Below are 72,089 nucleotides of genomic sequence, written 5' to 3'. Positions count from 1 at the left end.
TTGCGCCCTTAACTCCTACCCTCCGCGTGATCAACCCTCCCCCAACCGCTCAACCTCTCGCCCTTAAAATGCTCCCAACCCCCTGTGCAACCATCCCCGATACACATTCCCTCGATCTTTTTGCTCCAACCCCAGTTTGTTTGCGCTAGAGATACCGACACCTTCTTCTTCACCCAGTCCGAGCAGATAACATTTTCAATTTGTCTCGAAATATTTTCTAGCACTCAAATCACTCACTTTCGCATTTCGCATAACTACGTACAGAGAAAAAACTAGCACACACTTCTTTGGGAACCAAACGGTGAAGTTAGTATTTTTTCCTATTGAGAAAGAGAATGAAGTAATGGGACTAGGGTGGCGAAAATTCTATAGGAGCAAGGACAGGGGAGGAATGCGTGATGTGCCTACTATAATATCTCACTGGCTTGGATATTGAAAGTAAGAGTCATAAATGAGTGTCTAAATTCAAAACCTTTAGGCATTTCCTACAGAATATTTTTTTTTCAGTATTAATTCATCCGCTTTACCTAGTTAATTGAGAAAGATCTTGCAGAGAAGTTTAGAGGCGAGCTCCGAATCAGAACACTTACGAGATGATTTGCAAGTGGTAGAAAGGTAAGTTAAACAGTACCTAGGTACTAAAAAATACGAGGGAAAGTTTTATCGATAAATAAATAGATTGTAAAAATAAAATACGCAATACTCGTGTTATTCTCTACTCTGTAAATAGGGAGAGCCTCTGTAGAATCCAGTATAAAACTCAGGGTCATTGAAGCTAAAATTATCAGTTATTAAAATAATGGTCGTTGAATGGTTCGAATTAATATTTGGATTATTTAACCCTACGCTGCAAAATTGCCATATATGGCACGTCTTATTTAATTGATTACACACTGTTGGTGTTATTTTGGATACCGGCTTGAAATTATAACGTCCTGTTTCCTGTAGTCTCCTTAAACAAATGAAGTTCAATGGCTACCGCCACTTCGCAGCACCATGATATCATATACTCATATTTTTGTGAATGCGTCAAAAATTGGTTCTGCAATTTTTTACATTTTACCTTTATTATAATGTGTAGTTGAAATAAATAATTTAATAAATTGTGAGATAAGGATATACTGTTTCTGGTAGTTTGAATAGCACGAAAGTATTTATTTGATGCGTAAAAGTTGTCATAAGTACCTGAGGCTGATATTGCACATCATGCAGTGGTGATCCTTATTAGTTTTCGACTACTTTCTTCATCACCGGCCTTATCATCTGTATGCGACCTTGGTGTTCCACAGTGACGGTCTGATCCCAGCACCGTGGTTTAGTGTACTTCATTTAGGAGATGTGAAACATTTGTTCTGCATAGTCTTTGCATTGTCCTCCCATCGAAGAGGTCCTTCCCCTGGATACAAGTAGCCAACATACATATATAAGTAAGGTAAGCGTAGTTGTAAAATGTTAGTTTGAATGACTCGAAAGTAATTATTTTATGCATGAGCTATGATTATAGCAATGAGTGTACATATTTGATTGCCATTTAATTTTAAGTATTCACATATTTTCATGATTCCACTATGTTTATGAGGCACTGATTATGATATTATTGCAATGTAAATCTTACTCGATTATAGCCTTTAAGAATCCCCTCCCCGACCACAGATTGATATCTGGCTACTCCCAGTTACGGTTCCGAAGTGAGTTGGGATATGAGTTGCTGCCCCAGAGACTATAAAAATATCATACCCATCCCACTGGAGGTGTATTCCGTATACATACTCTCCGACCCTCCTAGATACACGACATATAGGTCATATAGTACCTATACGTCAGTCCCGATTCTCCGTCCCGACTCTTGATCTTAGATACGACGCTACATACCTTCGCTACTGATCAAAATAAACTACCTCCTAAAATTGCACGATTCCATTCCCATGGTATCGGACGGTTACTCAAGTGTATCATGACATGAAGGTTTCCAAATTCGCACAAGGGGACTGCGTAGAGGAAACCCAATTCCATCCCATAGAAACCTGATATAGAAATCACAATTATGGATTACTTCTTAATGCCTTGATAAAGCAATATTGCGAATTTAATCGCAGAACTGAGTCGAAATGAACAAAAGTGATACGAATTCGATTGAGATTTAGTAAATTTGAAATGCACTTAGTTTTTGCACTCGCGGCCTAATGATTCCTTTATCTATTTGTTTTCTTCCATAGTACTCAAGAGGATTGAATGGACGCCCAATGCCATCCCAGTGAAGGTTGATTTCTGTTGCCACTTCGGTCGCATTTCAATCGGTTTTCAAAAGCGTCCACGGGTCGGTGATGAGTGCAATGAGATCCACTTTTTTCCAATATTTTGCTGTATAATGTTTTTCATTGCGAGGGATAGCATTTAAAAGCAATGAATTTGATACATAGCATCACCATGAATGTAAATTTCGTTGAACACCTCTAATTTATACCTTATTTTCCCATGTTAACATTCAATATTTTGCAGTATAGTGTTTGCAATTGCGAGGAATAGCTTTGAAAAGTTATGAATTTGATCAGGCCCGTGCCGGACCCGTTTGTTGGGGCGGTAGACGGTCATAGCCAGAGGGCGCCAGCACTGCGCATGGGGAGGACTACCGGGGGGCGCCGAAGTTTTCCAGGCTGGAGGGCGCACAGGGATACGCCCCGGTGGCCTGAATTTGTTTGACCACATTATCATGAATATAAATTTTGGATAGCACCCTTAATCATTCCTTATTTTCCCGTGAAATTCGGACCAATTTGTCCGTCAGCGACGCGAGTGGCGACTTTTGTAAATTCATTTAAATGCGCGGGTGGAGGCGACACATTATTTTTACCAATTTGAGGATCGTGTATTGTAAATACGCGTGTATTCGCATTTCGCTATTTCAAATCAGACTGGTCTAGGATACTTGGTGGAGGGTGGATTGCAGGAGGAGAGGGAAATCGGATTGGAAGGGGCGGGAGGAAGAACACTCTGTGAGGCTGTTAACCTGTCAGAGTGGGCTCAATCGCGGTTCGTCAAAGATCGATGGTGCAACGGCATCGGGAGGAGGGCGGTGGAGGAGGAGTGATGGGATATATCACGGGCCAGCGTGCGTGCGGGAGAGCAGGTGAGAGGACCCGCGAAACGACCGGGGAGCACGCCAAATGCGATGAAAAGGATTGCGAAGGAGAAAGGGAGGAGAGAGAATAGCAATCAGAAAATGGGGTGAGAGGGTGGGGGGAAAATAAAAGGACCGTGATTGGTCGACCAGGATTTCGTGTGTGCGAAAGTGGACTGCGATAGAGAGAAAAAAAGAGAGTGGGTGGGAAGAGGGAGATGAGAGAAGAGTTTTTTGGGATTGAGAAGAGATTCACAATGGTTGTAAAATCGTCGAAAAGCGTTGGGATTTTTCAAATTTATTGCCGCACGGCCATATAACGCGCTTAACTCGCAGTGTCGGTAGGAGTCGTTTAAATTGTGTGTTGCGGTCTGCGATCCGATCGCGTCGGGTTTATGCATTTTTTTTAAATTCGTTGCATTCGGTGGGAGGGGGGAATAAAACTATTGCTCTGATTCCAGTAATCAATTAATTACTTTGGAAGCTAAAAATAATGGCACGGCGCGCGGCTCGGAAATATTAAGGGAAGCGATTAAAGTTTCCGGGAGTGTTATAGATGTGCATTCGTCCAACATTTAACTCCAAACGTAACGATTGCATGGATATATTTTCGCCGAAAGGGGTGGGTGTATTCTAATTGCGAACTCGCGGTACCTACTCTCGACAGGGCAATTAAAGGGAAACGCATTTTGCAGAATATCTCCGCGGGGGAAAATCCGGGAGTTGCAAAATATTTGGCGATATTGACCACTGAACGAAATATTATAGTACGCCTTCCCGGTTTCATCAGTTTGCACTTTCCTATATCCGTTCCAAAATTACAGAGGCTCCGTCGAAAATTAGAGCACTTTAAATAAAGTTTCTTTTATCTTTGAAATAAAAACAATAAACCTGAGCGTAAGTTCCAAAGATCAAGGAATCCAGCCTCTCTCTGTGATTCAAGGTGAAGGTTGGTTTGGATATGTGAGGTAGAGCTCACCCCAAACTAGGGCACAGCTCCAAACAGCTCATATTGAGAGTAGGGACTAGTTCCTGTACCGGAGCTTCCTCCCTCAACGAGGATTTTTGGAGTTTGCGTACCGACGGCTTCATCCGGGAAATGAACCTAGTACACTTCGGTCAGCAGGTCAGTGCTAAAACACACCAGTCTGCCATGTTCCCCTAATAGGTTTTAAAATAATAATATTAGACATTAGGTTTAACCTAACGACACTGGCGCTAATGACCTAAACCTTAGCCGCAATCTTTAAAAATCAATCAAATATCAACTGTTGATAAATTTTATTTAAATAACATGGGGAATCACAAATGTATACCACACACCATCAAGTCTTCGTGCATAAATAACTGCACGGAGACTTACTGATTGAAAGAACAAAATTTTGGCAGAAAGTTTGTATTGATAACATCATGTTGCCGTTTAGACGTTTTCAGAGTGGCCTTTTGAAAGAAGGTTCGATTCAAATGCATGACGAATTCCAAATATTTCAACAATCTAACCGATTCTTTCAATTATGAAAGGATAAAACTAAAATGCTGCAGATGGCGAAACTTTGATCTAGAAGAAACCCATTGTCACCGTAGATGATTAACACGATGGTTTGTCGAAAGAAAAGATGGCTGTTGAGAGTCGTGAAAATTTACGTCATGAATGTCGCCTTTCATGGCAAACGTATTTAATTGTAAGATGCTATGAAAATGGAATGGTAGTGGGAAGGATGAGGACTGTGCTTGAGTTTCCATGTGGAAATGGCTATATAGTACCTCTCTTCATTTGGATGGAATGGGCTGGAAAATTAAAAGAGAGGGAAACATGCGTATCACCCAAAAAAATAGCTCGTGCATTCTTCTCATTCCTGGCCTCAGCTTCATTTTGTAAATTTTTTAACAGTTTTCACTCCAAAGCAGCTAATTCGCGTGTCTTTACTACATGAAATGAAGCATTTGCGACGTAAAATGTGGCTATTGTTTGTTTTAGAAAACAAAGTATTTCTCTCAGTGAGAATTTATCAATCTTTTTCAAAAAGCAATATCTAACGTATTTCGCATTTGACTCATTATATTGAATACTATACCTGATTCAATATTATCAAATTTTGCTTATCAGAATAACACATTTTCGCCCATTTATAACGATCGTTTGAATAAAGAAAAACGCATTTTCGCACATTTTTTCATAAAAAAATTACAAAGGTTGTTTATCTTTATTCAGCCTGAATTTTCTCCCATTGAAAGATGAATCTATCATTTTCAAAAATAAATAAATTTAATCCGCATAATGAATAATACTTAAAAATCAATAAAAATTATTTTAATTGTTTGAAAATACGAAACTATATTTTCTCCCATCCTTTCACGATGCAGGTAATGTGCGTCAGAATATAAGTAATAATAATATGTTTCCCCTAATTGAGCGACATTGGGACTAGAAACTTCAATAAATATGTGAATATAATGGTGCTACATTTGTAATTTTAATATAATTAGTTTTATATAATGATTAAAAATATTATATTATATTATATTATATTATATTATATTATATTATATTATATTATATTATATTATATTATATTATATTATATTATATTATATTATATTATATTATATTATATTATATTATATTATATTATATTATATTATATTATATTATATTATATTATATTATATTATATTATATTATATTATATTATATTATATTATATTATATTATATTACAGATAGATAATTGAAATAAATTTTTATGGAGATGATGGAGTGTGTGTTGGGATGGGTAGCGCGTCCAGGCAGAAGGTGATCATGGGGAGGGAGGCAAGGGATAGGTGAGGGACACCAGGGTGGGAGGAGAACGGCTCCCTGCAGGGGGGAGGAGTTGAGAGGGTGGTTGGGGTGAGAGTGTGGAGAAAGGAAGAAGATAAATTGGATTCCGCGCGAATTCCAATGGCCATCCTGAGGCATTGATCGTGACGACGGACGCGTTTGTTCCCACGCACGATCGCAGGCCATCCTCTCGGAGGGAGGAGAGGGGAGGGTATCTGCAGCAATGGTGGTTGGGTGAGGGAGGTTGACAGGAAACATCAGGGAAAAGGGAATGCACGTTGTATGTGGAGGAAGGAAAAGTGAATCGGCGAGAGGAAAACTCTCCCTTCAAAATGTTGAGACCTCGTCCACTGAAGCGCTCTCTCTCTCTCTTTCTCTCCGAAATAAATGAATGATAGGCTTCGATGGAAGGTCGGTAGGTGAAAAGTTCATATGGCACTTGGTTAGCGCTAACAATTGCAACAATATTTCTATGAATAATGAAAAATAGAATTTAAATAATATTTGCGGGCGTAACTTTGTGGAAATACTTTATCGTATGAATAAAGGAAATAAAAGCTTGGCTATTTGCACATGGTGATTTATTGTGATCGACCATGGTTTCGTTACTGCGTATCGTTAAGTATCTTGATAACGTTACGCAGTAACGAAAGCATGGTCGGTCACAATAAACTACCATGTGGAAATAGGCAAGTTTTTGTCTTCTATTCCTACGAAAAATAGAAAATATAGAGTTACACTTATATATGTCCAAGCCTCTTGTGCCATTAACCCGAGATTTGAGAATGATTCAGTTCATTACCTTCTAAGAAAAGTTTCACACTAAAAAAAATATAAATGAAAATTTGAAGGCCTTATTCTTTTTACTGCTAAGTAAATACTGCTAAGTAAATATAAAGTAACTTGAAATGGAATATCAAGGGAATCATTGGCATGAAAAAATAAAGAAATCTACGAAATCTGAAAATGAAATATTGTTAATCGATATGAAAATATATACTCGGGTTAATGATTACTATGCAGGTTTTACGACACCCGTCTATTCAAAGTTAACTTCACAAAAACAAAGTTCTACAAAAAAAGGACAGGTAAGTAAAACATGGAGCAAGATTTGGCTCCTCAAAGAGATACGATTCATATTTAATGTAAGCATAAGCATATATAAAGGAGCAAAATGTGTAGAAAAAAGGCGCGAGAGGACTTATGGATAAGGTTAGACCGTAAGAGAGTCATGGCTGAAGGAATGGGGAATGGGGAAGCTTAGAGTTCGGGTCGAATAATCGCAATAGAAGAGTCAGCAAGACCCCGCTGATCCAATAACATACTGTTAAAGGTTGAATCCACGTCCTTCTCCACATGCGCTGCCACCCACTCCCCTTATAAAAAAACCCTTCCCACCCCTTCCATCCCTCCTAATGTCCTTCCACTCCTCCCCCTCTCTCCCTCACCTCTTTATATTTTTTTCTATCCCTCCGATATCGGCGGACGCCATATTGGAACACCGCGTGCACCGATCTGAGATAGAGAAACGGATGGAGGGGATAGCGGAAAGAGGAAGGGAGAGCGAGAGAGATGTGTTATATGGAATGAAGGGAATCGGAAGGGTGGGAGGGGAGGAGGGAGAATGGCGTGGGGGTGGAGGACGTCGCCGGTACGATTGGGTTCGGACCCAGCGATGGGCGGGGTGAGTGGGAGGGGCTGGGTGGGGATGTTCCCGAAAAGGGGTGGGTGGAGGGTGAACTTACAAGAGGAGGAAGGGGGAGGGTGGGTTGGGGAGGGGGAAAGGGTCAGGTTGGTCAGTTGTAGGGCGGGCAAAAGGGATTAGGGAGAAAGGGCGTCAGAGCGTCATAGGCGGATTCAAGGAAGGGGGCGGGGGTGGAAGGAAAAAAAAGCAGTTTGACCGTAACACACTCTCCCTTGCCATCGACTTTTCTCCCGAGAGTCGCCCTCTCCGCATCACTGCCATCTGCGCCTCTCCGCCCCCGCACCCTCCCGCTCCTCCTCCTCCTCCTCCCCCCGCGACCACTTCTACAGGGAAGACCTCTCCGGCGACATCCCGCCATCTGATCACTGCTTTTGTTCGGATTAGGTTTGGACGTAGGGAGTTCAAAAGGGCGTGGGGGACACAAGGAGGAGGAGGAGGAGGGGCGAGGCGTGGCGGGAATGGACAAAAGGAACGGTCAGAGGGAATCGAAGTGGGAGGGATTGCGAAATTAGAAAAGGGGAACGGAGTCAACGTCGAAAGGGTCGAAGGAGGTTGACGAGGGACGAAGAAGAGAAAGAGAGGGATCCGAAAGGGATGTTAAGGTACTACTAACTTATGGGCCGACGCAATGCTTAAGAATATTTGTTTATGTGAGAAGTAGCCTTTCAGCAATGCTGATCCCCACAGGGAATTATCCCAGATAACTCACAAACTGGTGACATGTCACCATCTTCGCTCACTGAGAAAGCATTCAATTTCATTCCGATTATAAGATAAATAAAACTGTCTATCAAAATTCATAACATATTTCGGCTAAAAAAATCCGAAGATGAAAGCGAGATGGAATGGAATTTTTCCGCATGGAAAAAAATTCTTGCAATTTTCCACGATTTTATATTCATTGTAATCGTGGCAATTGCAAGAATTTTTTTCAATATAAATCAACTAAAATTCAAATTTTACTTAAGCACGATTAATATGGGAATAATATTAAAATGAACTTTTTCATTCTATAATTTTAATAAAAATTTGATTGATAACATGTCTCTCCACCAATTTCTCACGATAAATGAGAACGGCAATGAAAATCTCAACGCAGCACCTCCCATATGGATAAAACCTTTGTTGATGTAATGAAAGATATCCAAATAATCAATGAAACCGAAAAAAGAGGTACCTAGGGGCTGTGAAATAATTATTCAAATCATCATCATATCCCCAGATATTTTAGTAGTCATTACTTAAGAATATCACAAAAAAGTCTTTGATTAGCTGAATAGATTTTAACGAAAAGAAATATTTTACCTTAGGTCATACTCTCTTCCCCGCACGGTTGTCAACAGTATGTTTGAAAGTGTTTTGAAATTAAATATTATTGTTTCATTACCTCTATTATATCACTCAAATTAGGAAAACGTGAGCATGTGTATCTAAGGTGACTTATACTGTAAAGATAGTGGACTTCCGCACATTGTCCATGTAGTCCAAAATTCCGTTTTACAGTTCTTTGGAAATTAAATAATTTCGAACCTGTTTCTACACTAATTGAATAAAATATATGAATCTCATTTAAAAATGGGATATGAAGATTAATTACATGAAGTCTATACTCAGACAAGGTCGCCATTAACGCCACAACTGTACGTGGCCTTAGTGGTGCTTCGGGCGGACATAACTACTCCTACCCAAATCCTTCCCCGTGATGTCAAAAGAACGCCGAGTGCTATTAAGTTAATGCATTGAGGATAAATAAACTTCCCATGACGAAAAAAATACATTACCATAGTTATCCTTCAAAGGCGAAACATACATTTCGACCATGGAATGACGTGCGTTCTCCTAGCCACACAATCACCCGACCATTTTCCACTCGAACCACCCCAACCAGTTCCGCTCCCCTTCGGCTTCGAGGTATAAAATTCGCCAAATGACGAGAATATTTCATTAAACTCGTCCAATCCCATTCGTCAGGTTTTCGTTCCCAACTTCACCTCCTCCTGCTCCCCTTCCATCGCATATATCCCCCCAACGCCCAAACGAACGAATGCGGTGAATATCCATCCTATAGGTACGGAGAGATTGATAGCACGATGCCACTCTTTGCGTTTATTACTGCTCTCATGCGCTTGTTTCGTATGCATTACTTCCCTCCTTTGTGTCTCCCGAATCGGGGATGACTTTGCAAACACCGCTTGAGGACTCGAGCGTTTAATCCCCCAAGCAGGGTTGATGGGAGGGTGGGGGTGTGGGGTGTGATGATGGTTAGGAGTTTATTTATAGCTTTCTTTTATCCTCGCATCTGACAACCGTGGGGTGGGAATCCGTGAGGCCCCCCCGCGAGATATGTACGCTCGAGGTGAATGTTTGTACGACTCCCTTTTCATCTTTTCTAGCCCACTTCCCCCTCCCCCCCTAAATCCAAAAGCTTCACCACCTACCGCCGCACAGGCCCCTTCCACTTCTTTTTCAGTGTGAGGCCTACTTCGCCCCTATGACGAAACTCCCCGCTAAAATTAAACCAACACGGCTGACAATACGGGGCTTATGTTTTACTTTTCTCGAGCTGTAAATCTAAATTTCTTCCTTTTTCTAGAGTTTTGAACAAGGAATTAATATCCCTTTATTATTAAGATAATGTTATGGTACTATCTCAAAAATGGAAGGAATGTAATCTTGACCAAGACATGCTCTCGAATTAAGTATTTTGTTGCAGGGTCTCAATGGCATTTAATGCTGAATTTGGTATCATTGGAAACATTATCAATATTTAAATATTTTGATTTTCATGCAACGAGAAAACCACAACTAAAAGAAATGTATTTTTTAAATTAACTGGCATAAGTGAATTTCAGATGTGAAAATTGAATAGGAACAACGAATACTAAATTCCTTTGAGATCTTTGTAAAAGAATATAGCCTTTTTTTAAATATCAATAATTAAGTCTCAATTCATAAGGGAGAAAGAAATGGGAAATTATACTCATTGTGACATTAAATAATCCTCAAAGATATTTCTAATATAGCATTCTCTTTTTCGTTGATGCAGTTCAAAGTGCAGGAGGAATAAATACAAGGCCAGTGACGTGGCGAGGGGGAAGTCCGGGGGGTCCAGACCCCCCCCCCTGAAATATAAAGTAAAAATTATTTTCCTTCATAAAAGAAAACAAAATATTGAAAAACCGTGGATTTACAAAAGATTGCTCTAACAAATGAAATTCCTGGCTAAGCCACTACTACAGGCATGTCGCAGATCTCTTCGAGTCATCGCGATGTCCCTCAGCCTCATCATACTTTCCGTCATCACTTTTCCCCAAATTTTTATAACCTCTCCACCAACTCGAAAGTACTTTTGCCCCTCCCAATCACAAGTAGTACATGGGACACGCCTATCTCTCCCATTTCCCGCTCCCAAGCAATATCCGCTCTTCTCCGCCCCCGCATTGCCTAGTCCACCCTCCCCATGTAGAGAAGACACCTACCGAGCCTCCTTCACTTCCTCTACGCCGTCCCACTTAGGGGAGCAGGAGGAGAGTTTTGGTTCATTATCAATCGCATGGGTAAACTGTGATTAAGGCGCAGCCTGGGAGGGGCGATATACGTTTGGGGGCCATCTCCCGAATACGAATGAAGAGGTGGCGCAGATGAAGGCATTAAGAGGGGACGGGGCAGTATAGCGAGGGAGGGAGGAAGTGGCGGAATATTGAAATGGCCCAATAAGGTTGATTAAAAGGCAATGCTCGGCACACGCACGGAGGGAGAGATAGGGGACATAGACACCCTCACGGGGAGGACAGAAAGATAGGTGGCGGGTCAGCAGAGGGGAGCTTGCAAGTCTAAGAGGGGTTATCTGGTATGGGATTCGGGTATCCACAGGGATTGGGGAGTGTTTGGGGCGGATACCATAGGGGCAAGAAAGCATAATACAGTCAGTCTACGTCAAGGGGTTGTGTGCATTGCTAGGGTGGGGTGGCGAGTGCTAGTCTGGGAGAGGGTGATACGTGGTGAATATTTAGGCACCAGACCCTCCCTCTCTCCCCCACAACTTCCCGCCGAATATTTCCGGCGTTCACAATTCACTGTCGGGCTTATCGGGGACATCTCCCTCGGAAAACATATAAATCCATCTCCAGTGATTCTTCCGATGGGTCACTCAATTCACACCCATAGCGCCGAAATTGAATGAGCGCATTTCAGGGTAGTGATTCAATTTCGCTCCCGAACGACTGAATTAAAATGCAATGCGGGAACAACCAACAGTTGGTTCCGATGTGTGAAGGGGAAAATGATAATTAAAACTGAATTCTCACCACCATATGAGCCTTTCCAATTTCATAAATACGTGATACATAAAGCAATTCATAGGATGTTACACAACCTTCGAAATAAAAGAGATTATTATTCTTTTCTCCACGCTTAAAATGAAATTAAGCTTATGAAATAATGCTAAATATTTAAAATAGCTTCTATCTCAAAAATCACCCTTTCGCAGATAAGAATGAAATTTATGAAAAAAATGTTATAGGTCATTGCAAAATCTGATCGCTATAGAGTGACAACTCAGTCGTCTATCAAAAGAAACACACATGCGTTTTTTCTACTAACCTAAAAAGAATGATAAAAGATAATAAGCAAGATAGAGGATATCGACAGCACTCTGTAAGAACCAAGAGCTATACCAGATAAACTGCACTATGTCATCACAAATTGACATTATTTCAAGATAAATACCGTAACTCGACTATCTCTTGAATTATCCTTCACAAAATTATACACAGCGTCGTACTGGGAATATGAAAACATTTATATCGTAGATTATCATGATAGTGATTTACGTTGACACATGAACCATGACTCCTTAAAAGTAACATTACCTTTCCAAAAATGAAACACCGAAAAAGCCATCCGAGATCCGGGCAATAATAACCAAGAAATAATCCTAGAAACACGCATCCACATGATTCGCCGAGAGGGCAAGAGCTATACCACGAAAAAAATCCTTCCTGGTTAGCTAATAAAAGAAATATAATCTACTTGTAAGAAATAGCCGAAGGTAATACCCTGCATAGCTTGCTTCGCCAACAGTTTAAATTTTTAACAATTTCTAAGAAAATACCAAGACGAGAGCTAGCACCCATTCTTATCGATTTACATTCTAGCTTAGGACGAGGAACAGAAAAACGACATAACGGACCTACACCGAAGCACGATGAAAATTATTTTCTTTGCCGAGTCGTATTATTAAGCACAATGCCATCCAAATGTATTCACCATGTCCTCCTAAAAGCAAACATTCGGCGGGACAAGTTGACACATGCACACTCATTGGCAATAACTTAGCTCGATGGTAAATGATACCAGCAGCGTCCCAATTTTCCGCGTCATCCCGTAATCCCCAACACGGGCATCGTCGGAAGTTCTACGCCTACGAGAGAGAGGGAGCGAAGACAATCTTATCGCGAAACCCCAAACAACTCGTTCATGCCCCAGTAGAAAATACAACCCCCATTCTGAAGCGGGGAGCGCGTCAACTGAGCCGGGGCCGCCCCTTTTACATGTCTACTCGACCATTCTTCAATCAATCGAGACCATCGCTCTAGTCCTCCTCTCACGGAGATGGAGCTCTCCTGATCCACCTCCCTCCCCCCGTATATTCTACATCCCCGCAAACAACGCAGCCCCCTCGACATTCACCTCCATTTCACCCCCTTGTGCAGCGCCGCGCAAACAAAGCAATGTCCTTAATCGCACACTAGACCGCACGCAGCGCTGCTAGAACAACCGCGCGCTCTCTCCTCGGTCCCGTTATTCCGAACCCTATTGGCGATGTGCTGCACACTGTTTCCCCTTTGAGGCCCAACGTACACTGGACGGTCGATCCGCCGAAAACCTCGTCGACCATGTCTTCACTCCTCCACATTCCCCCCCGCAGTACTTCCAGGCATTGAAACTCACGCAAGACCATTACTTTCTCAATCAAGAATTACACTTCGAAAGAATTCACGTCACAAAGAGATGAGGATCAATAATAATCAGTAAAACTAAGTCAGTGAAATATACATTTGCTTCAAACAATTAGCTAAGATATGGTAATTGTTTTGTTTACCACACAGAGCATTTTTATTACCATGTCTTTTTATTGATAATAGCGAATTAAACTTCAAATTTTTAAATTGGAATTAAATAAATTCGAAAAATAAATGTGGTTACAAAGAAATAGGAGGGAAAAAATAGCAGGTAATAGGGAGATAAGAAGGGCTACCAATTGCTATAATTTCTATAATTAGTACTCACGTATTTTATTTGCTTTATAATAGGAAAAAATAAAAATTTTGGAGACAGTTAATTATTAAAGTCAGAGGAATGCTGATTTTTAAACCCATAGGAAAGTTGATAACTGGTCACGAGCATAAGAAATTTCCTTTTTTTTTTTGATTAAACAAACGTTTAATTAAGGGACTGATATCAATCTCAACATTTCCGAACCCAGTTACTCAGCGTCTTCATCTAAAATAATTTACATAGAGGCATCATCTTAATTCATCCATTGAGTTTTTATGTTTTAATTTCACTTTGTAATCCTTGCAAAACCTGCAATAAAAATATGATTTTCGATAGAATTTTTACTATATATTAATACGGTCTTCATACTAGACGTATGCTTCGTACACATTTTTCATTCGCATATTACATTTTTATTTCGGTTATAAATTTAATTACGCGCCATTTTTAATGCAAATTAATTGACAAAAAAATTCAATTGTATTTGCATTCCAATATCTTAAATATTTTGAGGAAACCCATTATTCTGAAATACCTACGATTAATTAATTCCTTTGTCAAAATTCGTGTTTGAAATATTTCTGTATGCAGGCAAATCACCGTACCGACAATCATTCAACTTATCATTCCACATTAAGAAGACCGAATAAGCTCAAACATTCATTCATCCCGCTCGTAAAGTTGCGAATCACCTTTCAGATTGCGAGTCGAAATATATAACCCTTTGAGCTGTGGTTACGAGTTTGCACAAGTGTATCAGCACTGCCACGCTGAACAAAAACACTTGATGACGGGATGGGCCTGCATCATTAAGTGCGAAAATCACACAGAGTGAGACGTGTCGGACACCAAAGGTGGCGAAGCAATCTTCAAAGTGTTACCCATCTCCCGTGTATCATCGGAACCGCATCAGCCAAGGACGAAATAAAGACGACACTACACTAGCAGTAGGGCCTTCGCCAAGAGACACATCCGCCCTATAGTCCTCACCATGCCATGCACCTTCAAAGGGTGCAGAGGAAGCAAAAGGATAGGGATGATTCATACCGCTCTGAACACATAAATGCGCAGATTGGCAACAAGAGAGGGATTTGGTGGACGTGAGGTGTCTCACAATAAACAGAGCGGCGGAGCCAAACTCATGATAAACATCAAATGAGCAACTGAAAAGAAATTAATTATACAATTGGCCAAATTAAGTGTATCGATAATTTAACGGCATCAAGATAGACCACACAACAAAGATAGCACAGACCTTTCGTTGATCCCATTTATGTGTAACGGGGGTATTTTCTCACTAAATATTCATTCTTGAAATTTGCATCCTTAAAACTCTTCAACGCCAATATAACACTTGCAAATCACTTCAAAAGGAAGCGAAGGAAAAAAATATAGTGCAATGTGGTTACCTTTATTATGAAACCAAGTTTTGCTGTGAAAATGAGCAAACGTCGAAAAACAGTACATGAATTCTAAAGGATTTCCATAATGAGAGGAAGAAATGAAAAAGCCCATCTAATATCTGTAATGCGCAACAACAGAATCCTGATTGTACATTAATCAACAGTAATTCGAAACCTAATAAAATGCTCTACTACCCTCACGAACGAATTTGGTGAGACAGGCAAGATGCGAGAAAAATGTTTTGGTTAAGCATGGGGCTTTCAACAAAGTGAACCAAATCGACACTCATCCGCATCCTGGATGTGTTTCCAAAAATGTTGGAGGTAATTAATTCAAAATCGCGTAGCGCCCTCAGAGTGAGATGATGGGAGGAAAGCAAGGACCTCCACGCGTGCTATTGTGTGCAGAGAATTCATTCTTGAACGCGAGAGCGTGGTTGCGGAACTCGGTAGGAGGCGGACAGGAAGGCTTTTGAAGAGATGAAGCAAAAGGCAGAGGAGCCGCAGGATTAAAGCCAATCCTCATTGCGACCCACCACATAGCACACAAACCTCCCTCATCTTCACTCCCAACCCACCTCTCTACCCTCCCAATCTCTCCATCCGTCCCGAGCCTTCTCAGCAGCCGCGTGTACCACACCAAACGGGCCCGCATATAAGGCCCATCTCTCCCCCAAATCCCTCCCCACATCTAAGGACCACCTACTATATTGGGAAGGATTTACATATAACATTTTCTTTATGAGCCAGAGATCGAGTGAGAGGGAGAAAGAGACATCTACTTTCCAGTCAGTCTCCTCTGAAGATTTGTTTGTTGCATGCGGAGATGGGGATGGGAGGTGGGGACGCGTTTGTGCGAACCTTCTGTGCGTGTCGAAGTCGTCGGCTTTGAGGGGATCGGCGCCTGCTTGATGACGATGCCCCTGTGATGAGAGCGGAGACGCCGTATGTGTGCATGTTTTCGGAGCCCCGTGATCGCACATAAGCGAGAGGAAGGAAGGAATATACTTACGGTCTGGGCGTGGTCACATGGCCGTGATGAAAGGAGGACGCATGAGGGTGACACGAGGAGGCGTCTGTGGATGGAGTCGGAGGAAAGCGGGGAAGGAAATGACGGGGCCGAGGTCGAGACAGCAAAGCCCAAAGAGAGAAGGGGCGGAGACGAGAATTTCCCTTTATACCACCACAGTGGGAGTGAAGATTGGGAATTGAAAAGGGACTTCTCTTTCGCCACCGTTCACCCATTAAGATATGCGAGAACGGGGAAGCAACCGCAGGAGGCGGGATCAGAGGGAGAGAAAGGGGAAGACTCATATATACGCCCAAACCGTGCCGCTCCGCACCTCCGATTCCACTTTTATCAGCGGAGGAAGTTGATTGTGTTCCCATCCTTTAAGGCCTCAGTCAGCGGAAGGGAAGGTGGATATGAGACGAGAAGGCGACACGAGAAGAAAGGAAAACCTTTCATTGGTAAGGTAGAGCGGAATGGAGTTGGCAGGGAGATGAAAAAGCCTACCTACCTATCATTCCGAAACGGTATTCCAATCCCTAATGATGGGATTATCTCTGTGGATTTTGACTCGACCACCGAATGGATTAACATGAGAGAATAATAGAAATGTAGATAGAAGGAACTTTTTTAACGGATTAAGAGCAAAAAAGATTAGAAGAACTTGGATTGGTCCAGTAAATTAGTCCTTCTCAATTATTCACAGTTGCTCAAAGAGTAGAGCGAGCTGATTTGGCTGCCATAATTACGTTGCATTAGCATTTCCGCATAAGATATCCGCGTAATTGCTTATCTGAAGATTTGATGAAGTATCTCGTTGCTTGCTCAGTAATTTTAATTAAAAACCTGACTTGTTTTCATTACTAAAGAAGAAAAAATTAGGCTAATAAGATTAATACGAAGGTTTTGTGGGATATATGAATGTTTTTTTGTGTTTAGTTGAAAATTAGCATGAATATATTTTTTAAATCTCAACAATTATCCTTAAGCCCACAATATATACTATTGAGTTATTCATTAAAAATCTAAGAGGAGTGATTTGAAAACCAATGATAATATTTGTAATAACCCGTGTACCTCAAATAAATCTCTCTCTAAATTGAAAAAATAGCCGATAAAACATTTATGACATGAATAGTAAAAGTCGCATCAATTGCCTAGTTTTGACAATTACCATTGACCTATACGAAAAATTTATTTTTTAACACAAATTTTCTGTGTTCTAGTAAAATCATTTTTGATAAAAATTATTTCGTAAAACCTTTACCCGCACACGATCTTCAGCGAAAACTTGAAAGAACAAAATACTGTTATTTTCACTCAAATGATTTCGCGCTGATTATTAGGCAAACATTATTTCAATTCTGGCCTTATCACCAGTTAAATGTTCCAAATTCATCCCCTATAATCCAATAACAGCTATTCTCTTGATTTAGGTGTCACGGCACATATACGTCTGATACAACAGTCACGAGATATTTTACACTGATTTCATGAAAAAAAACTAAAAATGTTAATTAGAAGGCTTGATAATCAGAAACGCTGTCATAATCTCTCCAAATATCCATCGGATAATAACATGGTAAAATCAGCTCAACAAGGAGTATTTAAGCGCCAAATCCCCTTAAAATTCCGAACGCCTGCATACATTTCGGTTCCATTGAAAGCGGGGAGTGAGGTGAAATTCATTTGCAAATTCGTACATTTCCAATCACCAGGAATATCAGCGCGAAAACATTCAATCACTCTAGTTTTGAGTCCACAATCCCACGGGAATTACCAGCGTGAAACTCAAATAAACTCTGGCGGAAATGAAAATTCAAAGCTCCGCCCAGGGCCCCACAGACTCGCCTGCAAACTCCGGACCGCTCTTTTAAATTGCCGAAGCACGAAACCATTGACCCAAACCGGCCTCCTTTCTCTAAATGGAAACAATTCGTTTGAAATCTCAACTTGTAAACTCGGCCTGATTTGAATAATACTAATCCGATTGCGTCGATACCCGACTCCCACTCACGCGCGCTGGGCAAATTGCTTTCGATAACTGGGAAGAGGAGGGAATGAAGGCCAGAAAACTGTCGGAATTGAAAGCGCGGCTCCACTAATGTTCTCTTCGCGGGCGGAAATTGAAACCGCGGCGAAACTAATAACCTCCTGATCCTTGAATAGAGATCAGATCTCTCAAATCGGATTATATTAATACGTGCTGTCGAAACTTTGCTGGAGTGAAAAAATACAAAGATTTACTCGCTGATATCTAATTCTGAGCAAATATAACTACACAAATTTGTATTCACGCATAACTTCATCGGAATGGAATGAAAACTTATCGATACCGTTTTAAATAAATCAATTTTCATGCTTTAATTTACACATAAGAACATAATATTGCCTACCACCATGGATATTTAGCACGTGCATCATTACCGTCATAATATTCAAATAGTCCATGCAGGAGACAGGTATTTTTAAAAAATTCATGCATCACCTGATGATGATGCATAAAATATCTAATCTTGGGCTTAGTTATAAAATTAAAAAAAAAAACAGTCTCAAACGACCTTTTTCATTCAACTTCATTTCCTTCCTTTCTTATTCATCCTCACTACTTTCTTCTTTTAAAATCTCCATCAAATAATCTTCAATCTAAATTAAACTACTCTTACTTTATCTTCCTTTACATTTTTCCCAAATGATTATTTAATTTTTTATGTTATTTTAAAGAAAGAGAACCACATACAGCATATAGTTGCCATTTTATAGTGGCCAGGTAACAATACACAAATATAGAGGACGAAGACTCAATATAAAAACAATAATTACATTTACAAAAACAAAAAGACAACAAGAACCTGCAGGTACAGTCTACTTCGCTGACAGATAGGGTAGGGAAAGGCTTATGAAGGATTTCAATGGAAGTACAAAGGGGTCGATGTGTGGAGGGAGTGAGTTCAACACAGAAGTAATGCGGTAGAAAAACGAACGTTTAGTAAGTGAAAGTCTAGGAATGGGCATGTGGATTAGGGGATGAGAACGTGTAGGGCGGGGTGGAACTTTAAAATTGATAAAAGAGAGCAATGCAGGGCAGTCGATGGTGGAATTGAGAATCTTATTATTAAGTTTTAAATCAGCTGTGAGCCTATGGGTAGTGATACTAGGTATGAAGAGGGAGGAGAGAATAGCATTAGTGAACATGTTGCGTAAATGCGGTAATCTATTTTTTATATTTTGGCTAAGAAATTTCTGACATATTATCTTTCAAAAACATTTTAGTAACTCTTTCCCTACTCATTGAATGTACACGCCCAACCTTTCTAACCTGCGATTTCAATTCCTAAGGCCTTTTTACACGGGGTACATCATTGCGCAATCTGGCGTATGTACGACGGCACAATCGACATTGCGTCGTATGAAGCGGTGAATTGCTAGCACGCATGCGAGAATGCGTGGATGGGAGACGGCAAAATAACCCCCACCCTAATTCCTAGCTCGCATTCTCGCAATCCCAACATTTTTTCCTATAGATGTCGCAGAGTATCTATGAATATCATTCATAATATTCTCGTGAACATAGCAAAAATGTCCATAGTTTCTACTTAGAAATAAGTATTAAATATGAAAATGACAAGTTGTGTGAGAATAAATGTCTGAGTAACTGTATGAAATATTTGGTTTGTTAACTTTGTGTGATTTGCCAATGGTGTCTTGAAAAATGGTTCGCGATACGCCAGTAAACCCAAGTAAATATCATTACATTTATGTCTTTCGCGCATTTATGTGTATGTGCTACATTAAGTATTGAACTTTTGGAAGGCTTGAAGCGCATAAACTTTCTTGTCCATTCATTTCCGAGAGATATGAGATTCAATAAGTACATATGTGCTACAATATTCTAGAAGATTCTATGAATTTGATGCATGTAAAAAAATTGTAATTATCGGTTATGATTACCGTCTAATTCCGATCAGTGCACGTCGTGGTAAAGTATGAATTCTATGTAGTGACAAAAGCAATTAACTATGCTTGGGATCTTCGTCTCCCTTTTCACTGTTTTACCATATTAATTGTGCGCATATGTCAGTGCATTTACACGAAACAGACCAGTACGTAAACAACGTTGCTTTACTGAATTTCGTTTGTTCTTTGTTCTAACAAGTAACTCGCTACTAGCGCACTCAACAGACGACAAAATAAGGTGAATGAATGCTTGATGGCGAGTTACGTGTAAAGCTGTTACGCATTCGTCTGCGCAATAATTAATGCACGCAATATTGAGAAATGAATGCAGTGCTAACCTGCGCAATGACGTGCCCCGTGTAAAACGGCCTTTACAAAACTCCATCGTCCATGCTCAGTTCCTCGCTCTTTCATATCCATTGCAGGTTCTTCACTCACTGATCCACGCATATTACTTTCCCACCATTCAACCAGTGCTAAAATTCAACTTCACTCACGGGTAACGCTGAGAATTATATACATTGCTTTATTGGCAAGCTTTATTTAAGTCTCGGCTAAAAAACGTTTTCAAAAAGAATGGATGCTCTATTCCCGGGAGCTTTTTTTAATTCAATCCATTTTTTAAATTATTATTTGTGACTTTTGTTATTTAATATTTAAGTGATACATAAGCTCCATTTTTATGAATATGAAGTCTGCATTTGCGCCTGTTTTGTATATTGGGAATTAATGATCTAATTTTCAAAACATTACCAACAATATTGGTTAACGATTGGTAAAATAGATATAATAGTAAAAATAAAGATATGACTCAGGCTAAAATTCACACATTTATGACGTGCCATGCAAAATTCTTGCATTTTCGAAAAAAAGACAATGAATATAGTGCCATTTCAATAGAAACCAGGAATCGCAATGGTATACCCTTATTCCAAATGACTTCGCATGTTTTGAAGGATCCCCCTCACGTTCAGTCTTCATTTACATCAACGTCTACATAATACACCGCAAGCCGCCTAAAAGGCGTGTGGCAGAGGGTGTTAGGACACCAGCCGTATACACATATCAAATGAAGTGTTCTAACGAAGTTGAGACTAGCGTTTATTAAAGTCCTTTATTGCTCCGGGAAAAAACGAATTCCCATATCTATCCGTTCGGCAAAACATATCTCTTTATTTATCGCTTCTATCGGTCTTCTAGAGTATCCCACGTACTCATACAAAGCATCCACCCACGCGAGAGTAGGAAGAGGATACAATATAGATCGCACGAATATCATGCGTGGTGGGTGTGGTACTTGATCGTACGCAGCAAGTATAGGAGGATGGAGGGACGCGAGGAGTGAAGGGTGGGGGGGGGATGGCAGTTTGGAGGTTTTTGGTCCAACACGCAAACGCGTGTGAGCCTTGAGCCTTGAGGGGTGTGGGGGGTAGGAAATGAAGCGGGGGGAGGGAGGGAGCACGTTGGTTATCCCACGCATCGGATTCGTTATCCGAGGGACGCGTAAAATGGGGGGATGCGCCGTGGTTCTGGCTGGGGCAGGGGGTTGCCGGCCTGCGGGGGAGGAGGAAGGGACAAATTTCACGGAGAAGGGAACACGAGAAAAAGGGTTTTCGGAAGAAGGGGCGAGGAGTATCTGGGGGGGAAAGGGGTAGGGGGGACAGGATACGGAGGAAGAGGAGAGAGGTGTGAGTCGGAAGGTGGCGGGAAAGAGATGTGGAAGAGGTTTTGCGGCAAGAGATGGTTGGGAAGGGGGAAAGGTGGAGAAAAGCGGTGGAGTGGTATCGGAATGAACAGGGTGGCTGGTATATAACTAGGTTTTATAAAATAAAAACCTTACCGCTTGAGACGATCGGCCGATGCCACGGGCGCTTACAATGAATATTAAAGCAGGCATCAAGATTCTTATATAATACCGTATTGTAATGTCAGACGATTGTTTTTCCAAAACAAAAACTTTATTTTTAACCTCTCATTCCTTCAAGCAACATTCTCCTTTACCTCTTTTCTAAAATATCCCCCTATCCTTTTTCATCATTAACTTCCCGACAAACGTATATAACAGATTTTAAATTTCAAACCTAACCGTATGTATAATATTTATTCCATTAAATTAGGCTGTTAATATAGAATTTATTCGTCCTTTTCAATACCTAATTATATGTATATAGCTGCCAACCTTTTACGTTACAAGCGATGGAAGGTGTGGATTTTGTATGGAGAGGGAAACAGTACCCAGAGAGGAGATCTGTGGGGTGGGAGGGGTATGGCGAAGAGTATAGGAGGGGAGGGAGAGAGAGTGGGGGTGGTAGTTTTCGGAAAGAGAGAGACCTGAGCCCATATTGATGCGAGGCTGCCTTCATTTTTGTGTGCGCCCACTCCTCACGCTCTAACCCATCCCACCACATAACCTCCTCGGCAAGCCCCCTCCAACCCCCGCTCCCTTTCCCCCACCCCCCAACTGTGCTTTATTCCTTCCCATACACGCCCATCGCTTCGTCGGATCAATATTGATCTGCATAATAATAACGTGGGGAGGATATATGGACGGGGCCGGAGGAGGAGGAGGAGGTCGTGCTGATGTGTGTGGGGGGAGGAGCTGTTGGAGGAGGAAGAGAGGGTTGACTGGAATGAAGGAGATGGAAAGAAGAGAGAGATAGAGGGGAGGGAGAAATAAAGGAGAGGTTAAAAAGAGGATGAACGGAAACTAGTTGTGATTAACGGTGTAAAAAATTAATCATTAAAATGTGCAGTAGATCATCTGTTTTTAACGTTAAGAGTGGAAGGCGTAAAAGTTTAACTAATAATCGTTAAAATAATTAGTTAATTTTGGCGAATCTAAACATGATTGAATTAAGGGTCACTGTTTTCCCAACTCATAAAGGTGACATTGGTAACTTTTCACAAAGTACTCATCCGTCTTCCAACATGCAATGAAAAATACTGGTCTCAAGGTAAAGCAAATGGGCGTTAGGCACAGGTTGCTTGAGCAATTAAGAATTAAAATCTTTCGGAGTTGATCATATTAGAGTCCCACTTGGTGGTATTTATATTATTAGGTGGTATTTATATTTATATGTATTTTTCATAGGAATGAACTAAAATTAGATCTTAACTTGCCCATAATATTTTAATTTATAATGAAAGCACTTGTGTATTTCTACTCTTATTTACTTCTACCGACCCAGGTTTCGGCAGAGAATGCCATTTTCAAGCCACGGCAATGTTAAGTTTTGAACTTAACATTTGATCTTTTAAAATCCAGAAAAGTAATTTATACCATTCACTGGCTAATGCATACTATCAGATATCGTTGCGATTAATTCTTGTCAACTTTTCCAACTATGGGCAAAACTCACTAGCCAATGTTGATGGCTGGGTGGGCCATAATATGGGTGGGATGGTGTAGAGGGCTGCTTCGAGAGACACGGGAGCTTTGCGGCTGCTGGGATGACTGATAAGGGAGGAGGTCAAGTGAGAAGATGATCGACTCCGTGGAGAGTGAGATAGGCGGGGACGGAAGAGCGTGTGAGGCGCATTAGAAGAAAACGGACAAAGGAGTCGATACAGGAGGAAACGGTTGAGGCGACAAAGAGGGAAGCGAAAAATTGGAGGAAAGCTGGCCACATTATATATGATCAGCCTCAATAAGATGGGAACACGGATTTCGGTCCAAGAATGGAATTTCCATGTGAGATCATGAGATGACGCCGGGCGCTCTAGGCTGCAGCATGAAATACACAGCACGCACGCATTTTGCTCTCAGAGTTTCAGTGTCTTCGGCAAGTTAGTGTATCGAAGATCAAATCTATTAGGGCCACCATTCATATAATAGGGGTTCCCGATAATAGCAGGGAGACATGGCTTAATGGATTATCTTTCTCTTTCCACATTACGCAGTAAATTAGTGGCTAAATCCCCCTACTGACTTAAATCCTGCAATAAAAAAATTCGATAAGAGGTTTTTTTCGTGGACGGTTAGTTCGGATCAATTCTATGGTAAGGTCATGTTAGTGAGAACAATGCAACACTAAATTTGGCATAGTGTGCCCACGACGGAATATCGTGCCTTATCATGCTGTTTTAACACAGCCAGCATACCAACTCAAAATTGAACGCAAGATCAAATCTCGTCTGTACGGTTTTCTTGCTTTATGGGCGATTTTAGAATTAGTCCATGCATTCCCAAAGAAATTACGCAAGTGAAGGCAACGTATATTCTAGTTCTTTAGAATACTCTCCTTCAGAATACTCTTACAGAAAAATTATAAATATGCAGTATAGAGAATATTTTAATAAATACAGAAAAAAGCTTCAAACTTGGACTGAGAAAAACAAGGTTTGCTCGATTTTACCTCTAGAAAATAAATTTACGAGTTCAAGATTTTAACTGAGCATGGCTGACTTGAGCTGGATCACTACACTAGACGCTAGGTTTAGTTACGTAAAAAAATCCGAAATAAGGGTGGGATAAAATATGTATTTTGGATCCCGGGAAAATGAAATTGGCGGAAAATTTGATGGTAAGGAGATTGGTTGTTTTCATGCGATGATGGAATCGGGGAGCGTATCATACATCCTTAACTTCCTAAACCAGCTCTTGATCTAACATTCTTCCCCTCTATGTAAACAATCTCTCCGAAAATTCAAACTTTCGAACTTTAAAAATCACCATTTTTCAACTAATTGGGCGCCTTCATTGAAAAATCTCTATTTCTTTAAAGGATATTTGAAATTTAATATGTAGCAATACTGCCAATACATTCAAAGAATATCCGAAATTTGAGTTACGAGACTTCAAACACAAGTTCACATTCAATTGCACATATCGATTAAAACAAGTCAAGAAACGACCATCAGCGGGCTACATAAGCAGTTCATATACATAAGTATACATAAGTAGTTCACGTACATAACCGAACAGAAAAAAAAAACTAAATTGGAATTTTTACAATTTATCCACGATTGAGATCACTTGATGAATGAAATCTAGATTGTATCTGAAAAGTAAAATTATTGGTACATATTTCATGCAGGATTGAAATCATAGCTGAGTAGTAGCAAATACTATATGATCATCGAACCTCAAAAAGGCGCAAGAAAGGATTTGTTCACTATCTTAACCAGCACGATTTATATTTTACCCCAAATAGATAAATGGCAATGAAACATTACTAATGGAGAATTGCATGCATACCGTTATCAAGAGATGTTTTGGATTAAAAAATGGTATTAAGTCCGCTTCACATTGCACTAACAAAATATATACACAGCGAAATAAAATGTAACTGCCTGAAGAAAACGTAGAAGTAAAGCCTTCTGGAAATAATCTTCTAGCATATAAAGTAATTACCTGCCCTAACCAGAAAATACTTAAATATTCAATTGATTGCCAAATAAATTAATTATTTATCCGTGAACATATGTCTATAGATTCAGAACTATTAAAAAACACAATAAAAAAGGTAATATTTAGGTACGTCATTCTTGAAAGATTCATAAATAACCGTCAGTTAGTTTTTGCACTCAATTTCTTCATTTACTGTGAAGGAAGAGAGCCTTTTTTATGGTATCAGAGTGATTTAGATTATTTTAGTAAATATTTGCAATTGCTACGCTCACTTTTATGTGTGTGTTCATGAATCAATCTTAAATCGTCACGTTATTGTAAATTTAACTTTCATGTTTAGGATTGAATTATTTTAATCCAGTTTCACCTATTTTATTTTAAATATAAAAGGAATATTATTTTTTAACAAATCAAATTTTCATTCAACCTCACTCCAAAACTGATCCGAAAATTTTCATGCACGCCTACGCGACGTCAGAGTGAATCCGAACTAAGAATAATTTGTTCCTTTAAACCTTTAGAAGGCAATAAAATCCATAGTACAAGCTGGAAATCAGTCAAGGAAAAAAGTAAATACTTTCATTGATAAAAAAACAACTACAACGCTACGCTGTCACTATAAGGAGGGATAGGCGATCTAAAAAGTCCTTTACTGTTCCTTTCGTAAATGATTTTTGCGTTACTTCTGCTGCACACGCCTTGTAATGAAGCCAAGGAAACAGCATAGGGAGCTGCGATTTACTTCTTATTGCGAGAAGAAAAGGACTTAAATGACAAGGCAGTGGTGAAGTATCACTGTGACAGCTCTACGATCAGCACTTTAAACACAGAGGAATCAAGAAAACGTTTCAGGAACATTCTAAAATTATTTAATAAAATAAAATCTGTTTAAGTAAAATTTTTAATTGTATAAATAAATTGAACTTATAATAATATTTGTCAAAATTCTATTATTTGACGCATAAAACGTCAAATTTAATATATAAAAATTATTGATTCAGGCTTGCGATAAATAATTTGGCGAATACGCGCATCCACACAATTAAATGATAAGGTACATTTTCGACCCTTCAAAGGCCCAAATGCATGTGAAGAAACTAATAGGATTCAGTGTTACACAAATTTTAGAGATTTTTTAAACAATTTTATCTCCATTATATATTATGTGTTTTCATGTTTTTTTACGGCGAAAGTATTTGGAAAAAATCTTCTTGGCATAAACGGGTTTAGTTGATTGGAGGATAACCTGATCACATGTTGATACCCAAAAAGGAAGTTATGAGCACTCACAAAACAATATATTCTGTCTTACAACTTGCATAGTTATTAACACACAAATTTCAAAAAGTAATTAAATTGCATAATAATCATTATTTCTCGCAGCACATAAAAACTAATAACCCTCACTGGGAATATTCCTGTGCATCAAAATTTAATGAAATAACGGTTATATCTACACAGAAGAGTTGTAAAATCTCGCGTCTCTTCAGCGTCAACGTACGTAGATTGTAAATCGACAACCATGTTTCTGGAACAACCCGTTACCCATAACAATAATATAAACGGCACGAACAATGCCGATAATCCTGTTTGTTTGCATGCCTTCGACTGAACCTAATTATCCCGCACCTATAAATCTATTCCTCCTTTCTCCAACCCTTCATGTGTTTGGCTCAGTACACCACCCGCCAAGTGGCCTTCGAATGAATACGGAGGAAAAGGGGTGAGATGGGTCACCCGCCGGTTTTAAGCCATCCTGTGAAATCAGCCCCGAACACGCGTATGGGATTAAGTGCAGGATATTCTATGGAAGAGGAGCACAAGGGCAGGGGGAAGGACACCCCGCCAAGTCTACTCTTAGAGAAGAGGGGAGGGGGCAGTTGACTCTCACGGATACAAAACCGTTCGGCACGCTCTACTTGTCACTCGCCTCTGTCTAGCACAAGATCGGTTTCCTCATACAGGAAAGAATGAGTATGGAGCAAATCTTTTTTGAAGTAACCAACCGCCGAATTTACAAGCGAAAATATCTATCGCACCTTTGAATAAGAATCGCCGACACTTTAGCAATGGCTCGAAGAGTAACTAGTGGATTTAACCGATCGGAATGATATGATGAAAAATATCTTCTTCCTTTATTTAACACCCAACGACCGCGGGTTTAGGAAGATGCGATATCTCAAGTTAATATTTTCATTTCTAGTTATCTAGCAAAAAAATCGTCTATAAATACCGAAAAATACAGTAATATGTCACATAGACCGATTTTTGTACACTTTGTGTAGATTGTACTTAATATTTCAATTTATATCCTAGAATATCTGTTATCATATTAAGGTGTAACTCAAAAGAACAATGGTCATGGAGTTAGTCAGGAAAATTATAGAAATCCTGGGAAAGAGTGCTTTCAACCCCTTTAGTTGAGTCTAAAAACAAAAACTCTATTTACAGTATACATCCTAGAAACGCTGATACTGAAGCCAAGGAATTGCCGATAGAAACACCTCCATGAAGAATGACAAAAATCAAGACACGCATTACACCGTCAACTCTCCGCAGTATGTACTAGCAAGGAGTGTAATTCAATGCGAAAACAACGCAGATACTAAATTTTTACGTAGACCTGTAATGTGGTTATCTTTTACATCAACAAAAATTTACTTAACAATGTAGAAAATTTCTTTAAAAAATTATTTATCAATCAAATATTCCACACAAATACACCAGGGTCTGCAACAAGAAGCCTGCATTCGAGACGCTAAGCGACACCTGAAGTTCTCATGTCGGTATTGGTGAGGAGGTTGACAGTATTATACTACAATATTATTCGATATTACTCGATAAGTAAATACTATTTTTTAAATAATTTGCTTGATAGAGTTTTTATGAAAACAAACGTAAGCGGGCGAGAGTCAAATACCTACTGCATAAATACTTAATAAATACATATTTACGACCAAATTTTCAATACCATCCATCTATGGAGCATAGCATTTATTTATTTATTTAAGGAGTTTCTCACATACAGCATTTCTGCCAATTTATAGTGACACAGTAACAAACATGAAATTTTAACTGAAATATCTGAACCAAGAGTACAGGCATAAGATAGTAAAGAACAAAATAGAAGGCACGAGGAAAGGGAGGTGGAGAGGGAGGGTATCAATAGCTTTTAGCAGAGATCAACGTAATTTCTTGCGCCAATTATTATTTTCAAGCTCTCGAATACAAATATTTATACTTAAAATAGCATAGGGGAAAGAACGGAAATCAACCTAGTATAATTCCTCCTATACCGCGTTCACACAAGTGCCACGGAAAGTTCTCGATTGGTTCCAGCCTATGCAAACATGGATTTTTCATCTGCTAAGGGGACATTCATTCGACGATAAAACTTGGCCCTTCAATCATACAGATGGACACCGCAAACACGTAACACACATTGAAACCCTTATGGGTCTCTTCTTCCTCTCATCTTTTCCGTCCAGACTCTGGCAGGGATAAGGGGTGTACAAATACATACTCGATCTTAGTTAGTGTACGGTTCCCACGCGGGACCTTCTCGGTGAATCCATGATGAAGCAGAGAAAGGGAATAGGTAAATTAGGTGACGAAAAACACGATGACAGACTTTTTGGTTGAGAGTTACAGTGAAATTACCAAAAGTGTAGTAAAAAAGCTTTTTAGTAAAAGATGAACATCAACGGTTTGTTGGAACGATTATATTATTATTTTTAATGAGATATATTTAAGAAGAATATCTTTTGGTGCTTTAAATACAAAAACATTATTGAAATATTTTTCAAATCTTTTTCCCATTTGCTGGCCATTGTGGCTTGCGGCCCCGTCCCTTACTGAAATATTATAAAGTTCCCGCTGAATGACAGGACCATTAAATTGGAATATTTTCACAGAAATAGCATTAACTGAAAAACTGGTCCTCCAAAGCGAAAACCATTTACTCGGCCAAAATATTTTTACATAATCACCGACTTTATGAAATGTTGATCCATTAAAAAGAAAACAAAAGGCCAAAAAATGTGAAATCAAAACATACCATAGATGTTTCGCATATGTTTCCTGCCATTTCTTTCCAACTGTGCTATTCTTTGATGGAGGCATCAGCATTTACTTTGGAAGTCATCCTTTCTACCCAACTGTGCTACTATTTAGTGGAGGTATGAGCATTAATTTTGGAAATCATCCTTGTCATTTGGCCTACATTAAGTCACAAATTTACACTGAATTCAAGGATTAGAATGCTTCGTAATTAATTAGGATTCATCATCAACATTGCCACCTTCTCTGTTTGGCACTCCGATATTTCCCTCTCGTTGACACGATGTCACTGATAAACGAGAACGATTTTCACTGAGGGATGAGACCAATCGTGAGCAGGAGGCTGAACAGTGTTTTGTATACATTAAACATCCGTTCGATGCGAATGAGGGAGGGTTTGGATGCGAACGTCGCACCGCCCTGAATGAGAACTCCAACGCTTGCCGGACCACTCTCTTTTCCCCTTTCCGTACACACGCTCGTCATCGAGTCGTGGCGGAGCTTCCCAGATGAGATACGAAAGGGAAAAACGGCTCTAATTCCAAGAGCCGAAGAGAAAGAGAGATATTGGCGGCGACGTAAAGCCGCTGGGGTGACACACGTTTGTTTTAGTCGCGTGTCTGCGCAGATCCCCGCGTGTCTGTGCTTGATGACCCGGCGAGGTCGTCAGACTCCATCCCCCTCCCCAACTCCCAGCGCAATGCTTATATCTAAACCGTCCCCTGAGCAGCCCCATTCGACCCAAGAAGGCATAAAACCTTCCTCCTCAATCCTAAACCATTGCCAACCCCCTCTGCTTGCCGACTGGAGACCTATTCAACCCAACCAATACTCTCCCGACTCACCACACACGCGCACGCACAACATCCACCCTCTGAGCGCCCGCACCTTCGCAGAATTGGCGGCAATCTAGCCGGCAAACTCCCGCACCCTACCGCCCCAGCCACGTGGAGAGGCGGTGCGATTAAAACGACACACGCAGAAGATTTTATGCGCGGGGGATGAAAGAGGGGAGGGTGTGAGGATTCTGAGTGTGTACACTACTACCCCGTGGATGGGGATATGTGAGCGAGGGTGCCACGTACGGGATGGGGGTGAGTAGGCTACGCGGGGTGGTTTAGGATGGCACGGGAAAGGCAGTAGCGACGTCGCTGGGGGTGGGGGAGGAAGGGTGGTGGGGGGTTGGGGGAAAAGGCCCGGCGCGAGCGCGCGCATGGCTAAAAGCAGTCCCGAAGAGTGATACGTCATGCAGGGTTATCCTCAATATAAATAATCGACCCGAGGTGTCAAATTTGTCAGGCTCAGGAAAAGGGGGCGGGGGACGTGTTGGAGTGTGAGAGGGAAGGGGGATGGGATGTAATGGAATAGGAGGCTTAGGTACCTACTGCTGCTGCTCTACGGCGGAGGACGCCATGCCGAGATTGAGAGGGCGGCGGGTGGGTGGGTCTGGGATGATGTAGGCGGGTGATGCAGCAGTGCAGGGTGGTGGGACGGGGAGGAAATTGAAGTTATCTCCGGAAGCGATCGTGAGATGGCAGTTTCAATAAGAGGACAGATATTTCCTCGGCTCCCTGGGATGGGAGGCGTGGAAAAGAAAAATTTAAATGCTCGTGTTGCATGCCGCGGAAACTGGGAAGACGTGATAAGGTAATTCGTGTCGAATACCCACATGAGTAAGAGTGCAGGAAACATAAAATCAAATTAGGTTTTTATAAACTGCGGCACAGCTCGTTTATCCTTAAAGCTAACCTCAGCTTCCAGTATGATGACTCCCAATAGTCTACTTAACCTAATCCCTATTTTTTTATGAGTAGTAATATAAGGCATTCCGATAGAGCCCTAAATATAATTTACGATGTATTTTGCTTGTTCATAAAGGTTTTAGACATATAAATTTCAAATATTTGTAATGTCTTGCTATCAAACACGTTGCTCATTTTAAAGCCAACGTTAGCTAATGAGATAGCGTTTTCCATTAGCTTATTTAAAACAAATAAATTTTTGTATAGATCGTTTAATCACATGGAAACTCTAATATTATTTACAAAGTATTTTATTTTCATATATGACTGCTATATCATCAGCATCAATTTATATTAAAGTCTGTGCCGTAGAGTGGGTGTCTTCGAGCAAAAAAGACTGCTGGGGTATACATTGCAATAACTTCTGCATTTCGCGTTTTGATGCAACTTAATTAGGTGTCAGGCCCTAAAAATTTTGTAGTGTATTTTGCTTCGTATAAATACGATATATTCATATCTTTTCGCGGGAATTTCGGCGATATTTTTGCGACGCGGCGGTTGCATGACGAGTATATTCGCCCAAAAGAAAGAGATGTGCCATTTGGTTAGTAACTATGCATGAAGTACGACTGCATTCCATCAACATAAAAATTTATAAACAATGGTTCTGGGGAATATCATTAACGTGCGCAAATAATAACAGTTAATAAAAGGCATATTGTAGCTTTGGGTAGTTCCACCGGGCGCAACTACGCTACAACGCGCAACTACGTGAGGGGAACTGAAGGCCAGCCCGCGTGTAAATATGACGCTGACCAACCGAAGAGGAGTGAAAGATGGAAAGATGATTTGAGGGGCGAAACTGTTGCAGCCTCAAATAAAGACAACTGGTCGGAGGCAAATTGCTACTGGCATCTCACGTCGATGCACCCGCGGGAAAAAAGTGTTGGGGGAAAAATTGTTGTTTAGCCGTGAAATTTTTTTAATACTTTTGGCATCAATAAGTTATTAGTCGATGACATTTCTGTGGGAAAGACCCTTCTCGGTATAGAAATGAAAGTAACTTGTCATTTTTTGGAAGTGGTGACGAAAGTAAATTTAGAATTCCTGGTATTTCCCTGCCTGTAAATTCGTACTTGCTTAGATAAGACGTACGATTATAGATTATAAGACGATTGGAGTAGACTTACTAATAATAATTAGAATTTTTATTTATTCAGTGGAACCTATTTTCGGAATCCTACCTTTTATTTTTTTTGTAATTGTAATTAATAAGAAACTTAAGAGGTGATTAATTGTGATTAGCGGTTCATTCCGACTAATCAATGTTTGCACAATAACTCATTCTTGTGCACCAATGCGTAATTGTTATTAATAAACTAAATAATTTCTTTGAAAACTTCAATTCCATCACGGCTAAGAAATAGAACGGAATTGATTTCGGTGTTGCGTAATTAAAACAGTTTGCGTAAAGATGATAGTTTTTCCGTAACATAAACGCCTAATCGGAAGGTCAAACCATTTAACAGCGAAATAACAAATACGAGGACTATCATTGATGATAGAACCTAATAAATGTTGTAAAGTTTCTCCACACGTCTCAGGAGCGACTCTCGCGGTTCCGCATAAAAAAAGAAATTCGCGTTAAAGCGTGATTAGTTAGTGATTTTCCGAGAAAAATTAATATTACAAGGGTTTTATTTCTATTTTTAACATAAAATACAATTTTAAGACCATTGAATTCGATTATTGAGGTGATTGATCCGATAACAAATTGGTATTCGATGTTTATGCATCAAAATGCGCTCGAACTCGCCCCACACCACACTACTTCAGGAGAGGAAAACATCAATCAAAAATAAATTATACACTTCACAACTCTGATGGAGAGAGGGGAGTGGAGGGCCGTTCATTTTCAAAGAGTCATTCTTTTTTAAGGTTACTTGAAGTAAATCGTCACATGTTGATGAATGATTCCAGTTCCCTCAAGCAATATTCTCGTGAGTCAATATTTCCCAGGATAAATGACTTCCTCAGGAAGACGTAAGACAACATAATCTAAGAAAATTTCCGGGCGGTAGGTGGTGAAAATATTAATAAGCCGGGATACGCATTTGATCTGAGGTTTTCGCGGCGTTTCTCCACATTAGTGACGGTTTTCGGGAGTTCCTCCGCATTAGACAACACTGCGCGGAGGAACGACTTAAAGCAGTCACTAATCTTGATACATACTCAGACTTTGATGTTACACCAGTCACGTTGAATGAAGTACCTCACTCCAATTAGCATTCGACGAATTGTTGACCGAAAAAAAGAAAAGCTCGTAAAGAAGAAACAGGATATTCGAACAAAAAAAATTTCCATTAATTCCTCCAGGAATCGATGTCAAAATAAACAATTAAACAACGACAGAAAATAGGGTTTGCAAAGCAAATTAAGACCGCACGAATGTCCAAGTTCTGTTAAATTAAAGGAGATCCGATGCTCCCGACGTACTTCTGCTGCAATCCCAAGGGGGGTGGGGAAAATAGGAGGCTGACGTATTCGCGTGAGTGGATCCCAAACGAGCTTTTATTTTATTTTTTCTTTATTCCCAAAACCCCGTTCCGGCGGTTGCAACCTCCATCCACTACTCCGCGCTTTATGGGCGGAGCAATCTTCGTGACTCAGTGTGATTGAAGTGCTCGGGAGCCCATCTGCAGCAGCCGATCCTCATTTCTCCTCAACCCCGTCCACGGCGTTCGTTCAAAGCCCTCCCTACCTTCTTCGCCTCTCCTCCTATCCACCCTGTGGCTCCACAAAGATGGATATTCCGGAGGCAGGAGTAATAAGGAAGGTCGGTGAAAGAGAGAGAGAATGATGAATTCGAGGACGGAGAGGGAAGAGAGAATAACCGCGGAAGTATCCACCACGGGAGGGACTACGTCGTAACCGTGAGAGGAGATACTGCGAGAGAGAAGACTTGATAGCTGAGGAAGGCCGCAATTGATAGAGTAATGAAGACAATCCATGACAACAAGTAACAAAGAAAAGGAATGAAAAGTGCTAGATAAAAAAAGTGTAATTAAATGGAAGGAATAAGAAAAATGTAAAAATAAGGATAAATTTCAAATCAAATTTCTACAGTATTCTGATAGAAAATTTAATTAATGGTTTTGATCAGAATATTTTCCTTAGTTTAAAATTAAGATAGAAAAAGAAGAATAAGCGATTCCTTGTGGCATTCGACTCTTAAAGTGGAATTTCAAAACTCTCCTTAATTTCACTTCATAATTATATAGTATGCTTATGCGTAATTATGGAAGTTAATAGAGGCAATATTCAACAGAATTTGGAATAAACCATATATCTAAATGTCGCAACATTTAGCCATGATGTATTCCAAATTCTCTCGCAAGAAGGGAAAGGAAAATAAAATAAGGGAAAAGTAAAAACTATTAGAAAGGGAAGGAGCGAGTGGATTCGATATTAAGGGATAAATCATTTTAAATATAATGTAAAAATGTAAAGGATATGGAGTCCCCACTCCAAACATTTCTCCCGTCTCACTTACTCCCGAAAACCCCTCCCACTCTTCCCGACACCCCCTTCTTTCTTCCCATAGCCATTTGAGGGAGCCACTACTCTTAGACCCCTCCCCCACCCCCGTCCACCCACGAAACACACCTCCCCCACCTCCCTTGTGGGGTCGACCGATATGCGGGAGAGGAATCGACGATTGGCCGGAGGTTATGCAACCTTTTTCTATACAGCCGACATCTCCGCTGCGGTACTGCTGCCTTGCGGACAAGGGAAGAAGCTTGCCTCACACCAATGTCGAATGAGGGCGAGGCGGGGGGTTGAGGGTGGACCGTGAAACGGGTGGGTTGAGAGAGAAGGGGGGGTGGGTTGTGAGATCATGCCGCTTTTAGAGGGACAACCGAGGAAACAGGAGTGGAGCAGAGCGGGATGAAAGGGGGGAGGAGCGGGGGAGGACATTATTCGAGGGATAGAGAAAGAAGGAGAAGAGGGAAGAAAATTAAGCGGTGGAAGAAGGAACGAGTGCGGGAAAGAGAGAGAGGGGGGGAAGGAGGGAAAGAAACTTGAAAAAGTGGGCGGGGTCATCCGCGCATTATGAATAGCCGAGGGAAAAAGACGTGCGAGCGAAAAGTGGTCGTTTAGAAGATAAACTGCTCCGGGACTGAACAATGCCAGGGGAGTATTTCATTAAACATTGCTCGGGATGTTTAAGCCATGCACGGAGCATCTGAATTTCCTCCATTGAAATGCATGTGGACGCTCACGTTTTCTAAACACCAGGAATAGTTACCGGAAGAAAATCTTAACGCGGAAGAAAGAATAATGTGGACATAGCATTATGGAATGATGACGTTATAAGCATTATCAAAATATTTTCTTCGAACGAAAATGGATGTGAAAAATAAATCGCAATATTTAATTGCATTGCTAAAATAAGAATAACATAAAGTCACATTTAAATACCAAATTAATATACTTCAATAGGATCTACGGCATCATAGTCATAACTAAATTTCAATTAACGATAGAAATGTTTCATGAACAGAAATTTTACTCGTGAAAACAAAGCCTCCTCGTAAGAGCTATTAAAGTTTATGCAAGTTATAGCTATATTATTTTTTTAAAATCAGCCATCAAATTTGCACAATGGAGTCTAGCATTGTACATCATTTCCGGCTTTTTATGAGCGTTGGTCTGCACGTGACTACTCCTAGGAGGAAGCGTATACCTATTCTTTAAAATGGAGACCGCAAATGATCTCTGAAACAAATGCATCCTTCACTTTATGAAATCGCAACACGATTGCTCTTAAAAAGTTCCCCTTTGTATCATTGCCTTATTTTTTATTCAACCTGAACCACCCTGAACATAACACATACATTTCATTATCAAGGGATATAACGAGAGAGGAGTGGATGAAAATTAACTACACTATACCCTGTCCCACGTTTTGTATCACTAGCACCACTATTGTTTCTTCTGCACGCCCATTTTTCTGGGTCCTCGATGGAGTAGCAACCTGATGATGGGGGAGAAAACAAAGTGGGGATCAAAACCAGAGGGGATGGAAATAAGGTACAATATTCAGGATTAATTTATAATCAGCCAGAGAATAAAAGAACAATAAACATACGGATAAATATTTATCCCTCAAAAACAGCAATCCCCAATTTAAAAAATCGGTTTGAAGATTCACGTAAAATTTCCGACAGATAAGGGGGCGAAATACTATAGTAGATCACTGGAATACAAAAAAGTTGATAATAATGAGGCAATAAGGCCACGGATCTTGCAAGAGAGACGAAGGAAGTAAGCTATGTGGAGCGTAAATACGAGAGGAGAGGTGGTTTGAAAAAAATATGGCGAATTGGTCGGCTGGGGTTTCCCGTGGATGGTTGAGAAGTGGTGTGGAGTGAGAAAGGAAGAGAAGTGGTGCAAGTGAGTGAGAGAGAAAACCGGAGGGTGGAAGGGAATAAAAGAATTTTCTGAGCTGAGGAAGAGGGAGCATGGGCAGTGGGGCCCTGAAGAACACAGCGATTTCCCAACCGTATAGAGTGGAATTAAAGAGGAGATGGAGAGCGTCTGGCACGAGGTTTTGAGGCCGCAGACTTGAAGGAGGCGAGAAGGGCCCTCTCTTCTCTTTCGTCGAAGGCGGTGGGAAAGAGCTCAAGTGGACGCGCAGCAGAGGGCGATGGAGAAGAGGTTGCGGAAAGAGCGTCGGATGGAACGCCCCTGAATGTGTTAAAGAGGGCCGGGCGAGATATACACTGCGGAAGGAAATGAGCGCGAGGAATAGGGCAAGTATCGCCCTCTTCCAAGATGACGACGAGGCGAAACATTTTTTCAACTCCTCAACACGGCAGGGCAACAGGAAGAGGATCGAACGGGGTGGTGGCCATAGGCAGGGATGCCTTCGCTGCGAGACCCCGAATGTACTGCGGTTCAAAGGCTGGTTGAGGCTTGAAGCAATGAGTAAGTCAGCTACAAACTTTGTTACATGTTCAAATCCAAGAAGTATCTAACACTATGATGAATGGAAGGCAACTTTTAAATGAAAGAGCAAAATGCTAAGCATTATTGAAGAAGAAATAAGACACTTTTTTGCAATAAAAATACAGAATTATTGTAACAGAAACAAATGCACTTTAATTGCAAGCAAGACCCAGTTTTCCAGGACCCGCGGTCCGGAAAACTATTATAAATGCATTAATTTAATCTTGTTTAAAATTAGAGGTCTTTTGGATCGAGTAGGTATTGCTAAATTTATTGAGTATTTTAAATGTAGAAATTTTTCTATAAAACAGGGGCTCCAGTGTCCAGCGCACCCATAAGTTTAGCATGCGGTCAGGGCACAAGAATAGGTTGTCGGCACCCTAGTACACAGGAATGGAAACATTTTAGGATAAGTCTATTGAGAATTTTAAAAATAGGGGACTTCATGGACGAGAAAGAAGACACGACTATTGTTGCCAGTATCCTCCTTCGTACGGACTCCAGGATTACGAATGATTAAAATGTGGAGATTTTATTAACTAGCAATTGAGCCTAATACGTAACTCCTTTCTTAGAAAGCGGTGTAATATGCTCAACGCCATATATTCAAAGGCTCCCTTCCTTCTATCACTCACATTATGAAAAGTTCATTTCAGCTTAATTCGACTGGCAATATGCAGGAAATGAGATTTGTGACACCTTAGACACCTAATTTAAACATGTACCTAATCCACTAAGAGCAACATTACCTGCGCGTACACTTAAATGCTGGGATACAATTGATGTAAGCAGTTGAGGAAAAAAATTCATTAAAATAAAAGTCTGCCAAGCTTATGGCAAGCTTTAAGCTAACAAAAATGCCAACTTCTAACTCAACCAGGAAACGAGCCAATATATTCACCGCTCACCAGAGCTAACAATAAGAATTTTAACATTCTAATGCAAAGAAAAACACTGTGATGTGACGAAAAGAGATACAAACTGCATTCCATCGCATGTTTCCCTACTAGAGGACCCATAAGAGCACGTCCACATCTACGCACCAACATCAGCCCCAAAGCAATAAAAAAACTCGATGCTGAGGCGAAACTCGTACGGACCCAAGTCCAACGCAATGAGTTAATGAGGTAAATGAACAGAGCCGCACACGGCACCAGAATAAAAGGTAGGTCTGCGCTTCAAAGATGGGAGGATTATCGCACAGTGTAGGGTGAGGGTGAGGATCGGCGTTGAATCGACGGAATAATGAAAGAAAACTCGCGGCATCGGAGGAGAAAAAAAAGCGTAAGAGCAACGTGGGTGCACGAGGACACGGTGAGAGTCCCCTGGCGGAAGAAAATAAAATGGAAAGGAGAGAGAGGGGAAGTGAAAAGCGATTCAAAATCCCCGAGGAGGGGGCGAGGGAAGCAAGAAGGGGGGGGGGGGGAGAATTGGGGGGGAAAGAGAGAAGATGTGAATCTGGAAAGAAGAAAAAAAACGCAGCGAGACCTTTTTTTCCTTAAAAGGGGCGGGTAAAGCAGGGACGACGTAAAGAGAGCGTTGGGTGAGGCACATGGAGAAGAGAAGGAGATTCCCCGAGTATGGATGGAGAGAGGCGGGGTGAGCGAGTCAAAAGATAAGGAGATGGGATGGAAGGAGGTGTAGAAAGGGATAAAATCATTGGTTTTGGGAAGGAGTTCGAGGAGATTCGCTGGGGTTTGGGGGCGTAAGTGGGCTGGCTCGGTGATGGGGGAGGGTAAAGGAGAAGAAGGAGAAGATATAGGAGCGGAGGGGTTGGGAGGAGGAGGGGGACCCAGGGTCGTAATTTCGGATGCCCTGAGATTTCCCCCGGCTCTTACCCTACCTACCGATGGGTGTTCTCTGAAGAGCTCCTGCGTAGTCGAGGAAGGAAAAAAGCCATAAGGGGGATAGGGGAGGGGGAGGTTTTGGTCGTCAGGGAAATCGGACGGGTGATGAGAGGAGGCCACCGATGCGAGCGAGGGTGAGAGGAGTAGAGCGGGGGATGTTACAGCTGCCGCACAAAATGTCGATAATGCGCGACCGTATCGCTAGACCCGGGGGCGCGCGCTTACATGCATGGAAATGAAGGGTAGGGTCGTAATTAGCGATTTGTTCGCCGCGGAAGGAATATCCGATGCCTCACTCTGTTCTCCGCTTCGTGAGGGTACAAAAAGAATGAAATACTGAGGGTTATCCTCGGTAGTATTATACCTGACCGAAGAGATATTCCAACACATTTCACTACATTACTTATATGTATCTTTTGGGAATGATAAGTGGGTAGTGTCAAATAAATTGTGCAATACTATATATTTCAATATTCTATTTGCAAAAACGTTATTTTTAAGAAATACGTCAGTGAATAATAAAACTCACGAGGAGATTTTCATTAAAACATTTTTATGCATTACCTCCGAAAATATCTCCGAAGATGGGAGTCCAATTTTGGGAATTGAGTACCTATAAGGCGATTCAAAAAATCTTCATGTAAACCGGTAGAGTGCCTGTACTAATAATGATAATAATAATAATGACGCAATATTTAGCAATTTATTAATGGAAGTTGTTGGGAGAATAAGGCACCAAGAAAGTTTTCTTGAGCGAATTACTTCAAGTAATAACCTCCATCCGGCCTAGCTTACTCTTAATACTCCAAGACGTCCCTCGCGTGCACAGGGAACACGTAGACAGGAATGTAGGACAAAATTACACAAAAGGGAACACAGGGCTCAAACTTTATGCTCCCGCGCAGGGTACATAGACGGAATGAGATGAGCGCGGGGATGCGGCTGTGTAGAGGAAAGAGAACGGAGCGTAATACACGACCACTACGTGCAAGATGGGTACGAAAGATAAACCAACAGAGAGGAGGAAAAAGTAATATAGGGGTTGAGCATATAAAAAATACGGAGTGCACGCCACGTGAATATTGCAAGGAGCCGAGCCGAGGGGGAGGGGTTAGGTGGAGATGTGGGTTAGAGGTTGTTGTAAGGAGGGAAGGCGAACGGGGTGGTAAGAAATGAGTGGCGGGGGGATAGCGTGGAGCATGTGGGTGGTGAACGCGGGAAAAGAAGAAGATGAGGAGCAAGGCGGAAAAGGAACGACCGTGCGAGAGGTTTTTTTTCGGGAGCGGAAAGAGCAGTGGTGTGTGGGAAGGAGGAGAGGCTGAGGAGATAGGTGGAGAGTGGCCGCGAGGGAAGGCGTAGATATAAGGGAAGGAGGCAGGGTGCGGAATCGTGAACTATGTGGCGGTCGAAGGGGGAGCGGAAAAGGGAGAGAGAGAGAGAGAAGAGGACGGCGTGGAGGAGGCGATTTGAATCCCTGGCACGCACGACAGCGAGAGAGGGGTGGAGGGGGAACAGGGGGGGGTTGGGATGATATGGAAGAGAAGGAGGAGGAGAAAAAGAGGTTGAGTGAGGGCGGAGGATAAGCCGAGTGCGATGTATCTCGAAAGGTATCGAAATACGACATCGTTCGATCGTGAATATCGATATGTTAATTCGATCACTCATCATAAATCTAAGATAATTATTTAGAAAATAATTTTTGGCCTAAATGAGGGATATCTCTTGAAAAGTATCGGAATACGACATTGACCGTGCCTGAATATCGATATTTTAATTCGATCACTTATCACAAATCCTAGAGAATAATTTAGGAAATCTTCTTTTTAATTTGGTGCAAATGAAAGATAAACGAGTGTAAACCGCTCAATTTAGATCTTATTACTGAAATAATTTCAATTTTGAGTCTATAAGAGTTTTTTTTTAATTATTTATATCATTCCACGCTTCTTCTGATTTATCGTATATTCCTACAGTGATAGGTGGCGAAATATTGAGGTTCTAAACCCTTTCACGGAATGTAAAGTGGAAAGTTTAAGACGTCTTAATTACTATCAGCTAATAATCTTCAATTATTCTTAGCAGCTTTCCCTTTCCTTCCTTCTCAAAGAGAATGATTACTAACTCTCGAGAGGTTAGTAGCCTTTGACAAATAAAGTATTGAGATGCGAAGTCTATCGTGCGGGAATATCGATTCGTCCCCAGTCTCCAATAATTTTCCTACCAATTTTGCAAGAATTAGAAAGGGAAAACATTCAGTTTATTTCAGTTTTATTATTCAACCCGTAAATCAGGATCAAATAGCGGCTAGGTATCTTATTTCTCAATCCTTTCCTCGATCATTTATATACCGCAATTCTTTCATGGGAATAAGTGAGACATACTTGTGGCTTCATTCTCTCCTAACGCATAACCACACTAAAGAGGCCTTTTCATTCATAAACTCAATAAAAAAATTATGAGCGTCCATGATAATGAAGCAGCTTATCCAGGCTTACAAAATTATAGGCAAGAACTTCATTCAGCAAGCACCTACAAAACCTAAACCAGTTCCTCGATAGTATTGTAGAGTACGTGTTGCACGACATAATCACATAGTCAACAGATTAAAAAATCACATCGTAATCCGATATTAGATCGTGATATAACAAGATGAGAGTTATACGAAGGGAAAATAGAGAAAAGAAGAGATATTTATCCGGAGAAAACGTTCTCATTCGTATTTATGGCTTAAGAGATTATCAGAAGTCCTTCATAGCAAGAAATCCCTCGTCTATAATCAACTCGGAGATAAAAATCTCTCATCTTACAGGAATGAGAATTCGAGAATAAAAAATTCCGGTTACTAGACAAATACTTCACCTTAATTATCACCTAGGCAGGCATTTGGCTCCAAAAAGGAACTACGAAATTTACCCAATGAGGTCACATGCTTTCATTCTGATGCACATTACATACCACATATCGATGTGAGAGATGAGAAAATCGTACACTATTATTAAAGTCGGAGGTGAGGGTGACATTAAGGGGTAAATAGACCGAGAGAAAAGGAGTTGCGCAGTCCAAATCCAGCGAAAAAAAGTCACTATGCGATACACGTTGAAAAATTAATACGAGATAAAGGATTTTAGGATAATTAACAAGGATAATTTAAAGCCATTTCCTTACCTCAATTCATTCTCATTGATATTCAACAAATACCAAAACTCTGGAAGAAAAATGGATTCGAACCTTCGAACTTCAGGCTGGAAGTCAAATACTTCATCCTTACCATCACATAGGCATCAATAGGTATTCCGGACTAATTTTAAGAGGAAACCACGCAATTTATCACACGAGGTCACACTCGATCGTTTAAATGAAAATTTTACACCGTAAATCGATAGAGAGGATGCGAGTATCGGGGCATCTTACTGGTGATGAGTTCAGGGAACCATAGGGAAGGAAAAAGGTGCAGGAAAAAGGAGTGACCCAACCCAAATCTGGTGAAAAAGAGGACATGTGATAAATGATGAAACTATAAATCCAAAATATGATCAAAGATTTGAATACTTTACTTGGGATTTTATAAATTATTAATTACGACAATTTAAGATTTAAAAGTAATTTCAGAAGTGCAAACACAAAGTCCCTGCAAAAGGGATAGATTCAAAACGGCGAACTTCCGGTTAGCGAGCAAAAACTCCCCTCCCCCCCCCTCCCACCACCTATGCCGTCATGCGATCCTAGAAGATACTGCGCGATCCACGTTCCACGGAGTCGCGTCTCCTCTCCGCTCGGATGCAAACTTTACATCGCAATCCGATATTAGAGATGTGAACATCGTACAGTCTTACTGGTGTACGAGCCGAGGGAGACATGGCGAGCGAAAAAAAAGGCGAAAGGAGAGAGAGGGTGGGAGGGGATGGGTGGGGGTAGAGGTAGAAAAGAGGGTTCCCATCTTCATTTTTTCCCTCGTCTCCCTCCAACACTCTTACCCTTCCTTTTTTTTTAATCCGACGAATCGCGAAGCTTCCCTCCTCTTCGTACCCTCTTCCCCGCAAAACCGACCCCCTCCCTTCGCACCGCCACGGAGACCACACACTCATCTCTTGCCCCGGTGCCATTCCCAACCCTCCCACCCGCCATTCTCCCACGCTCAAGACCGCCAATATCCTCCTGTCCCCGCCCTCACCGCCCGCCGACTTACTTACCCTCTTCTTCGCTGTACTACCATCTTCTCCGACCCCACACCACCCCGCACCCTTCCTCGCGAGTCTTTCTGCTCAATCAAGCGAATTGCTTCCGCAGCCCTCTTTTAGATTTTTTTCTCTCTCTCTCTCCCTTGCCGAAAAATCTTCCCCTCTTTTAACCTCCCCGCTGCCTTTTTTTTATTTCTCCCTCCACACCCCTCTTTCCCTTCCGCCCCTCATCCCCAAGTTACACCCATTCCCATGACCTCCCCCAACCCCTCCTCCCTTATCACCACCATCCCCCAACCCCTCCTTTTCTCATCTCGCCCACCGTTATCCAAAACCATTCCACACATCAAGCGTCGTCTCGCCATTTTCTCCCAGTCTTTTCCCTCTCTTCCCCTTCCCCCTTTGCCCTTACTTCTTAACGTCCTCCTGCCCCACTCTTAATCTCAATCCTCCCCCCCCACGAAGACCGCAACCGAGGAGAGAAAAAATTCCATCCCCCCTCTGATTTCCTCCCTGCTTCTCCGGAATTCCTTCTTATCTCGACCCCACCCTTACGGATGGCTCCCTGTCTCTCGCGTCCTTTTTTCTCCCCACCCTCTCATTTCCCCTCTAACCCGAATGTTATCCATCCACGGTTTTCATTCCCCTGCTCCAAAAACCACCCGAAAGTATACCGTCACCACGTCCAACCGCTACCACACACCCATCTCTTTCGTTCTAGGGGGCGACACCAACCGTTTTCTCTGCCACTCCTCTTCCATGCTGTACGGTGTGGAGCTGCCTGTAGCACTGCAGCGAGTTCCTTCCTCTCCCAATCCTCCTATCTAACGTCCTTGCTCCTAAAATCCTCTTCTGACCCGATCTCTACCTCTCGCAGCTTCTGTTCCTATGTTGCTCGCCCGTCCCGATATCTCCTCTCTCTTAAACCATCCCTTTCACGCCTCTGCTCTCTTATCTGCCTTGCTACCTCTTCCGAGTCACCCTCGAATCCACTCGCGCAATGATCTCCGGGCTGGATCAAAATCGAGGGCCCCTTGGATTACGAGGAACTATGGGCTCCGACATTCCCTCTTCTGCACCCAAATATAAGTAGCGACTGCTGGCTGCGAGATTTCTTCTTTCTTGAGTAAATATCTTGTGCTTCTCGTGTGAACAAACTAAATGAAGTTCACTCGAGTTTCGAGCCGGATGAGAGAAATTACCGTGGCCCGCGTTACTAGGTCCGTCAGGTTCCCGGCTGGAACATCTGCAGAACTTTATGTAGTCCCTTCTTACTTATTTTATTCTGTTAATTTGTAAGTCACTGCTACGTAACAAATAAATATCGGAAAATACGTACCGCTCCTTTAAAAATATATTGCACATTATTATACGTTCTATGCATTCACTCACGACTGAGATTCGGCCTTGGCTCGAAGAAAGTCCAGGCCCATAAGCATGTGTTCCTTGATCTCTACACGGGGTAAATCTGCGTCTGAGAGCAGCACTTCATTTCCACCTGAAACCTTCTCATTGGTTTCTCAGCCTTTTAAGTTGAATAGAACGATAGATGTGTTTCAGAATGCGGTTAATTAGTTCGAAATAGCAAAGAATTAAACTCCAGTGCCCTTTTAGGATGAGAGTTTGAGACCCTAAAATCCAAAGCATAAAAATAAATGCAAAAGTAAGCGCTCACACATGAGAAAAAATTAATAATTATAATTCACATATATTGCAGATTTAATCGATTCAGCTAAACAAATAGAAAACATCTTGCGTTAACGAGAAGATCTTAAATCAAGAAAACATTCTAAGCAATCTATTCTTCTTAGATAAGGCGAACAATTTATAGCATCACATTCGGTTCAAAAAATATATGAAGATATGATCCATTTCAAAAATTTATAGGGTATGAAAACTTATAATCGATGAATGACTTGATAGACCATATATTGTTTTAACGGTTACAATTTAAATTTTAAGCACTCGTAGGTAGATCTCATCGTATTTAGGCTGAAGATTAAACTTCGCGTGAGTTATTAAATGACATGATCAGATGTAACAATATAAAAAATGAGGAAAACGTGTTCTAGATGAAGAAAGAACATGCAACTTTATGAAATACACATTTCTTGTCACTTTCACCGTCCCTGTATGTCCCCAACACCCAAGGCTCGTTGTCAACAATGGCTAGAGGGGCGAAAGACGCTCCGCGCGGGCACACCCCCGCAACCTTGTAAACGCGTTTAACAACCCACAACAAAGCAGGACGCTGCCGGCCCGGATTCGGCCAATTCCACACGACCCGCGCGCAAGAGGAGCGCGTGTACTGCGGGGAACCTCACGCGCTTCCTCTTCAAACGCACTCTCTTTTCCCCGACGCACTTAAAAAATATATATCCCCGCGTCCGGCTACGCCCACCGCTTACGGCCGACGCCTGCCTATGCTTGAGCGCCCTCGAAAAACGCCAGTAGCAATAAATATAACACACATCCCGGCGTCCGCAAAAGAGAGAGAGTGTATATGTAACCCGGCGTCCTCCTTTTGTCTGAGCTACACCGTGGGAGGTTATGAAGAAGATGGGGGGTGCGGTATGGATGCATGGGGTTTGTTGTCGGACTGATAGTGAAGCATGGGACGGAGTGGGGTGGGTGCAGAATCATAGGGTGCGCAGAAAAGGGGTCGCGCTTGGTTGGAGGAGGGATGTGTGGGGAGGGAATGAGCCCCATTCTGGGTCGGTGTGTGTGTGTGTGTCTCCAAAAGGGTGCTGGGTAGTTGAGAAATGATGCCGGACACGCGCCCGTGGTGTTATGAAGTGGGGGCGGGACGACTCTGCAGTCTCCGTCAGGACCAAAGCCTCGGAGACAGTGAGGAGAATGGAAAGGATTTGAAAAGACACGCGCCGCTCCGTGCACTTACGAGCGACGGCGACACTTGCACCGCGTTTTTGCCTCGCCCACCTCCCGCGGAGCATGCTTGATATATGGCGTATATATGCTGCACTCGCGCTATTCCGACGCCCCCCTTGATCTTCGTGGTTGGCGGAAAATAAAGGAGATCCGACTTGATTGCTCCTCTGGATGACACACGCTCGAGGAGTCAGCGGCGTCGAGCAAGAGTACTTTTTTTTTGTTGGCGACTGCGCTTAATGACTTTGGCCACGACATTATGGGCGAGGTGTCAAAAATTGACGAGAAAAAGCACTCATTCTGTGGTAGCGTGATCACCACTCAGATCTAGTAGGAATATAATTACTTCACCCCGCCAGTGGGGTGGGATGGAAAAATATCAGGGTTCACAAGAACATGACGAATCATGTTTTGGCTGATCACACGAAATGCTTCTCATATCGAACTATATATTGGCGTTTATGCAAAGGGGAAAGGCCGGAAAGCACTTGGCAAATAAGGCTAATCCTTGAACTTAAATCAAGGTAATTATACAACAATAATTCAAAATTGAGAGTGGATGAAAGCTCATACTTAAAACGTCTTGGTACAAAGTGTTCAACTAAGTTACTAACTAATTTAAGTACAAAAAAGTTTTTCTCCGCAAAAATGCGATTTCTCGCAGAATATTTACGTTCAATGCCACTTTCACGGTGGAAACTCTACCGAAATGCCGAATGGCAGAAAACTACCAAAGCTGGGTAGTTTGTAGTTTTCTCTCGTGTAATAACCACCAAGTAAATGTGATCAATTAAAATTATTGACTAGTACGAGAAAAGACCAACAGTTGAGATGCTACGTCACGTAAAAGTGAGTATTTTTCATTTCTTTTTCACAGCACATGACTGAAGTATCTCGGTTCTCCGAGTTTGTTACGCGCTAAATATGACAATAGCAGTTAAAAAATGACTTAACCCTAAAGACGCTCGGTGGTATTCGGGAAAAACTGCCGCCATTGAAATATCTTGAACTGGGAGATGGATAAGCCGTTATGATGATAGATTGTTGGGGAAGTGGTTGTGACAGTGCTTGGAAATCCAATTAAATTGATTACGGCAATACAAGGGAATTATGATTAATTCAGAGGATTAAGTATTGCAAATGGTTAATTGGAAAAATGTGGTATCGTAACGACTCGATGTCTGGGATTTTAAGTCATAATTAGAACTTCTTTCGCAACTCTTTCTCCATAGCTTTAAATTTCCACGGATAAAATAAAGGAATTGAGCCTCACTGCGTCCCCAAAAATCCTCTTCATATCATGCCGATTCATCCAAATTATGTCCACCACGTGATTAATAAGGATCAGACTGATTTACTACATCAACAGTCATCTACACTAAATCATCGGCATTGTAAACATAGCTCTTCAATTTTTTCATTATTTAGTTGATATCAGAATTATCTAAAAGAGACGATTTTCAGCCTGACTTGGTGGTAATCGGAGCGATTCTGCAATCTAAAATCAATATTTTCACACCACAGTGTCCAAAAATCATCCTGACAAAAGTTCGAGTTCGATCAAGACCCGCCTAAATGTATCCGAAGTCCTATCTGCACGTCCTAACATCGTAATGTGCTCGCAGAAGTAAGAAATCCTTCGCGCGACAGTGTCAAAAAAAATCACCATTTGACAAATGTCGCTATAGACTGTGACATATTAAAAACTTCGTGTTCCGAAAAACGCACCCGCTGGGAACATAAATCACATTAACTCTTGACGCCGTCAAAAAATCCTTCCGTCCAGCGAGTGAGAGATAGAAAGAGAGAGAGAAAGGGAAGAGCGGAAAGAGAGAATGAGGAAAAATGTGATTCGCTCGCTCACTCTTAACTCGCCTGCCACGCTCGCGCGATCCCAGCCCATCATTAAAACGTAATAAATCCACGCAATGAATTTATCTAAGCGCTTTCGGAATGCGTTCTACCACGCCACACACGGAACGGCGACATCCTACACGCACTCTTTCCCCGCCTGCCCCGAAAAAAAAAGTATATCCAGGAGGCGGAAAAGATGGCGTTTGTTTTTCATTCCCTTCTCTTTTTAACAAATGAAAGGTGCTCGGAGGAGAGAGAGAGAGTGTTGGGAGGGGGGTGAGGGGCAAGACGGGTCATGATTTAGCCATTTGGTCCCTCCTCGTCATCGTGTGTGTGAAAGGGTGTCTGGAGGGAGGGGTGAGACAGGAGCCGGATGGTGTAGCCAGGCCGAATCAAAAGGCATTCGCCCAACGACTTGACTTCTCTCTTCACTTTCACGGCACGACCTGGGGGGCGCTGGACCCCCCTCCCCAATCCCCCTTCCCCGCCTTCTCCAAACCACCCTCCACCCTCTCACCTCCTCCCCCCCCCCCACGGACCAATCTCTGGCCCTAAGCATCGCGCCGTCCTCCGCCCGGGCCATCAATCATCGCCGATCCGCGACGACGCCTGTGTGAAGTCGTTTGGCCCATGCGATGTCCGTACGGTTGCGGAATGGTGTTGCGTATTAGCGAGCGGCCGGACAGGGCTGGAGAATTCATCCCGAAGGAAGAGGCGACGACGCTACGCTCCAAGTGTTACCAGCGATAAAGTCACACTTGCCCCTACAGTGGAAGGCAAGGGGTAGTTACGGTGGGTCTAAATGGAGCGAACGTTCTGACGGTGAATTTGGTTCCACTCATTCTGATGATTCATTTAGAACTTGGAATGACTGATAGCCTTTTGATGTCTCAAATGAGTAGACGAGAACCATCTAAGCATATAATCAATCGTAAAAACTTTCGCGGGCACTCATATTGATAAAAAAATCTCTTGGATTTTATCACCGCATGAGTTTCAAAGTTTTTAATAAACATTTCAAAAAACAAGCAACGGTCATTTCTTTTTTGTCCTGCAAAGCAAACACTCAGTATCTTGTGTGGCGATCAATTCATGGTGCAAGGACAGCATAAATTCAGCGCGTCAACGTATACATAGTTAGCAAAACCATGAATATTCATCAGCTATATTTATCATAAAACATCTACTTATATGTTTGCATTGATTGCACTCATATCTGCATAGTTTTATAATTTCTGGGAATTGATGTGACATTTAGTCGCCGGAAACAAATAACTTACTAATGACCTCTTTGACGATTTTATGAACTTTGAATCCAAATCTATTGCTATTTAACTTTTTTTGGATCTTCAAACTGTAATTGTATTGCAAACTCGGCAGCAAAATAATAGTTGTTAAAATCCTATATGTAATTTTTTCCTACAAAATATCAATACAAAGAGGCTCAGAATTCTCTTTTTAGTTAAAAAAAAAACAATCAGTAAAAGGTTTTGTAAGGAGATTGAAATATCCATCAATCAGCTATATTTATCGTAAACCACCTATGTTTGAATTGATTGCATTCATAACTACATTGCATTAAGCGTTTAGCATGGTCTTATATGTATAGTAGCAGTAGCTACATGGGACGAAAAACTGAGGATCCTCACTAAGAATTCTTTTTTTCTTATGCAACCACCCAACGTACTTGGAAGACAAAGACTACACCATACATCGATTTCAAAATTGATGCATAGTTTTATAATTTCAGGAAATTGATGTGAAATTTAGTCACTGGAAACAGGTAACTTATTAACATGTTCAGCTTGCACAATCCAAAATAAAAATGTGAGAAAATCAACACAACTTTGCTTCAGTAGTTTTTTGTCAAAATTTTAGGCAAAAAGTTCTTACTTTAGTGTTAACGAGTGCAATTGCTTTGAATCGAAGCAGAATGAATCACTGAATGAGTATCTAATCGAAGGGGTTTATTCTCAAATAAGTTACAAAAAAACTTACATGAACTTAATTTTCGAAAATCGGAAGTAAAAATTTACAAGATCATTAAACTCATAAATCAAAGTATTTTTCTCCAATTTAACAGCTTTTTCTTGTCACTGATTTGATCAATTTTATGCTCGGTAAACCTTGACGGCGTCCCATTTTCATCTTTACTACGAGTTTTGCAAATCGAGTGTCATTATCAGGGAGATGAGGAAATATTTGGGACAACCTGTAAAATTTACATATATCTTCGTTAAGAAACAATTTAACCCATACGTAAATGGCTGTACAAAAACTATTCTAACTTGAAACATGAAGAAAAATAGTTTTGGCTCACGCTTATTGCAAAAATGTAAGTCACTATTACGTGGTATACTTTTTGAGAAGAGATAAAAGAAACAAAAATCGCCTGATCAAATATTCTAGCATTTATCTCTTCTACCGTGCATGAAATTTGAACGACTTGCATAACCTTTGAAACTAAAGTAAGCATCCTGGAGTGTTTTCATACCACGATGTGGCAGGGATTACTGATACATGTTTTCCCTGAAAAATATAGCACGGTTTCTTATTTTAAAAGTTTCCACCTCCTAAATTAGCAACACAAATTCGATACCGAAAACAGTCGTGGTTCAGCTCCCATGTTTTGAATTCGTTATATTTCTGGCGACTATCCTTTTCATCTTCGTCTCGCCATCTGATTCCCGGGAAAAAATAAAAATGCTTTCTTTCCTGCCGATTTGATATTCCTCTTTCAAAACGTCCCGTTGTTCTGCTTCCCCGCTCCCCAACTTCCTTCCATATGTAAAAAGTTTCTCTTTCACTAAAAATTCCCAAAACCGCCGAGAAAGAACATTGTCATATTTATACATGTATGCACGAGGGTAGAGATGATCCCTTTTAGCAGGAAAAGTGGAAAAACTGTACTCACGGGGCCTAAAACGTTATTCCCGTCACGCGAGCCAATGGGTACGTACCTGAAACAAGAAGTTGAGATTTTAAAAATATTCCACGTTAGATAGCTGTAACAGGTCGTGAATATGGAATACTTTCCCGGAATTGTCGATTAAAGACCATTCATAAGACGAAAAGAAGCATTTGAACGAGTCAACGCGCGATTATTGATTCCCGATCCATCGGTTGTGCAAAGGGAGGTTTGTTCTTTCCCCAATACTCGTACGAAAGAGATGAATTAATGTTTCGCAAATGATAAAAGCCTCCGGAAAATTTTTCAGGAACAGGATGAGGATGTGGTAGAATATTTCACGTAAGCGATGGACGAGAGGCAGGCAACTTTATTGTTCCCCGCAATAAAAGCAAAAATATGAGGCATATGAGGATTGATACTCTTCGAAAGGAAGGCCACCATTGGCGAACTTTGACGCGATCTGGAAGAAAACGCTTTTCATTTTTCCGACAGGAGTCGACTAGTCGTGTCGGCTCAGTTTTTTTGGCAGATGTTACGAACGTACATAAAATTCCGAGAGAATGCAAATGGTGGAGTTGATATTCCGCATTCGATAGTTTTATTTGCAAAAACTCAATATTAAATGGGTAGATTAATAGATAGATTTATATAAATGGATAGATTAAACTTTAGATAGATTAATGAATAAAGATATCCTCAGTCTACCATGAAGGTAAGTTGTAAAAATGTCCGTCAACACTCGATTTTTCCCCTAACTGGATACAGAAAATATTTTTACTCAAATAGATATTTCAACCCTTTACATCAGTCTACATTTTACGACAGAAAATTATCCACGGTTGCATTTCCACGCTGGTAACAATTATTGGTGCACAACTCAGGTTTGGCTGCTTTGCAGCAGTCTCAGGGTAAAACACTTATTAAAGAATAGAGGTGTTGTGATCTCCATGGTTGTTTTAGAAAAATTAAAATAAGAACCTTTGCTGGTAGGATAACTATTCTGATAGCGCCTTGGAGTCCCCTCAATAATATTTAATATTATGAATACTTGTTCTTATGAATGGACCTCTTACAAATCCTCCATTTCTACACAGAAATATTATTAATAAATTCATTTTGTTATTGCCAAACTAGACTAACTAAAGCTAAGTATTTATTGAACACGAAGACAAGCTAATAGGAAGGAAATTTTAGTTGAAACTCAGAAAACGGGTTTTCCACAATTTTAATGCAATGTCCATATCCCTTGATCTAAAAAATAAAAAAATATTTCAAGTGATAAACATTGTGTTGAACCAGCAGTCGCAAATAAAAATGTATGATTTCAATCGACCAACATGTAACATGCAAATGAACGCGCACCGCCGGCGTCAGAATTTTCCATTATTCTCGTTAAAGTTTAAAGGCATCGAGTGTTTCATTTGATTTTAAATATAAATAATTATTTAATTATTTTGCGCAGTAAAACCAAAAATTCATTTAACTCATTGAAATAAATCTTTAAATGCCTGTTTAAATACATTTTAACAAACTTGAGCAAGTGAAAAAAAATATTCACGTAAACTTGATGATTTTTATGATGGAAAGAATTCATTATATCCGGATGCTTGCATAAAAATTGCAAGTTTTATGCATGCATGCGAATTGATGATGAATGATTGCAATCATTTTACCAATTTGAAGTTACAGTCCCAGGTGTCACTTGACTATCTGCCAGGCCTAAATTTGACTTATATCCATGTTTGCCATTCGTCATTTTCTCCATCATTCTCCTTCCTTTTTCCGTCATCGTCATTGCTTTCTAGTTAATCAAATGCTTGCCACATATTTGTCTTAGATACATCCATTCCTATCTACAGAGGCTGTTTGGAATCTCTACTTCACTGAACGATTACCACAAGGAGTTAGAAGCTTTTGTAAACTCATAAAATCCTCACGACTGCTTTATGAATATTATAAAGGAGTATTTCACATAAGACATTAATCCTTACTATACTCAGATTGCGCTGTTAAAGACATCCAATCCATTACTTTATTCCGACCGACTACAAAATACGTCGCGCAAAAATATCGAGATAGGAAATTCAGAAGGAATGCCCTTCTCGAACCTATGAAATAAGATTGCATTATCACTCGAAGCCAAACTTATCTATTTCATTTCATTAGGCGTAGTTAAATATTTTAATTGATATATTAATTTCAAAGGAGCATTTCACCGTAATGACCCATTATTAAGCGTTGATAATTCTCCTGAGAAATTACGGTAGAAATAGCATGAAAATTTCTACCTCCGATGGATGCGCAATTAGCACTTTTAGATCTCGAGTCGAGTTGAGATAATTTCTGGACCAGGCAATACAACAATGCATGCTCCAATATACAGTGGCACCGACTCTATCGGGCCTGAGGATGCCCGAGCCCCCTCAAAAATTCGTTATAAGTGAGAGGAAAAAATATGTCAGGCTTGTCGATTTTTCCCGGAGTGTCCGGATATCGAGATTCGAGTTAACAGGCTTCTAATGTTGATCATATGACTCTTCTAAAATGCTTAAAAAACTTAAAAATCTCTACTTATAAAATTTCCCGGGGCAAGATCCCAGGTTTGGGCCCCCCAATATTTTTTGTAAGTCGGCATCTCTGCCAAAATATTCCCATTTTTCCAATACCCTCATTGATTTTCTAATCTGAATGCTTAGCCTGATGAAAAAAGGAAGAGATAAAAAGGAACGTTGATGGTTATTGTCAGAACTAGGAGATGAATGAACATTAGTACGGCTTAAACAGTTTCATAGGCACAATTGAAATGAATTAACCTCAAGTAATATGTCGTCAATTTAAGTAATATACCTATCCAAACTACTAGGAAGAGCCGTGAGTAAAGGCATTTGCACAGCTATAATAAAGATTATATACTACGTAAATTAATCATCATAAAAAACCTTAAAGTTACATATTTTTCTTTCTTTCAGAAACATTACTAATTTTTGCATATTCTCTCGACTTTTGAGTAAAGAAATTTAGGTGGAGCACAAAAGTATCGCACAAGAAATTATGAGCGATGAAGCGGTCCACTCCGATTACTCCGAATACGCTGCTGGGTCGGAAAGATCGGCCGCCGAGGCTGACGAAAAGGTATTCGGCGCCCACATCGACAACTATAGTGTTTAAAGCAAGATGCAATTTGAGATGAGTTTCATGATTGCGCTCCCTTTCGGTAGATTGCTGGACCTACTGACCTCGACAGCTCTGTAACCGAAACTACTCGACTCGACTCGAATACTCGCACATACCTACTAAGGCCCAAAAAACGTTTTTTTTTTTTAATCTGTTTAATAAAAATTTTCTTTTCTGCTAAAGTTATTGGATACAATTCATGACAACATGAATAAAGACAACGTCGTGATTGAGTAATACAATACATATACTATACACATACTATCACCATTTCTTCGTATTACTTTGCTGCTTCTTTAATTCTGTCAATTCCTGCTGAGGAGCAAATGCAACCCTCTAAATTCATACCTAGATATCTATATAGATAGATTCATATCTATAGCACACATTCCGAGAACTGCCATCACTACCGTACTGACCTCCAATCTCACTTACACAAATGAACCTTCGAGCAAAAAACGCTACAAAGGGCAATAAACCTACAACTCATACTATTTTCTTGCTTTAAGCTTTTAATTGGTTTTAAATGGCCGCAGGTGGAACGAAACTAGTTGGTTAGGCTTCACATGGGACAAAGAAATACTTATCCTCAAACTCTATCTTCAAGTAAACCAGTTAATTTACGTCCATTTTTACCGAGCACATCAGTAGCGAATACAGAAAAAACTCAAGGGCGCAAAATATATCTTGAGCTAACTTTAATTTTTTCGTAATGAAAAATAAGTCGCATGCAAATTTTAAGAAAGTTTTACTTAAATTGATTATACACATATACAAGATAATGTATGATACAAAAAAGTTACAATTGTGGTTTTGCAATGTTAAGCAATGCGAGCGGCCCCACAAAGGGGGCGAGGGGGCGCGTGACCCCCGCGACTCCCATATACATCCGCCACTGGAGCTCTTGGAATAAACAAGCAATAGCGAGCAGATGAGGAAATTATTTGCATGAGTAAGTAATTTAATCCGAGCTAAAAAGGAAAATCAATATTTTACCAGGCTAATATTTCGATATAATAATTCTTATTCACAATTATGAAAATATTTCAATTTCAGAGGCAAGTGAACGCATTTTCTAAACACTTACCTTTACTAAAAAGATTCACTCTCCATTGGAAGTACCCTCTAACGCTATTAATTTACAAGCGCACTGCGTCAGCATCCAGTCACGACTATAGCGACCCCATGGCTAACATATATCCGCTCTCGTAATTGCCTCATCGTCGGATTGGAAGAGGCATATGTCAAGGTTCCTGGCAGGTGTACAAGCGGGCGGATCCCGGGACCGTACCCAAATTCTCATTCCGACACCTTGCTAATTAGCGACCCCAAAGCGATTGCGGAGGTCATGTGCTCTCCAGTCGACTGCAATTTCGGCGATCGCTCCCCAACCCCCATGGAATCTCTGGATTCCAACTCGCACTCCCTATAATCCCAACACTCCCTTCATCCACACTTGGCACTGATCTGATCCATGCATCGAGTCTTGTTGGTAAATCATTGAAAACCTGAAAACATCCCCTTTTGAAATCTTCGGATTCTAACCTGAAAATTTTAGCCACATAACATAACTAATAATTTGGCTAAGGATAGAAACAAAATTTTCACAATGCCAGAAAAGTTTATCACACTTTCAATTAAAAAATTTCAATATGTACCGGTACAAACCTAGAATATTAAAGAAACTATTTTGAATTTGTGTCAAAGAAAATGATGTCATTATCAATCGTTCAAAACTACAACTAGGATAAAAAATTGAGCATAATGAACTTAATGAATGTCTCAGTTGCGCTTGGAAAATATCTTCTATATAAGACGACAAATTCGCCGCCTGGAGTTCTGCCTCTGCGCTGATTTATTTTATTGGTGCTTTTGATTAGCAATTGTCATTGTTTAAATGTATATTCTAATGTAAGAGGCTGTAGAAACTAAGTTGTTTTCGGTGATAGTGAAAATAATGGGGGCAAAGAATGAAGCAACTTAAAATACTTCCATGCTAGGTGGCTATAAATTTTTAACTGTAAGGGTTATCTGTGGCATTAATATGACAATTGTAATTTATCGTTGTATTTACCGTCATTTATATTAGTATGGATAGGAATTATTTCCTTACTTTCGTTATGTTAATACTGCAGCATGAAATTAAAAATCACGTGCATATAAAATCAACATAGCCAAAAAGTCACACCCTCCTCTAACATGGCTGTGCTGCCCATAGAAAATGGATGGTTATCACATACGTTACGTGAGTGCCAGAGCAATTCTTTCCCAGCTCTCTGAATCATGGCATAAACGCTTGAAAAAAAAAATTAATGTGGCTCGTGTCACTTCCGCGCTGTAGATGATTAGTCCAGTTCGATTGATCGTGCAGGGATGGCAATAACTCCTGACTATCCCCCGAACATGTTTCGGCCATAAATCGTTCGGTGATCGCACACCTATTCCCATCCATTTGCATTCCCTGCCCCAACAATCACCAGTTTATCTCTCCCAATGTTTTTTTTTTCCTCCGTGCACGGAAGTCAACTATAATAGCCACCTCCTCTCCGGTCACTCGCGAATTTTAGCGATTGAATATTTCGACACCGATTCGACAGGGGTGCTTATTTCTATCTCTCTCGGTCTCTTAGTCACTTGGCTGCAACAGCGCATCGTGACATGCAGGGCAAGAGATAATGAAGGGGAGATAAAAGAGAGATGTCAAACGTACACACACATATACACAGACACACGCTCGCGGCGCGTTAGGAAAATCACTAGAGTCGTCAAAAACGCAAAACCGCAGATCGCGTGCTTCCGAACGCGGTGTCGTCGGTCGCGCATGTTACACGCGCGTGCGAGCGTGCATTTGTATGTGTTTGCAAGCGGTCTCCTGTATTCGAGTGCGCAAATAGGGAGCGTACATTGTGTACAGGAGATGGGAGAGCAAGCGGGGTGCGGTGATTGTCGGGAAATTGTGATGGAGGGTTGTTTCCGACAGGGCTAGCGGAGGGGGAGGAGAGGAATCCACTAGAACGGGAGTGACGGTGTGTGTGTGTGTGACATCGAATGTATACAAGGTGAATGAGCTATATTTGACATCGCATAGTGATCTATCTGCTGTAACACATGGTGGATACAAACTTGAGCAAAGGTGCATTTCGACAATTTGGCTGGCGACTCATTATTTTGTTAATAACTTTCAGTAGTAGTAGTAGTAATGTTGTTTTAAGGGTGCGTCGACATCTGAGGTCATTTTGCACCACAATAACTTTCGGTATGAAGCACAGTTCAAAAAGAAAATATCAAAGAAGTTGGAAATACGGATTAGAGATTAATGTACAAATTCGAAGAAAATTATCATTGAAAGAAAAAAGTTCATCTTTCCTGTTATCCCAAAATCTTGGATGTCGTTTAAACGTTATTTGTGGAGATTTTTCAAGAGAAGAGCCGAAATATCTACATTATGAAGGTAAGGAAGCATTTTTACTATCTCGGAGGGATAATTATCTATAACAGACTTAGGACAGTGAATGATTACTACTGTTACCACAAGGTTGGTACTATTTTACATTTCACGATAAGCAATAAACTGAGGGCTCAATAACGACGTCAGTTAAATCTTTGATGCCTCAAGTAATAAAGCCACTGAACTGTAGTTAAGCCATGAGATAATTTTGAATCATAAATTCACGCCAATAAAGCTTGATAAGATCAATAAACAAATGTAAAAAAAATTCAAAGAGCAATGCAAAAAAATCAAAAGTTGAAGAGAACGCTAAAATCACTTATTAAATTCGCCAAGATACGCAGCGTTTCAAAGTTAGGCGAAATAAAACTCTAACTTACCTATCAGCATCGTTAGTGGTCATCAGCTCTGAGATTACTTTATCGCTCAACTCTTCTATCAGCTAATCTTTTCCTTAAGAAGTCCTTTTCTTTAACATCTTAAATACTTGCCGCATGTAGGTGGTAGTTTTAGCCACGGTTTTACTAATCCACTAATCCTTCAATGACTGTCTTCATTAGATCAGCATCTATTGGTAAACAACCTTGAAAAAATATATCGTTCAAAAAATGTAATTAATATTGATCAAATAGCAACATATATTAGATTTAGAAAGCAAGGAAATAAAATTCTCACTTCTTTCTAGTAGCATTTCATTAAGAAACAAGATAGCTAATGTTGTATCCATTAAGATTTACTAAATAATCCTCGAACTGAACTATGCTGATTGCCGTACAAGTAATTGGGCTTTCAAATAATTAATTTGTCAGAAAAGTATTTTAAAATTGAAAAATATCAATGATCCCTCCTGGAGAGTTTTGACTAAGCATGAAGAAAATTTGCATTATAACTAGAACATAAATTATCCCAATGAAAAAAAACCATGCTATTGAGCGTCATCATAATATATGAGCCCAGAGATGAATATAGTATCAGCAAGACATCACACTATATTCTGAGTTATGACCATCCTTCAAATACGAAACTAATGTCCAAATGAGTGATTCAAATAATAAAAGCGACAAAAGTTTGCTCACACCGCTCCAAAAGGTGACGATAAAAAAAAACAATATTAATTGAATTCCTCCGATACTAAATAATCTCATTTTTATTTTTGACACGCATTGCTATCACCTGATAGGAAAAATAATTTTTAACGACACCAGCCAAAAGTATTTATGGTCAAATTTACAGTACTGATTACAAGTGCTCGTTAACATGAAATCATATGGGAGTATGCGATGCATCTCAATATCGCCCTGGCGAGCGGAGGGCGAGGGCAGGTCAAGGGGCAAGGATCACCGCCACCTGTTCGCTCGGGCACTTCCCTCCTCCCACCTCCCTTTCCCTCTCGAGCCGGGACGCCCGAGAATCGCTCGAGTTACACGATAACGCACTCGGACAGAGCGACATAGCCGTCGTCGCTCCGGTATGACGCACTGGGGACCATTCGAATCCGCGGCATGGCAAACGGGGAACGAGGAGATCACGCGGGAAAGGGAGGCTGGCGAGAAAGGGTGTGGTTTTGCGGGTAGGACATGCGTCATTTATCCAGCACTCCAATGCATACACTCTTGCACAAACACAGTCGCCTCTAAACCCCGGAGGCCCACTTGAAACAGTGCAATGGATGCACTGACACGTGATACCTGTACCGAGAGTGCTAATTTGCACCGAAGGAAAGACACGCGACTCACTTGCGCTAAGGCTGGTTTCATCGATCATTTTTTACACTCATTTCTTCAATTGCGTGATACCTGCACTGAAAGTGCTGATTTGCGACGAATGAAAGGGAAGCGACTAACTTTCAGGCTGATTTCATCGATTATTTCTTTATACCATTTCTTTTCAAATACTCTTAGCTTAACAAATATGCATTCTTCCCATCCAGTGAAGTAAATAAGTCATAAGTAGGGATGGACGGATCCAGGATTTTTATCGGATCCGGATTCGGATCGGATCCTTGATTATCGGAACCGGATCTTTCGCATCGGATATTTTCGGATCCAAATTCATTTTCAAATTCCTGAAGCTGAGATTCCCCCGATGATTGTTCATTCTCTTGGGAAGAGTCGCACTGTGTGCCAGTCGTATTTTGCCTTTTTCATTTTCCACGGCTGAAATTCTCCTATGTAACCTCTGCTAGAGCTTTCAAACAAAACGGTTTATGAATAGGACAAGAATCGCATGCGACGACGCATTCGAAGATAGAATCAGAACTCTTTCCACCCTTATGGGGCGTTGCATTCACTGAAGCTATTATTTAAAATTTCGGATCCAAATCCGATGTCTTCCGCGAGTTTGGATCCGATGTATCCGATGAAGGGCAATATCCACGGATATTCGGATCCGAGGTAAGTTAAGTTCAACCGATTCAGGTGTGATATAGTCGATGTTCGACGTTTTGAAATGAAATTTAGTTGCACTTTTCCACAATCATTAAATGTATATAACACGTTTCGCCTCACAGAGCCAGTCCTCTAACAGACGATGGCTCTGTGAGCCGAAACGTGTCGTACACATTAAATTATTGTGGAAAAGGGCCAGTACCTTTCATTACAATAACTTATAAGATCCTCAAGTTAAATGGCTACAATCTCTATTAGATTTTTCTCTCGTTCTTATATGTATTCATCAGTATTGCTTCCGTATATTCTCAGCATTATATCCCATACCTGTTATCGCGAACAGTATTAATTAGCGTAGTACTTGTAACCCACGTAATACAAGGAACGTGAGCACCAGAGAGTATCAAAGCCAAGAGGTACTCCCTCGGTATAGTACGTATCGTTTATAATTATCGACATTGTCGTGGCAATACCTTGTCCCCGCTATGCCCCCATCCCGATGACACTATTTGGCATTCTCCCATCCCTTTCAGCAGAGTAACTTTCCAGCAAACTTACTAATAAATAACGAAAGCCAAAATATTGCTCCATTTAACATAGTTTCCCATTTAGCTAAACATTATGGTAATATTAAAATCCTTTCATAAAACAATCTCTAGCATTTACTCATTAGAGGCTGAGCAAATCCTTTTACGCTATTTACGACTGATTAAATCAAAACGAAGAAGACTCCAGAGTTGGAGCTAATGAGCTCGAGTCCGAGAAGTTACCTCTATCCACCCGTGTCCCTCCGAAACATCAGAGTCAATAAGATGATTTATTTATTCCTGCAGTAATATTGAGATTTCACAAGTAATGCCCCACCACCTTTTGAGATCCGCCGATTGCATAAAACTCATGGGTCGTGAAACAAATTTTTATTATAAATAAATATGATAAGGCGGTTAATAGAGAGTGGCTTCCACCTTTTAAGCAAATATAAAATCATCTACAAAAAATAAAAAATAAAAACATCTTGATGCGACGCTATATTTCTTGAGCCATCCGGGAAACTTACCGATTGATCTCCGTTTTGTTCGTACGTCACTCGTCTATACATCTATTAACGATATTTATTAATTGATTGGAATCAGCTGACCGCCCTGAGTGACAGGCGATTAAATCAATTAGCATTCCCTCACCCTCATTCGTGCAATAGCAACTGATTGATAAAGACAAAGTAAAACTTGAGGAGAATAATGCATAGCTATACTCAGAATGATTTTAAAATAACAGCTTGTTCATTTCGCGTCAGCTTGATAGCTGGGATGTGATCTCATGAACCCATAAATTTGTCATAACAGAAAAAACACGCACTTAATAAAAACGAAAAAATCACGGAAATGTGGCTTCATATTGAGCAAGCAGATAGCAAGAGACTAGAGATAAGAGGATGGAAAATACGAATATTAACTAATAAACGCACCAAATTGTCCCGCATTCAAGAACCGATAGCTCCTTAATTTATTGCCCAGAGTTGTCGAGAGGAGCAATTTTTTATCATTAAGAAGGCCTTAGAGGCTACTGCTGTCGCTAAGAAAACAAAGATACTCGATTCACTCAGCATTCAGGCTTTACAATAAATCACTCAAAGTCTAAATTAACATAAGCGCAACGAGCATCCTTCTTTCCACAGCAGCTGAAAACAAGGCATCACTAACTGTGGAATCACATCCATTTAGGAATAAATTTTAAAAACATAGTAGGCATTGGAAACTCCTAGATGGAAAACTAGCACAAACTGATCTTCGATAAGTGAAACTTAATTCTGAGATATTAATGCACTTCAAAATCTTTGTGGAAAAATCTGACAATCACTGCATCTTTTCCTTTGACGATACGAACGTTTACCTACAAGATTCAATTGTCATCACAAGACGTTTGGAATATTTTTCCTAAAAATTGATCCATTTTTTAGCGAACCGAATGTCCTTCCATGTTCGTTTAAATATTATAATCTAATTCTGAGAATGCTTGTGAATAATACTCATTACTGAACATTGAAGAAATAGCTTAACGAATGTATACGACTGCATATTTTTTTGATATAGTGGCATGTGCACTATACTTTCCAAAATACCATTGTTGGCATATTGCTCCAATCGAATATTTAAACTCCGAATCCATGAAAGGAATTAATACGGTGAAATGATTTAAGATATTGTATTTTTTAAATTTCCTACGTCAGGTGGAATTACAAAATCTTCCTGCGTTGCTTTTTCTCGTTTTAAAATCAACTACTGCCAAGCATGAAAAAAAAGAATGGAAATACGGATTTAAAAAATTAAGCACAAAGAATTGAAAGTATGAAAAACTATTCTTCCCTTGATTCACACCATGAAGTACGTCTACTTATGCTACTGGGAAGTCTTTAAAGCCCTGAGCCATTTAAAATGAAGAGATGTCCATACTGTGGACCGAATTAGAGCAGATAATTATTAATACTCCGTGACTAGTATTTTTTTTAATTTCGCATCCATTTGCCATGCTACAATTAAAGAAAAAGTAAATTGCCAATTTACGGCTAGTATCGTCAATATACTTAATATACATTCCATAACATTCAACTTTTCTTCCCAATATATAGAGAAAAAATATATATGATCGAAAAAAGTAGAATATAGGTGCAGTTAGATAGCACATGACATAATGTAGATACTTAAGTAGAAAACCAAATGAATTAACACTACCGATGAACCAGTACCAATACCTATACTTTTTATGATTAACCTACCAACCACTCGCTATATTTTATAAATATTACTTTATTATTTCCACTTGCCACATATCCATACCATTAGCATCTCCCGTTTGGATATAAAAGTGAAATTTAAAAGGTGACGCATACTCATGACTTACCAATTGAAAACACGATGGACAGGATTCAAATCTCGTATATTTCAGGCCTCACTATCCCTCGTTAGCGCTTCGTAAAGGTCACTATACAACTTAACCGGGTGGATGATGTATAGAACCTTGTGTCTGCATGTGTGAAAGTTTCTCGAGCACCCCATAATATTTACCGGGTAAGAAAATAAAAAGCAGCCGCAACTAAAGAGTTATAATGCCGATTAATGAATATTAAAGCGTTTACTCCGAGAATTTTTATTTAACACTTTTACTGCCAGCCCATTTCGGGTGGGATGCGCGAAGACTGCCAAGGCTATTTTCCAGAATTCTCAAGATTTTAGATTATAAATTATTTCAGCCACGTTATTATATTATTATATAATTATATTATTTACGGTGAAACCATCTTAGTAAGCAGCAGAGATAAAGCACACGTGTATGATGAGACGGCAGCCGTTGAAAAGGCCACAATCGTAGCCGGCCTCGGTGGCGCCGGGGTAAAGTCGCTGACTGCTAACCTAGAGGACGCGGGTTCGGATACCGCCTGAGTGGTTTGACCACCATCCAGGGCATGGATGTATGGGATTGTGAAAAAAAAGTTAATTGTAAGAGAGGAATATCTCGTCCGAAATTCGCTTGTGAAATAAAGACGACATTATTATTATTAATCGCGAAATTAAAAAAGTCAAATAGGTCGGGATGACAAATCGGCCCCTAGCAGTTTTCGCACAACCAGCGAGGGCCGATATATCGGCTCCGTGGCAGAAAAGGGTTAATGCTTGAGTCATGCAACCCAAACTGAGAATATAATCTCGCCGTTTTGTTTACCTTTGACAACAACCATTGTTTCTTAGGCAACAAGGATTTCCTCTAAAAACCCCTTGTGCTTGCCCTATAATCCCTCGCTGTCTTCCGTCTTCGACCTAGACCTATTTGGGATGGATTATGTTTTAGTTTAGACGAATAGGGGGAGGATGGGGCGTTTGGAGTGGAAAATAAGAAATTACTTCAAATGTTAATTTACATCGTTCACAAAATTTTTAGTCTAAAGTAAGCGCAAAATCATAACTGGGTGGTGATCACTGGCCATAAACATATCGATTCTCTGGGTTTAAATCATCATTATCATTACCCTGAGAGCATTGAAAGTGAAAGTGTTAATTCTTTTCCTTCCCTAATTATGTCTTTGTTTTGTCGGTCCTCGACCTGAAACCTTTCATTAACCCGGCCTTGATAGAAAATATGCAGTTAAATCATCCAGTAAATATACATTTTACACAAATTGTAAAAGCAAAATTGGCCCGCGGGAACATTGGGTTGACCTATTGTTTTGATTCAATAACTTACAATCTGATCCGTTCAATGTATTTTTAATTAGCAAAGTAGACATTATGGATCGTGATCCTAACAAATTGTCATTAATTCAGGAACTAAAAAATGAGATCACGTAATGGAGGATATCAAAAATTATACAAGCCTTGAGAATGTAGAGCCAAAGAGAAAAGCGTCATGATGAAACGGGAGAATCCTAACAAGGGTATCAAATTATTATCACTTTACTAAAATGGTTCGCGAAAGTCTTTACATCCATAGAGCATTAAGGAAAACGTTTGCATTTTGTTCTAAAATGCCATGCTAAAGAAAATAAAAAAAGAAAATATATAAAAATGCAGCATTTCTTGAGCAAAAGTCATTGCCCATTAACGACTGGCTCTTATGCTAGGTATTCTGATCGGACACGCAAAATGAAGACACAATGCCCTCTAGCCTTTTCGGAGGCTTTATTTCATCACTATGATCTGCCAAGTCAGCGAGGAAATTGAATGAGGGATGCCAATCAATATTGGCGGACCACACATCGTGTTTCAGTCTTTCATTTCCATTTGTCGCCACCATGAGCATCAATACGTCGACACTCTATCAGCTCCATATGTCAGCGACCCGAATGCCCTTTCGCGGTCGTTAAAATATTATAATCTAATTCTGAGAATGCTTGTGAATAACACTCATTACTGTACATCGAAGAAAGAGCTCAACGAAAATATCTGGAAACGAAAACGGGAGCAAAACGAAAGCGCGCACTTAATGCCCACTTCTCGATATGCGCGATCGTAAATCCGTCAGCCTCCGAAAGAGGTCAGCCGATAAGCAGAGCGGAGTACAGGATGCGAGGCCGGGTGATAACACCATATTAGAAGAGAAGGGGCCGAAACGGGAGTGAAAAGCGAACGGCCAAGATGGACCAGATGTAATTATTAGTAGTGCGGGATATGGTAATGCCATCCCTCTACTCCCAATACAAATTGACCACCGAGTACATCTGGGTCATAACCAACATGACCGCATACAGACGATTCACGTAGGAGGACATGGCCTTAACTATACACCAGTATACGAGTATATATTTATTTCCTGCCAAGATAGCTTTCACAAAATCAATCTGATGACAGGAAAATACTTAACTCGGCTCATATCGTAATTGTTTTAGAGTTCCCGGAATAACCTACATTTAGGTGCATAAGAGATGACAGTAATTTAAGCGAATCAAGATTATGTAGTCGACAAATGGTGACAAGGTAACCGCCGCTGTCGGGGAGTGCATTCCTTTAAACACTAATCATTCAGGTAGATTCGTCATTGTATTAATTGTATCATATTACCCAGAAACGGCTAACCGGAAACTAAAATGCTTGCTGCGTGAATATACGAATAAAATAAGCTTGATAATAATTTTTCATAAGCTGTAAGTACTTTACTGCAACCTAAGAAAATAAGGAATAACTATATCAACGTTTCTCTGACGTAGAAAATTGAGAAAACAAGCTATACAAGGACATAATGTTTCCTCTAGCCCCAAGAACCTAAGCAGAAACTGCCCCATTAATCAAGTCAGGAGTTACCTATGGGTCACATTATAAAGGTCCAAATAGCGATTTTAATCAATAATTCCACCCCTATCAGTGGGTACTATCTGAATTAAGACCGACAACCGCAGAAACCACACTGAGAGCGGTATGTAGCCGAGGAAGGTGATTGCGATAAGATTGTGCTCTGGGTGTGAGTGGGGAGAAAAATATTCATATGGTGGCACGTAGGAAGTGGAGAACAGTAGGAAGTCCCCCTTCTCGGCGGAAACTATGCGATGGGATATGTCGACTGGAGGAGGGACAATGGCGGACTCCCAACTGAGACACAGCGTGGGTCAGACGACAGGTAGCTGAGGTATTGTTGGCGGGAGATGTAGCGGATGCTGCGGGGGGCAAGAGGTGGGCTGGGAGGAGATATCGAGGTTATGCGCCGGTTAAAGGAGGATGCAAGAGGGTGAAGACACTGAGAAAGCGAAGACGAGACGGGAGAGGTTTTTCATGCAAGGGGAAAGTATGCACCCGATAATGATCGGATGGCATTTCATTAAAGGAAAAAAAAACCTAATTCCGTTGTTCCCGCCCGTTGATGGAGGATAATTTAGCCCACAAAATAGCGGAGGAGTGCTCGGGGTATCAGGGCTCCCGGGAGAGGGCGCGGTCGACACTCAATGGGGTCCGCTCCGCCGTACATGAAACGTGATTGCAAGCTCGATGACAAGAACAAGTCCAAAGTGTTCATGTCCGCAGTTAAGTCCGCGCTCCTCATTCGACAAGTGATACGCATTCTCGCCATCACACCGGAACGGGCGTGCTGAGACGATCATATCGCAGGTGCCTCGGTAAAGAGTCACGGAAAATACGCCTACATACACCCACGCTTTAAGGAGAGTAATGGAATGCCAATGAATATCTACGATGCTCGATGAATATTCAATGAAGACAAGCGAGGGATCGACTTCCGCCTCGGTGAACGCAAACCGATTCCCTACAGGAAACGGAAAATTAACGCTGCAATAAACATTTATGGACGAATAAAGCTCAAGCTCTAACCAGAAACCTCAGCCGATCATTGAATTTTAACAAGCATTAATGAAATGAAGAGGACGATTTGGATTGGAGACTTTTGATTGTGGCCGTGAGGCGAGAATTAATTGCTTCTAATAGTGCATTAATATTCCTTTATGGTAAATTATGTACTCATCGGTGAAAATTTGTGCTATATTATGCTATGTAATAATAAACTCAGAAAAATTACGCAAGCGATATAAATAACCATTCTAATCTCAAGCATCGAAATTAATATTTGAAAGAGCTTTTTAAGCTGAATAACTCACGAACAGAATCTCTCAAATTCGAAGGATAAAATTCCTTATGACTTACATAGGCTCCGATTTAAAAAAAACAATATTACTAATTAAAATTACGCAAGCGATATAAATAAACATTCTAATCTCAAGCATCGAAATTAATATTTAAAAGAGCTTTTTAAGTTGAATAACTCACGAACAGAAACTCTCAAATTCGATGAATAAAATTCCTTATGACTTACATAGACTCCGATATAAAAAAACAATATTACTAATTCATACCTCCACCTTCGAGCGATCGCAACACATTTTCCGTCTCTACTATTCGCTGCTATCGTTCGTGTCATCTAGCGGAAAGAACCTTTTCCTAACAACTAATTCGAAACTTTTACGGCCATTCTTTCCTCACCCGCCACCAAAACGCACGGTCCGCCGCCTTCCTATTCATCACGATGAGCGCCAGTTGCCTTTTTGAATGGCAGTTTGTCTCCCTCCCTTCCACGCATTGCGTCCCACCTCGTCTCCAGACAACCACCAACTCCACTCCTCAACCTTCCACCGTGCCTCTTGGGTCCCGACACATCTTCGTCCCATCTATTCCCCACAGGGGGTTCTGTCTACGTCGTAGCTTGACCGCATACCACGACATTTTTCTTCTGTTTTTTTTTCTTATTCACCGAATGGATAGCACGAGTATCGTGATAGGAACGGCTGACACAATACAATAATTATTTAACTTCGAATGATCTCTGCCGTGGAATAAAGTGGGTTCCGAGGCGGCCAAGAGAGGGGAATGGGGTCCTTACACGACATTTATACAAATGTCCCTCGTATATGAACTTCTTACGACCGCCTGCCTCTCAGTGACACATCCCGCCCCACTCTCATCCCACCCTCGCCCCTTCGGCTGGCTCCTATCTCACGGGTCCTATCGCGTCATTCCCACGACGCGACGCCCTGCCTCGCGCCTGCCTCCGCTTCTGCGTAACTACTATAGGAAGGACTTGCTCGTGTTTGGAATTGCTCGCAAGATATTATGATGCATTTTCTAAGAAAATATTTCCTCGTTAAAACCAAAGAGGCTGGGTAAGACGTCAGTGAGAATCGAGTTATCGACACCATGCATTGCCTAATCATGGCATAAGCTAGAAGAAATTAAAAAAAAAAAATTTGCAACGAGGTAAAGATCATATTTAAAATGATCACTAAATGTAAAAAATTTACACGTTACTCAGCTTTTTATGATGCGTGTGTAAAATACAATTCAGAAATACTGAAGTACGTGTCTGTAAGTAATTAGATAGGTTTCCTCAACTGGTCCATTCACTGGTCAACTAGAACTATTAAACCAGCATCAGCCTTATAAATAAGTATAATGAATATTTTTTAAATTAAAAATTCACACATGGCGTCAATAAAAATCAAACCACGAATTTCGAATCTCATTGTAAAAATTTAGATGTTGATCAGGAGCTATTAAAAACAGAATTGCCGGAAAACTGTTTCACCCTCATAACACTGGAAGAAGATTGTGTTAAAAGATGGAATTTTTTTCCCTAAATCTCTCCGTAGCACCTTTTGATGTCCCTAGGTGATAGTGAGAGATGAAGTCCCCGCTTGCCAGTCCAAAAAAACGTGATATCAATTACTAACTAGCCGAGGCATTAAGAATGGGTATAATGAAACACCCGTCTGGCAATAGCACTAAGATGTTATATGCATATATAGGATGTATTCTTTGAAGCATTTGCCATCTTTTGAATTAGAAGCATGATTTTCAGTGACAAACCAAGCACAAATCACATGCTTATCTTATATACTTTTCAAATTCGATTCCACTTTATTAATTCGTTGAAGTGCCTAAATGAGCACGGCTTTAGTATTTTGATTTTTGCATTCATTGTCACCCGATAATACCGTAATAAGCCTCTAAAAATTTTACGTAGAAACATCATACTGCGTATCTAGGTAATGATGGAGACCTTGGCATGTGGCGCACGACGTTTATATATGTAAATATAATATAATGCAACACAATGACATCACGAGGAAAGTCTTTCCGATGTCGCGAAGGCTTAAGGAAATAAGACAGCACATATGGAAGTGAATTAGAATCACGGATACGCATTATTTTCAACTTCTAGGACTTTATCCTTTTATAAATTAAGATTTGTGATACAATATGACTTCTTTTTTGTTGATCAATGCATTGATGATTGATTCAGGATGAAATTGTATTGGAAATTCAGGACCCAGCTTCACGACAGTATATCACCAGGCACAGTCGATGAAAGTTTCAGTCAATTACTGGCATTTACTTAAATGGTCCTTATCTGCTTTTTACCTGCATTCCGTGTTAGTGAGTATCCTTGATGAAGAAAGATTTTCCCAAAAAGCTTACTGATAACATTAGGGGATAAGCCTACAGCATGATGGTCTTCCATCAGGTCCTTTGTGGCTCGCATAGAAGGGTGAAAATTCTGGTCCATGCTTCCCTCGTCCATCCTTTCACAGCTTCATTGTTGTCATCGCAGTGATACCCTGTCAGCGCAAAGACAAGTATACGGTCTCGCAAGCCGCCGCACGCGATCAACCGGCTTACTTCAACCCTTGACCAAGTTTTTCCTCAAGACTCCCTCCTCCATACTGAATCATCAACAAAATCCTCCCCATGAGGTGAACCCCTCTTCTTCCACTGCCCTCCAACCCCATTTCCCGCACCACCGCAAGTTTAACGCATACCTACACAACGCCGCCGACCGACTCTTTCCCCCGGAATATTTTTCCCCGGCCTTCCCTCCCCGAGTCATTTTTCACCGGTCAAGAGTTGGGATAGATAACTCAAGCCTCTGGTATTATAATTCCAAACTGCTCCCCAACTTTCTCGGAAATGGAAGGCTTTCAAAAAGTAGGATATGAGTAGTCATATGTAATAAACAGGATGTCGTTCCAGAGCATGCTCATGAAACGGATAAGATTAATTCTGTCATAGTTTTTACTCACCAAAAAATATATCTGAAGATAATTTATCTATTCCTTTCATTTCCAAAGTAAAAATTAAATATTCGCAACATGGCGCATCGACTCTGCGCTAAAGTAATACGCTTCCTCATTGTCAATTATTTTCTGACGCTTTCGAATTATTTTCCATAGTACCAATTCAGGCATTGTAAATAAAAAAACCTTGAGCTTAACGGGAAGTAAAAAACCATAAATGAATGAAATTTTGATATGTAAGTATACATTTCCTATCATACGAATATCACTTTTTTGTAAAAAAGCGTAACCGCATCACACTGTGTGTGTTCCCCTAGTTTACCAAATTCACAAAATTTAGCATCATAAAAATATCACTGCCGTGGATATGAATACATTTTACAAGAAACGCAGATAAGGCTTAAGGGTAGGACATGTGTCCCCGAGTATCTAAATATGTTGCGTTGGAACGACATGAAATCGATGTGGCAGCTTGTCTTGCATAAAATAAGGAAGAAAAAAGGCTGGGATTAAGAGGGACAAGGAAGAAGAAACATGGAGAGGGGTTGAGAAAATACGACCGCAGTAAAGGAGAGGAGTCGTATATCTATCGAGATGGGGTTATCATTCAGTCCCGCCCCGGTAAGTTATTGCTGATAAGAGGCGCTAAGCCAGATGACCATGAGAAGTGGGTTGTATCAATGGCCAACGAAAAGTCTTCTTCTTCTCCGAATTCTCGAGTCCGTATCCCCCACACTTTTCTTGTCCTGGCCTCATAATTCCATTCACGCTCAAGCGATAAGCCATTAACTCATTGGCAGACAAGAATACAAAGATTGTATTTTACCCCATTGTGACATAATAAACTATTTTGATCGACTACGTTTAGACTTAATTCAATTTTTTATACAATATTTTCTCTTGCTTACATTTCCACATGAGGATATGGCTGCTAAAAGATGATTATGCTGCTTTAATACCTAAAAATAAACAAACGCGAAGGACTCGAAACGAGAAGGTTTGAAGGACTGAGCATTATACCTTGTAACATAACAATCCTTTGGCATTGGTTATACCTCCAAAGTTTAAAGATGTCATTCTAGACTTACCTTGTGGATGTTTGTTATGTTAATAATGTGAAATAGTTTAATTTAAAATCTAGATTTTTAATCATAATTACTTCTATGTTCAAACACATTAATAGCGCCATCATATGGGTTCTCCAGTTCTATAACCAAGACGCCACTATTATGGTGAATTCTGGGTGGGTTAGATATTTAACATGTGTATTTGAGCTAAGTTAGTTTTCATCGTAGTTTCCAAAGTTTTTCAGAATTCAATGCTTCATTTAAACAGCATTTCTACAGGACATTCTCACCTCTGTTCGGAATCGAGATTTTCTTAGGCCCTTACCGGGAGACAGGAACCCTTATCGCTTCAAGCTATCTTAAACCACTTGGTCAAGGGCCCCTTTTGTGCAAAGAATACGCAACACGAGTGGCATGGTGGAAATCGATTTCTGTCAAAGACGGTATCGAGGAGGTGGGGAGTGAATTATTCCTTCGCATAGATTGGTGTAAATATTTTGCCCACTTCCCAAGTTATCGCTAAATCTGAGGTTGACGTATCCCGCATGTATAAATGTCCGTCGATAAATAACTATAAAAAAATTCACGAAAGGTAGGAATGCAGAATAGAGATTAGGGCTGCGCAAATAAATCTTATTTCTTGCACACCTCATCCACCATATGGTTACTCCAGCTCACTGAAAGAGACGCGATAACAACTCCATAAGCATTCGTTTTCATTTAGCCCATTTAAGGAAAGATTCATAACATATTTTAACGCCAACATATTTTAGGATAAAACATCATTAATGAGTTTTACAACTCACAACAACACTTTCTT

This window comes from Ischnura elegans, chromosome 1 (genome assembly GCF_921293095.1).
Source record: "Ischnura elegans chromosome 1, ioIscEleg1.1, whole genome shotgun sequence".
NCBI classification, from domain to species: Eukaryota; Metazoa; Arthropoda; class Insecta; order Odonata; family Coenagrionidae; genus Ischnura; species Ischnura elegans.
The sequence above is the reverse complement of the archived record's forward strand: the minus strand, read 5'-3'. Positions refer to the sequence as shown.